Source organism: Fringilla coelebs, assembly GCF_963513975.1.
Source record: "Fringilla coelebs genome assembly, chromosome: 3".
In the NCBI taxonomy this organism is placed as follows: domain Eukaryota; kingdom Metazoa; phylum Chordata; class Aves; order Passeriformes; family Fringillidae; genus Fringilla; species Fringilla coelebs.
In genome coordinates, this window is record NC_140030.1 from 1,698,682 (window position 1) to 1,769,360 (window position 70,679).

The window sequence follows — 70,679 nt, forward strand, 5'->3', positions numbered from 1 at the left end:
GTCCCCGGGGCAGCAGGGAGGTGACTCTTCCTGGGAAGGGATTGTGGGAATCCTGATCCAAACCCTGAGGTCTGGGATGGGCTGGGATCATCCCATGGATGTGGGGCTGTCCCAGAGAGGGGTTACCCTTCCTGGGATGAGGGGTGGGATTTTGGGAATCCTGATCCCAAATGTGCTGGAGGAGGATCCAAACCCTGAGGTCTGGGATGGGCCGGGATCATCCCGTGGGTGTGGGGCTGTCCCCGGGGCAGCAGGGAGGTGACTCTTCCTGGGAAGGGATTGTGGGAATCCTGATCCAAACCCTGAGGTCTGGGATGGGCTGGGATCATCCTGTGGATGTGGATCCCAGGGACAGCAGGGACGGGACTCTTCCCGGGATGAGGGGTGGGATTCTGGGAATCCTGATCCCAAATCTGCTGGAGGAGGAGGATCCAAACCCTGCGGTCTGGGATGGGCTGGGATCACCCCATGGATATGGGGCTGTCCCAGAGAGGGGTGACCCTTCCCTGAATGAGGGGTGGGATTTTGGGAATCCTGATCCCAAATCTGCTGGAGGAGGATCCAAACCCTGGGGTCTGGGATGGGCTGGGATCATCCCGTGGATCTGGGGCTGTCCCAGAGAGAGGGGTGACCCTTCCTGGGATGAGGGGTGGGATTTTGGGAATCCTGATCCCGAGGTGGGTGGGGGCATGTCCAAACCCTGGGGTCTGGGATGGGCTGGGATTGTCCCGTGGATGTGGGGCTGTCCCAGGGACACGTCACCTTTCCCTGGATGAGGGATGGGATTCCGGGAATCCTGATCCCAAATCTGCTGGAGGAGGATCCAAACCCTGAGGTCTGGGATGGTGTCAGGATCATCCCGTGGGTGTGGGGCTGTCCCCGGGGCAGCAGGGAGGTGACTCTTCCTGGGATGGGATTGTGGGAATCCTGATCCCAAATGTGCTGGGGGAGGATCCAAACCCTGAGGTCTGGGATCATTCCGTGCATGTGGGGCTGTCCCAGAGAGAGGTGACCCTTCCCGGGATGGGGGTGGGATTTTGGGAATCCTGATCCCAAATCTGCTGGAGGAGGATCCAAACCTTGGGGTCTGGGATGGGCTGGGATCGTCCTGTGGATGTGGGGCTGTCCTAGAGACAGGTGACCCTTCTTGGGATGAGGGGTGGGATTCTGGGAATCTTGATCCAAATCAGCTGGAGGAGGAGGATCCAAACCCAGAAGTTTGGGATGGGCTGGGATCACCCCATGGGTTTAGGGCTGTCCCAGAGAGAGGTGACCCTTCCCTGGATTAGGGGTGGGATTTTGGGAATCCTGATCCCAAATCTGCTGGGGGAGGATCCAAACCCCCACTCCAAGGTCTGGGATGGTGTCAGGATCATCCCATGGGTGTGGGTCTGTCCCTTCCCTGGATGAGGGGTGGGATTCTGGGAATCCTGATCCCAAATCAGCTGGAGGAGGATCCAAACCCCCACACCGAGGTCTGGGATGGTGTCAGGATCATCCCGTGGGTGTGGGGCTGCCCCCGGGGCAGCAGGGAGGGGACTGTTCTTGGGATGGGATTTTGGGAATCCTGATCCCAAATCTGCTGGAGGAGGATCCAAACCCTGGGGTCTGGGATGGGCTGGGATCATCCCGTGGGTTTGGGGCTGTCCCCAGGGCAGCAGGGAGGTGACTCTTCCTGGGACGGGATTGTGGGATTCTGGGAATCCGGATCCAAACCCTGAGGTCTGGGATGGCACCGGGATCATCCCGTGGGTGTGGGGCTGTCCTAGAGACAGGTGACCCTTCCTGGGATGAGGGGTGGGATTCTGGGAATCCTGATCCCAAATCAGCTGGAGGAGGATCCAAACCCTGAGGTCTGGGATGGGCTGGGATCACCCCATGGATGTGGGGCTGTCCCAGGGACACGTCACCCTTCCCTGGATGAGGGATGGGATTCCGGGAATCCTGATCCCAAATCAGCTGGAGGAGGATCCAAACCCTGAGGTCTGGGATGGGCCGGGATCATCCCGTGGGTGTGGGGCTGTCCCCGGGGCAGCAGGGAGGTGACTCTTCCTGGGACGGGATTGTGGGAATCCTGATCCAAACCCTGAGGTCTGGGATGGCACTGGGATCATCCTGTGGATGTGGATCCCAGGGACAGCAGGGAGGGCACTCTTCCCGGGATGAGGGGTGGGATTCTGGGAATCCTGATCCCAAATCTGCTGCAGGAGGATCCAAACCCCAAAGTTTGGGATGGCACTGGGATCACCCCATGGATGTAGGGCTGTCCCAGAGAGAGGTGACCCTTCCTGGGATAAGGGGTGGGATTTTGGGAATCCTGATCCCAAATCTGCTGGAGGAGGATCCAAACCCCCACTCTGAGGTCAAGGATGGTGTCAGGATCATCCCGTGGATGTGGGGCTGTCCCAAAGAGGGGTGACCCTTCCCGGGATGAGGGGTGGGATTCTGGGAATCTTGATCCAAATCAGCTGAAGGAGGAGGATCCAAACCCTGATGAGGTCTGGGATGGTGTCAGGATCATCCCGTGGATGTGGGGCTGTCCCAGGGACACGTCACCCTTCCCTGGATGAGGGGAGGGATTTTGGGAATCCTGATCCCAAATGTGCTGGGGGAGGATCCAAACCCTGCGGTCTGGGATGGGCTGGGATCATCCCGTGGATGTGGGGCTGTCCCAGAGAGAGGTGACCCTTCCCGGGATGAGGGGTGGGATTTTGGGAATCCTGATCCCAAATCTGCTGGGGGAGGATCCAAACCCTGAGGTCTGGGATGGGCCGGGATCATCCCGTGCGTGTGGGGCTGTCCCAGAGAGAGGTGACCCTTCCCGGGATGGGGGTGGGATTTTGGGAATCCTGATCCCAAATCTGCTGGAGGAGGAGGATCCAAACCCCGAGTCTGGGCTGGGCCGGGATCACCCCACGGATGCGGATGATCCCAGGGACAGAGGGCGCTGCCCCCCGGGATGGGCGCTGGGATTTTGGGATTTGGGAATGTCCCGACTCCCCCCGCTGCCACTCCTGCCCCCCCCAGCACGGAGCCAGCGGCGCTTCCCGACCCCCCTGGGTGGAATTCCCGGTTTTCCTGGGACCGGAGCATTCCCAGGATGGAATTCCTGGTTTTCCCTGGACTGGAGCATTTCCATTCCCACTGCGGAATTCCCGGTTTTCCCTGGGATCATTCCCATTCCCAGCGTGGAATTCCCGGTTTTCCCGGGAGCAGCATTCCCATTCCCACTGTGGAATTCCTGGTTTTCCCTGGGATCATTCCCATTCCCGGTGTGGAATTCCCGGTTTTCCCGGGCGCATTCCTATTCCCAATGTGGAATTCCCGGTTTTTCCCGGGAGCATCGTTCCCATTCCCAGTGCGGAATTCCCGGTTTTCCCTGGGATCATTCCCATTCCCAGTGCAGAATTCCCGGTTTTCCCTGGGATCATTCCCATTCCCAGTGCGGAATTCCCGGTTTTCCCGGGAGCAGCACTTGCATTCCCGGTGCGGAATTCCTGATTTTCCCTGGAGCATTCCCATTCCTAGTGCAGAATTACCGGTTTTCCCGGTTTTCCCAGGAGCAGCATTCCCATTCCCGGTGTGGAATTCCCGGTTTTCCCGGTATTCCCGGGGGCAGCATTCCCATTCCCGATTTTCCCAGGATCAGCATTCCCATTCCCGGTGCGGAATTCCCGGTTTTCCCGGGCGCATTCCCATTCCCAGTGCGGAATTCCCGGTTTTCCCGGGTGCATTCCCATTCCCGGTGCGGAATTCCCGGTTTTCCCGGGACCATTCCCATTCCCAGTGCGGAATTCCCGGTTTTCCCGGGAGCAGCATTCCCATTCCCGGTGTAGAATTCCCGGTTTTCCCAGTTTTCCTGGGAGCAGCGTTCCCATTCCCGGTTTTCCCAGTTTTCCTGGGAGCAGCATTCCCATTCCCGGTTTTCCCGGGAGCAGCACTCCCATTCCCGGTGCGGAATTCCCGGTTTTCCCGGGGGCAGCATTCCCATTCCCGGTTTTCCCGGTATTCCCGGGGGCAGCATTCCCATTCCCGGTTTTCCCAGGATCAGCATTCCCATTCCCGGTGCAGAATTCCCAGTTTTCCCGGGAGCAGCATTCCCATTCCCAGTGCGGAATTCCCGATTTTCCCAGGATCATTCCCATTCCCGGTGCGGAATTCCCGGTTTTCCCGGGAGCAGCATTCCCATTCCCGGTTTTCTCGGGATCATTCCCATTCCCGGTTTTCCCGGTTTTCCTGGGAGCAGCATTCCCGGTTTTCCCGGTTTTCCCGGGAGCAGCATTCCCATTCCCGGTTTTCCCGGTATTCCCGGGGGCAGCATTCCCATTCCCGGTGCGGAATTCCCGGTTTTCCCGGGAGCAGCATTCCCATTCCCGGTGCAGAATTCCCGGTTTTCCCGGTTTTCCCGGTATTCCCGGGGGCAGCATTCCCATTCCCGGTTTTCCTGGGATCATTCCCAGTTTTCCCGGTTTTCCCGGGCACATTCCCATCCCCGCATCCCCTCTCTCGTTCCAGGCGTTCCGGGGCTCCCGGGCCCGCGCGGCCCCGACGGTGACGCCGGCCCCGGGGGCGCGCCGGGAGCTGCGGGCCCCAAAGGCGACCTCGGGGATTTGGGATCGCCGGGAGCACCGGGAGCGCCGGGAGCGCCGGGAGCGGCACCGGGACCGCCCGGGGAGCGGGGCCCGCCCGGAGCCCGCGGCTTTCCCGGCCCCAAGGGCGCCAAGGGCGGGCTGGGAGCGCCGGGAGCCCGCGGGGCGCCGGGGCCGCCGGGCCGGAGCGGAGCCGCGGGGGCACCGGGAGCACCGGGAGCGGCGGGACCGCCCGGAGCCCGCGGGGAGCCCGGAGCCGCCGGCAGCGAGGGGACGGCGGGGACAGCGGGAGAGCCCGGAGAGAGGGGGACACCGGGGACACCGGGAGCGCCCGGACCGCCCGGGGCACCGGGACCACCGGGACCGCCGGGACCGCCGGGACCCTGACGGGGACAGGGGACAGCGGGGACACCGGGAGCGCCGGGACCGCCCGGGGCACCGGGACCACCGGGACCGCCGGGACCGCCGGGACCCTGACGGGGACAGGGGACAGCGGGGACACCGGGACCGCCCGGACCTCCCGGGGCACCGGGACCACCGGGACCGCCGGGACCCTAACCGGGACAGGGGACAGCGGGGACACCGGGAGTGCCCGGACCGCCCGGACCACCGGGAGCCTGACAGGGACAGCGGGGACACCGGGGACACCGGGAGCCTGACAGGGACAGGGGACAGCGTGGACAGCGGGAGAGCCCGGCGAGAGGGGGACACCGGGGACACCGGGAGCGCCCGGACCGCCCGGGGCACCGGGACCCCCGGGAGAGCCCGGGGCACCGGGATCCTGACAGGGACAGGGACAGCGGGGACACCGGGAGCGCCCGGACCGCCCGGACCGCCGGGACCGCCCGGGGCACCGGGAGCCTGACGGGGACAGGGATGGGGGATAGGGGACACCGGGAGTGCCCGGACCTCCCGGACCACCGGGAGCCTGACAGGGACAGGGGACAGCGGGGACAGGGGACAGCGGAACCCTGACAGGGACAGGGATGGCGGATAGGGGACACCGGGACTGCCCGGACCACCGGGACCCTGACAGGGACAGGGGACAGCCGGGACAGGGGACACCGGGGACACCGGGAGCGCCCGGACCGCCGGGACCGCCCGGACCGCCCGGGGCACCGGGACCCTGACAGGGACAGGGGGACAGGGAGGACACTGGGACCGCCGGGACCACCGGGAGCCTGACAGGGACAGGGGACAGCCGGGGACACCGGGACCCTGACAGGGACAGCGGGGACACTGGGGACGGCGGGACCGCCCGGGCCCCCGGGACCCTGACAGGGACAGGGATGGGGGACAGCGGGGACACCGGGACTGCTCGGGACACCGGGACCCTGACAGGGACAGCGGGGACACCGGGAGCGCCCGAGGCACCGGGACAGTGGCAGGGGACAGGGACAGTGGCAGGGGAGAGGGGGACAGCAGTGCCACCCCCGGGACAGACACAGCGACACAAGGACACAGCGACAGGTGACAGGGACAGCCACACGGACAGGGGGACAGCAGTGCCACCGCCGGGACGGGGACAGCGACACGGACGGGGGACAGCAGGGCCACCTCTAGGGCAGGGACAGCGACACGGGGATCGGGGACACGGACGGCGACAAGGGGACAGCAGTGCCACCCCCGGGACACGGACACACGGACACACGGACACGGGCAGGTGTCACACAGGGTGACGGGGCAGCGACAGCGGGACAAGGACAGGGGGACGGCGGTGCCACCCCTGGCACGGGGCCAGGGCCCCCGGTGCCACCCCCGGTGTCCCCGCGGTGTCCACACGGTGTCCACACGGTGTCCCCGGCGGTCCCGCCCCCGGGAATCCCTTGGGAATTTTTTGGGAATTTTTTGGGAATCTGGGGGGTCCCGGCTGGGCCCGGGGGTGTCCCCGCGGTGTCCCCGCGCTGTCCCCGCGGTGTCGCGGCTCAATAAAGGTCCCCGCGCCTCCTGAACCGGGAATTGCGGGAATTCCGGGAATTGCGGGAGAGCCCGGCGGGAACCGGGAACGCGGCGAGCCCCGGTCCCAAATCCCGGCTTTGGGGGATCCCAAATCCCAAATTTAGGGGTTCCCCTCTGCTTTCCCTCATCCTGGTTCCGGATCCCAAATCCCGGCTTTGGGGGATCCCTAATCCCGGCTTTGGGGGATCCCAAATCCCAAATTTAGGGGTTCCCGTTCTTTCCCTCATCCTGGATCTGGATCCCTAATCCCGGCTTTGGGAGGATCGCCAGTCCTGGCTTTAGGGGATCCCTAATCCCGGCTTTAGGGGATCCCTAATCCCGGCTTTAGGGGATCCCTAATCCCGGCTTTGGGGGGTCCCTAATCCCGGCTTTGGGGGGTCCCTAATCCCGGCTTTGGGGGATCCCAAATCCCGGCTTTAGGGGATCCCTAACCCCGGCTTTAGAGGGGTCCCTATTCCCGGATTTAGGGGATCCCAAATTTAGGGGTTCCCGTTCTTCGTTCCCTCATCCTGGATCCAGATCCCAAATCCTGGATTTAGGGGGATCCCTAATCCCGGCTTTAGGGGGATTCCAAATTCCGGCTCTGTGTCCCCACTCCACTTCCCTCATCTGAGATCCCTAATCCCGGTTTTAGGGGATCTCATCCCCAAATTTCGGGGTTCCCTTCTCCTTTCCCTCATTCTGGATCCAGATCCCAAATCCCGGTTTTAGAGGATGCCCCAGTCCCAGTTTTAGGGGATCCCTAATCCCGGTTTTAGGGGACCCCAAATCCCGGTTTTGGGGGATCCCAAATCCTGGCTTTAGGAGGATCCCTAGTCCCAGCTTTAGAGGATCCCTAATCCCGGTTTTAGGGGGATCCCAAATCCCGGCTTTAGGGGGACACCAAATCCCGGTTTTAGGCGGATCCCTAATCCCGGCTTTAGGGGATCCCTAATCCCGGCTATAGGGGATCCCTAATCCCGGCTTTGGGGGATCCCTAATCCCGGCTTTAGGGGATCCCTAATCCCGGCTTTAGGGGATCCCTAATCCCGGCTTTAGGGGGATCCCTAGTCCTGGCTTTGGGGGATCCCAAATCCCGGATTTAGGGGAACCCTAATCCCGTCTTTAGGGGGATCCCTAATCCCGGATTTGGGGGATCCCTAGTCCTGGCTTTGGGGGATCCCTAGTCCCGGCTTTAGGGGACCCCTAATCCCAGTTTTAGGGGGTCCCTAATCCCAAATTTAGGGGTTCCCGTTCTTTCTCTCATCCTGGATCCGAATCCAAATCCCGGTTTTAGAGGATTCCCCAGTCCCAGTTTTAGGGGATCCCAAATCCCGGTTTTAGGGGGTCCCAAGTCCCGGCTTTAGGGGGTCCCAAATCCCAAATTTAGAGGTTCCCCTTCTGCTTTCCCTCATCCTGGATCCGGACCTTAAATCCCGGTTTTAGGGGGTCCCTAATCCCGGCTTTGGGGGATCCCTAATCCCGGCTTTGGGGGGCCCCAAATACCGGATTTAGGGGGTCCCTAGTCCCGGCTTTGGGGGGATCCCTAATCCCGCCTTTGGGGGTCCCTAGTCCCGGCTTTAGGGGGTCCCTAATCCCGGTTTTAGGGGGATCCCAAATCCCGGTTTTAGGCGGTCCCAAATCCTGGCTTTAGGGGATCCCAAATCCCGGTTTTGGGGGATCCCTAATCCCGTCTTTAGGGGGACCCAAATCCCAAATTTAGGGGTTCCCTTCTCCTTTCCCTCATCCTGGATCTGGATCCCAAATCCCAGTTTAGAGGATCCCCAGTCCCGGTTTTAGGGGGATCCCAAATTCCGGTTTTAGGGGATCCCAAATCCCGGTTTTAGGGGATCCCTAATCCCAGCTTTAGGGGGATCCCAAACCCCGATTTTAGGAGGATCCCAAATCCCGGTTTTAGGGGATCTCTAATCCCGGTTTTAGGGGATCCCAAATTCCGGGCCCGGCCACTGGGAAAACAGCAGAGGGGAATTTGGGATTTTGGGGAATTTGGGATTCTGGGGGGAATTTGGGATTTTTGGGGCGATTTGGGATTTTTTAGGGGGGAATTTGGGATTTTTTAGGGGGGAATTTGGGATTTTTTAGGGGGGAATTTGGGATTTTGGGGGCAATTTGGGATTTTTGGGGAAAATTTGGGATTTTTGGGAATCTCTGGGGGGAGATTCCGGGCAGGGAATTTATTGGGAATTTGGGGGGGGTCGGGAGAATTTTGGAATTTCATCAATTCTTGGGATTTTGGGGAATTTTGGGGGGAGGAGTTTCGGGAATTTTGGGAGGGAATTTGGGGTTTTTTTGGGGGGAATTTGGGGGGGGCGAAATTCGGGGGGATTTTTGTGAATTCGGGGAGGGATTTGGGGGGGGAATTTTGGGGTTTTCCAGGCGATTTGAGGAGGATTTGGGGATTTGGGGGAGGATTTGGGGGGGATTTGGGGGAGAGGATTTTGGGGGAATTTTGGGGAATCTGGGGGGATTTTGGGGAAATTTTGGGGGAGGATTTTGGGAATTTGGGGGGAGGATTTTGGGGAATTTGAGGGGAGGATTTGGGGGGATTTTTGGGAATTTGAGGGGAGGATTTTGGGGGGATTTTGGGGAATTTTGAGGAGGATTTTGGGGGGATTTTGGGGATTTGGGGGGAGGATTTTTTGGGAAATTTGGGGTGATTTTTTGGGAATTGAGGGGAGAATTTTGGGGGGATTTTTTGGAATTTTGGAGAGGATTTTGGGGGGATTTTGGGAATTTTGGGGGAGGACTTTGAGCGGAGGATTTTGGGGAAATTTTGGGAATTTGGGGGAGGATTTTGGGGGGATTTTGGGAATTCTGGGGGAGGATTTTGGGGAATTTTGAGGAAATTTTGGGAATTTGGAGGAGGATTTTGGGGGGAAATTTTGGGAATTTGGGGGGAGAATTTTGGGGGGAATTTGGGAGGAGGATTTGGGGGAATTTTGGGGGAGGATTTTGGGGGATTTTTTGGGAATTTTGGGTAGGATTTTGGGAATTTTGGGAACTGAGGGGAGGATTTGGGGGGATTTTTGGGAATTTGAGGGGAGGATTTTGGGGAAATTTTGGGGAGGATTTTGGGAGGATTTTTGGGGAATTTTGGGGGAGGATTTTGGGAGGATTTTTTGGGAATTTGGGAGGAGGATTTTGGGGAATCTGGGGGGAGGATTTTGGGGGATTTGGGGAATTTTGGGGGAGGATTTTGGGGGGATTTTTTGGGGAATTTGGGGAGGATTTTGGGGAATTGAGGGGAGGATTTTGGGGGGATTTTTTGGGGAATTTTGGGGGGATTTTGGGGAATTTGGGGGAGGATTTTGGGGGGATTTTTTGGGAATTTGGGGAGGATTTGGGGGGGATTTTTTTGGAATTTTGGGGTGATTTTTTGGGAATTTGGGGGAGGATTTTGGGAATTTTGGGGGGATTTTTGGGAATTTGGGAGGAGGATTTTGGGGATTTTTTGGGAATTGAGGGGAGGATTTTGGGAATTTTGGGGGAGGATTTTGGGGGGATTTTGGGGAGTTTTTGGGAACTTTGGGGGGATTTTTTGGGAATCTGGGGGAGGATTTTAGGAATTTTGGGGGAGGATTTGGGGGAAACTGGGGGGAGGATTTTGGGGGGATTTTTTGGGAATTGAGGGGAGGATTTGGGGGGGATTTGGGGGGGATTTTTTTGGGAATTTGAGGGGAGGATTTTGGGGAGTTTTGGGGGAATTTGGGGAGGATTTTGGGGGGATTTTGGGGGGAGGATTTTGGGGGGAGTTTTGGGAATTTGAGGGGAGGATTTTGGGGATTTTTTGGGAATTTTGGGAGAGGATTTTTGGGAATTTTGGGGGGGGGCTGAGCTCTGGAGAAGTGCCGGGATCATCCTAACGGGATTTGTAGGGAATTTGGGGAGGATTTGGGGGTTTTGGGGGGCTGAGCCCTGGGAAGGGTTGGGATTATCCCGATGAGATTTTGGGGGAATTTGGGGGAATTTGGGGAGAATTTTTGGAAATTTGGGGGGGCTGAGCCCCTGGGAAGGGTTGGGATCATCCTGACGGGATTTGGGGGAATCTGGGGGGAATCTGGGGAGATTTTTGGGAATTTGGGATGGGCTGAGCTCTGGGGAAGGGTTGGGATCCTCCCGATGGGATTTGGGGGGAATTGGGAGGGAATGTGGGGGGGCTGAGCCCTGGGAAGGGTTGGGATCATCCCAATGGAATTTTGGGGGAATTTGGGGAGGATTTGAGGAATTTGGGGAGAATTTGGGGAGGATTTGAGGAATTTGGGGAGGGTTTGGGGGAAATTTGGGGAGGATTTGGGGGAATTTGGGGAGGATTTTTGAGAATTTGGGGGGTCTGAGCCCCAGGAAGGTTTGGGATCCTCCCGATGGGATTTGGGGGAAGATTTGGGGGAAAATTTTGTGGAATTTTTGGGGTCTGAACCCCAGGATATGCTGAGAACATCCCGAGGGATTTGGGGCAATTTTGGGATGATTTTGGGGAATTCCCTCTTCTTCCTGCCTTTTCCCTCTCTTTTTCCCATTTTTTCCCATTTTTTTCCCCATTTTCCCCCAATTTTTCCCAATTTTCCCCCACTTTACCCAGCTCATCCCAGATTTTTCCATTTTTTCCCTGTTATTTCCCAGTTTTCCTCAATTTTTCCCATTTTTTTCCCCAGTATTCCCCATTCCCCCACCTTTCCCACATTTTTCTCCAGTTTTTCATTTTCCCTGCTTTTTTCCCATTTTTTCCCCCCCTTCCCCCCATTTTTCATGGTTTTCCCACTTTTCCACTGTTTTTTTTCCAGTTTTTCCCGGTCTTTTGCCCAGTTTTCCTCAGTTTTTCCCAGTTTCCCCCATTTTCCATGCTTTTCCCTGTTTTTCCCAAGTTTTTCCTGGTTTTTTTTTCACTTTTCCCCAGTTTTTCCAGGTTTTTTTTCCCAGTTTGTTTTCCTCAGTTTTTCCCTTTTTTTTTCCCACTATTCCCCCATTTTTCCCAGCTTTTCCAGGTTTTTCTCCACTTTCCCTGTTTTCCCCACTTTTTCCTGGTTTTTTTTTCCCAGTTCCCCCCATTTTTCATGGTTTTTCCCATTTTTTTCCTATTTTTTCCCACTTTTTCAATTTTCCCAGTTTCCCCCCATTTTCCCCAGTTTTTCCCGGTTTTTTTCCCATTTTTCCTCATTTTTTCCCAGTTCCCCCAGTTCCCATTTTTCATGGTTTTCCCTGTTTTTCCGGTTTTTTTCCACTTTTCCCCAGTTTTTCCAGGTTTTTTTTCCCAGTTTGTTTTCCTCAGTTTTTCCCAATTTTTTTCCCACTATTTCCCCATTTTCCCACCTTTTCCAGCTTTTTCTCCTGTTTCCTTGTTTTCCCCACTTTTTCCTGGTTTTTTTTCCCCAGTTCCCCCCATTTTTCATGGTTTTCCCTGTTTTTCCCCAGGGTTTTTTCCACTTTCTCAGTTTTTCCCAGTTTTCCCCCATTTTACCCAGTTTTTCCAGTCTTTTTCCCAGTTCCCCCCAGTTCTTTTCCCACTATTTTCCAGGTTTTTTTCCCAGCTTTTCCTCCAGTTTTCCTGTTTTTCCCACTTTTTCCTGTTTTTTTTCCCAGTTCCCCCCATTTTTCATGCTTTTCCTTGTTTTTCCCTGTTTTTTTCCACTTTTCCAGTTTTTCCCAGATTTGCCCCAATTTTTCCCATTTTGTTTCCCAGTTTTCCTCAGTTTTTCCCAGTTTCCCCCATTTTTCATGGCTTTCCCTGGTTTTCCCAGGTTTTTCCTGGTTTTTTCCATTTTTTCCCAGTTTTCCCCAGGTTTTTTTCCCAGTTTGTTTTCCTCGCTTTTCCCCAGTTTTTTTCCCACTATTCCCCAATTTTTCCCAGCTTTTCCAGCTTTTTCTCCACTTTCCCTGTTTTTCCCACTTTTTCCTGTTTTTTTTTCCCAGTTCCCCCCATTTTTCATGGTTTTCCCTGTTTTTTCCAGGTTTTTCCTGTTTTTTTTCCATTTCTTCCCAGTTTTCCCACTTTTTTTCCTGGTTTTTTTATCCCAGTTTGTTTTCCTCAGTTTTTCCCATTTTTTCCCACTATTTCCCCATTTTTTCCAGCTTTTCCTCCACTTTCCCTGTTTTCCCCACCTTTTCCTGTTTTTTTTTCCCAGTTTCTCCCATTTTTCCTGTTTTTTTCCCAGTTTCTCTCCATTTTTCCAGTTTTTTCCCCATTTTCTCCCCATTTTTCCAGATTTTTCTCAGTTTCTCCCCATTTTTCCAGCTTTTTTCCCATTTTCTCCCCATTTTTCCTGGGTTTTTTTTCCCATTTTCTCCCATTTTTCCATATTTTTCCCAGTTTCTCCCATTTTTTCCTGGTTTTTCCCACTTTCTCCCATTTTTCCAGGTTTTTCCCCAGTTTCTCCCCATTTTTCCAGATTTTTCCCATTTTTCCAGATTTTTCCAGGTTTTCCCCAGTTTCTCCCATTTTTCCAGCTTTTTCCCAGTTTCTCCCCATTTTCCAGGTTTTTTTTCCCAGTTTCTCCCCATTTTTCCAGCTTTTCCCCAGTTTCTCCCATTTTTCCAACTTTTTTCCCATTTTTCCCCCATTTTCCAGGTTTTTCCCAGTTCCTCCCCATTTTCCCAGTTTTTTTCCCAGTTTCTCCCCATTTTTCCAGCTTTTTCCCCAATTTCTCCCATTTTCCAGGTTTTCCCCAATTTCTCCCATTTTTCCAGGTTTTTTCCCAGTTTCTCCCATTTTTCCAGGTTTTTTCCCAGTTTCTCCCATTTTTCCAGGTTTTTTTTCCCAGTTTCTCCCCATTTTTCCAGCTTTTCCCCAGTTTCTCCCATTTTTCCAACTTTTTTCCCAAGTTTCTCCCATTTTTCCAGCTTTTCCCCAGTTTCTCCCATTTTTCCAGATTTTTCCCAGTTCCTCCCATTTTTCCAGGTTTTTCCCAGTTTCTCCTATTTTTTTCCCAGTTTCTTCCATTTTTCCAGTTTTTTCCCAAGTTTCTCCCATTTTTCCAGGTTTCCCCAATTTCTCCCATTTTTCATGGTTTTTCCCATTTTCTCCCATTTTTCCAGGTTTTCCCCAGTTTCTCCCATTTTTCCAGATTTTTCCCAGTTTCTCCCATTTCCCCCCCATTTTTCCCCCTCAGCTTTTCCAGTTTTTTTTTCCCGGATTTTTTTTCCAGGTTTTTTTTTCCCGGATTTTTTTTCCAGGTTTTTTTTCCCGGATTTTTTTTTCCCGGATGAAGAATTCCAGAGGCTTTGTTGGTTCCGACATTCCCGGGAATTCCCTCCTTCCCTCCCTCCCCAGAGTCCGGGAGCGGCGGGATCCGAGGTCGCTTTCCAGGGAATTCCGGAAAATTCCTCACATGAAATCGTCCGAGTCGTTCCCGTCCTGCCGGGAGAGCGGGAATGGCGTGGGAATAACGCGGGAATGACGGGGAAAAATCTGGGAATGATCTGGGAATGATGGGAATGATCTGGGAATGATCTGGGAATGATCTGGGAATGCTGGGAATGAGCTGGGAATGATCTGGGAATGATCTGGGAATGAGCTGGGAATGCTGGGAATGATCTGGGAATGATCTGGGAATGCTGGGAATGATCTGGGAATGATGGGGGAATGCTGGGAATGATGGGGGAATAATGCTGGGAATGATGGGAATGGAGGGAATTCTGGGAATGGTGGGGGAATGATGGGAATGGTGGGAATGGTGGGAATTGGGGAATTGGGAATGGTGGAAATGTGGGAATGTGGGAATGGTGGGAGTGCTGGGAATGCTGGGAATGCTGGGAATGTGGGAATGGTGGGAATGGGGGAGTTGGGAAGCTGGGAGTGCTCGGAATGACGTGGGAATGATGCGGGAATAATGGGGGAATAATCTGGGAATGATGGGGGAATTCTTGGAATAATGGGGGAATGGTGGGAATAATGGGAATGCTGGGAATGTGGGAATGCAGAGAATTGTGGGAATGCTGGGAATACTGGGAGTGCTGGGAATGAGGAAATGGTGGGAAGGGTGGGAATGCTGGGAATGATGGGAATTGAGGAATGTGGGAATGGTGGGAATTGGGGAATTGGGAATGATGGGAATAATGGGGGAATGATCTGGGAATGATCTGGGAATGATCTGGGAATGATCTGGGAATGCTGGGGGAATGATGGGAATGGTCTGGGAATGATCTGGGAATGATCTGGGAATGGTGGGGGAATGCTGGGAATGATTTGGGAATGATCTGGGAATGATGGGAATGATCTGGGAATGGTCTGGGAATGATCTGGGAATGATCTGGGAATGATCTGGGAATGATCTGGAATGATCTGGGAATGATCTGGGAATGATGGGAATGATGTGGGAATGATGTGAGAATGATGGGGGAATGATCTGGAAATGATCTGGGAATGATTTGGGAATGATCTGGGAATGATTTGGGAATGATCTGGGAATGATCTGGGAATGATCTGGGAATGGTGGGGGAATGATCTGGGAATGGTCTGGGAATGCTGGAAATGATCTGGGAATGATGTGGGAATGATCTGGGAATGGTGGGAATAAAGAGGGAATGATCTGGGAATGGCGTGGGAATGCTGGGGGAATTCTGGGAATAATGGGGGAATGGTGGGAATGGTGGGAATGGGGAATGTGGGAATGGAGAGAATTGTGGGAATGCTGGGAATACTGGGAGTGCTGGGAATGAGGAAATGGTGGGAAGGGTGGGAATGCTGGGAATGACGGGAATTGAGGAATGTGGGAATGGTGGGAATTGGGGAATTGGGAATGATGGGAATAATGGGGGAATGATCTGGGAATGATCTGGGAATGATCTGGGAATGGTGCAGGAATGATCTGGGAATAATGGGAATAATGGGGGAATGATCTGGGAATGATGTGGGAATGATCTGGGAATGATGTGGGAATGATCTGGGAATGATCTGGGAATGATGTGGGAATAATTGGGAATGATCTGGGAATGATCTGGGAATGATGTGGGAATGCTGGGAATGATGGGGGAATAATGCTGGGAATGCTGGGAATGATGGGAATGGTGGGAATGGAGGGAATTCTGGGAATGGGGGAATGTGGGAATGTGGGAATTTAGGAATGGGAACTGGGAACGGGAATGCTGGGAATGGGGGGAATTCTGGGAATGCTGGGAATGCTGGGAATGTGGGAATGGTGGGAATGGGGGAATGGTGGGAGTGCTGGGAATGCTGGGAATGCTGGGAATGTGAGAATGGTGGGAATGGGGGAGTTGGGAAGCTGGGAGTGCTCGGAATGACGTGGGAATGATGCGGGAATAATGGGGGAATAATCTGGGAATGATGGGGGAATTCTGGGAATAATGGCGGAATGGTGGGAATAATGGGAATGCTGGGAATGTGGGAATGCAGAGAATTGTGGGAATGCTGGGAATAATGTGGGAATGCTGGGAATACTGAGAGTGCTGGGAATGAGGAAATGGTGGGAAGGGTGGGAATGCTGGGAATGGTGGGAATTGGGGAATGTGGGAATGGTGGGAATAATGGGGGAATGATCTGGGAATGATCTGGGAATGATGGGGGAATAATGCTGGGAATGCTGGGAATGATCTGGGAATGATCTGGGAATAATGGGGGAAGGGCAGGAATGTGGGAGTTGGGAATGCTGGGAAGAATGCTGAGAATTCTGGGAATGTTGGGAATGGAGGAATGGAGCGAATTGTGGGAATGCTGGGAATGGTGGGAATTCTGGGAATGGTGGGAATGGGAACAGGGGATGGGAAACTGGGAATGGTGGGAATGTGGGAATTGGGGAATGTGGGAATGGTGGGAATGTAGGAATTGGGAATGTGGGAATGCTGGGAATAATGGGGGAATGGCGGGAATGTGGGAGTTGGGAATGCTGGGAATTCTGGGAATGGTGGGAATGGAGGAATGGAGGGAATTGTGGGAATGCTGGGAATAGTGGGAATTCTGGGAATGCTGGGAATGGGAACAGGGAATGGGAAACTGGGAATGCTGGGAATGGGGGAATGGGGGAACATGGGAATGTGGGAATTTAGGAATGGGAACTGGGAACGGGAATGCTGGGAATGGGGGGAATTCTGGGAATGCTGGGAGTGCTGGGAATGTGGGAATGGTGGGAATGTTGGGAATGCTGGGAATGTGAGAATGGTGGGAATGGGGGAGTTGGGAAGCTGGGAGTGCTCGGAATGACGTGGGAATGATGCGGGAATAATGGGGGAATAATCTGGGAATGATGGGGGAATTCTGGGAATAACGGGGGAATGGTGGGAATAATGGGAATGCTGGGAATTGGGGAATGTGGGAATGGTGGGAATGTGGGAATTGGGAATGTGGGAATGGTGGGAATGATGGGGGAATGATGGAGGAATGATGTGGGAATAATCTGGGAATAATGGGGGAATGGCAGGAATGTGGGAGTTGGGAATGCTGGGAATTCTGGGAATGGTGGGAATGGGGGAATGGAGGGAATTGTGGGAATGCTGGGAATGCTGGGAATGGGAACAGGGAATGGGAAACTGGGAATGCTGGGAATGGTGGGAATGGGGGAACATGGGAATGTGGGAATTTAGGAATGGGAACTGGGAACGGGAATGCTGGGAATGGGGGGAATTCTGGGAATACTGGGAATGGTGGGAATGGTGGGAATGTTGGGAATGCTGGGAATAATGTGGGAATGGTGGGAATGCTGGGAGTGCTGGGAATGGGGGGAATTCTGGGAATGCCAGGAGTGCTGGGAATGGTGGGAATAATGTGGGAATTTAGGAATGGGAACAAGGAATTGGGGAATTTGGGAATGTGGGAATGGGAAACTGGGAATGGGGGAATTTGGGAATGTGGAATGCGGGAATGCTGGGAATGGGAGAATTTAGGAATGGGAAACTGGGAATTGGGAATGGGGGAACTGGGAATGGGAAACTGGGAGCGTGGGATGGGGGAATGTGGGAATGTCGGAATGTGGGAATTGGGGAATGATGGGAATTGGGAATTGGGAATGGTGGGAATGTGGCAATGTGGGAATGCTGGGAATGTGGGAGTTGGGAATGCTGGGAATGGGGGAATGGGGATATTTAGGAATGGGAACTGGGATTTGGGAATGGTGGGAATTGGGAATTTGGGAATAGGGAATGTGGGAATTGGGAATGGTGGGAATGCTGGAAATGTGGGAATAGGGAATGTGGGAATGTGGGAATTGGGAATGTGGGAATGTGGGAATGGTGGGAATGGTGGGAATGGGGGAATTGGGAATGTGGAAATGCTGGGAATGTGGGAATGTGGGAATGTGGGAATTGGGAATGTGGGAATTTGGGAATGTGGGAATGTGGGAATGTGGGAATGTGGGAATTGGGAATGGTGGGAATGTGGGAGTTGGGAAATGGGGATATTTAGGAATGGGAACTGGGAATAGGGAATGTGGGAATTGGGAATGTGGGAATGTGGGAATAGGGAATTTGGGAATGTCGGAATTCAGGAATGTGGGAATTGGGAATTTGGGAATAGGGAATGTTGGAAATGTGGGAATGGTGGGAATGTGGGATTTGGGAATGGTGGGAATGTGGGAATGGTGGGATGTTGCTCCGGGAATCCCGCACTGCCCCACCTGGTTGGAGCTCATGTTCTCGGCCTTCATCAGGGACGAGTAGCTCCTGCCGGGAGAATTCCCAGGATCAGCCCGGAATTCCGCGGGAATTCCCGCCGGAAACCCCCGGGGGTGAGCCCGGCCCGCCCCAGAATTCCCGAGAGATTCGTTTCCCCTCCGGAATTCCGCCCCCGCTCCATCGCCCCGCAATTCCTTCCTTTTCCCAGAGGTTTTTCCTTCTCCGGGATATCCCGGAGAATTCCTGGAATTCCTGGATTTGGGATCCCAATCCCGCCTTTCCCAGCTTGGATCCCAGGAAATTCCCGGATTTCCTTCGATCCCAGATTCCGTGGAGCTCAGGGAAGCTCCCAAGGGAATCCCGGGAATCCCAAATCCCTTGGGGAATTCCAGGGGTGGTTCCAGAGGGAATTCCAGAGGGAACTGAGGCAATTCCAGAGGGAATTCCAGAGGGAAGCAGGGCAATTCCAGAGGGAATTCCAAAGGGAATTCCAGAGGGAACTGAAGCAATTCCAGAGGGAATTCCAGAGGGAACTGAGGCAATTCCAGAGGGAATTCCAGAGGGAACTGAGGCAATTCCAGAGGGAATTCCAGAGGGAACTGAGGCAATTCCAAAGGGAATTCCAGAGAGAATTCCAGAGGGAACTGAGGCAATTCCAAAGGGAATTCCAGAGAGAATTCCAGAGGGAACTGAGGCAATTCCAGAGAGAATTCCAGAGAGAATTCCAGAGGGAACTGAGGCAATTCCAGAGGGAATTCCAGAGGGAACTGAAGCAATTCCAGAGGGAATTCCAGAGGGAACTGAGGCAATTCCAGAGGGAATTGGGGAAATTCCAAATGGAATCCCAGGGGCGATTCTGGAGCCATTCCAGAGGGAATTCCAAAAGCAACCTGGAGAGAATTCCAGAGGGAATTCCAGAGGGAATTCCCGCATTCCCAATCCCCCCTCCCTGACCGGAGCCGGGATTCTCCTTGGAAAAGCCCTGGGAGTTCCCGTCCCACCATTCCCAACAAACATTCCCGGAATTCTCACCCAACATTCCTGACAGACACTCCTGGCCCTGCCCCTCAACATTCCCAACAAATATTCCGGGAATTCCTGCCAAACGCTCCCAGATTCCCACCAAACATCCTCGATGCTGTCACCAGACATTCCCAGCAAACATTCCCAACATTCCCAGCAGACATTCCCGGCATTCCCAGCAGACATTCCCACCAAGCATTCCAAACGCTGCCGCCAAACATCCCTGGAATTCCCAACATTCCCAGAAATCTCTCCAAACATTCCCAGCAAACGTTCCCATCCAACCAGTCCTGGCATTCCCAGCAAAAGTTCTCAGAATTCCCAGTAAACATTCCCGGCATTCCCAACAACCATTCCCACCAAACATTCCCAACATTCCCACCAAACATTCCCAACAATCATTCCCAACATTCCCACCAAACATTCCCAACAATCATTCCCAACATTCCCACCAAACACTCCCGGAATTCCTGGCATTCCCGGATCCCCACCTGAGCTCCTCCATCTCCCGTTTCCTGCGGAGCTCCTCCCGCTGCTCCCGGCGCTGCTCCTGCAGCTCCGCCCAGTGCTGCATTCCCACCAGACATTCCCAACATTCCCACCAACCATTCCCACCAGACATTCCCAACAATCATTCCCGGCACACTCAGCATTCCCAACATTCCCACCAATCAATCATTCCCGGAATTCCCGGCATTCCTGGATCCCCACCTGAGCTCCTCCATCTCCCGTTTCCTGCGGAGCTCCTCCCTCTGCTCCCAGCGCTGCTCCTGGAGCAGCCCTTGCTCCTCGCGGCATTCCCAACATTCCCACCCATCATTCCCAACATTCCCGCCAAACATTCCTGGCATTCCCAACATTCCCACCAATCAATCATTCCCGGCACACTCAGCATTCCCAACATTCCCACCAAACACTCCTGGAATTCCCGGCATTCCCGGATCCCCACCTGAGCTCCTCCATCTCCCGTTTCCTGCGGAGCTCCTCCCTCTGCTCCCGGCGCTGCTCCTGCAGCTCCGCCCAGCGCTGCATTCCCACCAAACATTCCCAACATTCCCAACAACCATTCCCACCAGACATTCCCAACAATCATTCCTGGCACACTCAGCATTCCCAACATTCCCATCCAAACACTCCTGGAATTCCCGGATTCCCAGAATTCCCACCTGAGCTCCTCCATCTCCCTCTTCCCGCGGAGCTCCTCCTGCTGCTCCCGGCGCTGCTCCTGGAGCAGCCCTCGCTCCTCGCGGCATTCCCGACATTCCCACCAAGCATTCCCAGCATTCCCACCATTCCCACCAATCAATCATTCCCGGCACACTCAGCATTTCCAATATTCCCAGCAATCAATCATTCCCGGAATTCCCGGCATTCCCGGATCCCCACCTGAGCTCCTCCATCTCCCGTTTCCTGCGGAGCTCCTCACGCCGCTCCCGGCGCTGCTCCTGCAGCTCCGCCCGGCGCTGCATTCCCACCAAACATTCCCAACATTCCCAACAACCATTCCCACCAGACATTCCCAACAATCATTCCCAACATTCATTCCCACCAAACACTCCTGGCATTCCTGGCATTCCTGGATCCCCACCTGAGCTCCTCCATCTCCCGTTTCCTGCGGAGCTCCTCGCTCTGCTCCCGGCGCTGCTCCTGCAGCTCCACCCAGTGCTGCATTCCCACCAGACATTCCCAACATTCCCAACAACCATTCCCACCAGACATTCCCAACATTCCCAACAACCATTCCCACCAGACATTCCCAACATTCCCACCAATCATTCCCAACATTCCCACCAAACACTCCCGGCATTCCCAATCATTCCCGGCATTCCCACCTGAGCTCCTCCATCTCCCGTTTCCCGTGGAGCTCCTCGCGCTGCTCCCACCGCAGCTCCTGGAGCAGCCCCCGCTCCTCGCAGCATTCCCAACAATCATTCCCAATCAATCATTCCCGGCATTCCCACCAATCAATCATTCCCAGCACACTCAGCATTCCCAACATTCCCACCAAACACTCCTGGAATTCCCGGCACTCCTGGCATTCCCACCTGAGCTCCTCCATCTCCTTTTCCCGCGGAGCTCCTCCTGCTACTCCCGGCGCTGCTCCTGCAGCTCCGCCCGGTGCAGCATTCCCACCAAACATTCCCAACATTCCCACCAGACATTCCCAACATTCCCACCAAACATTCCCAACATTCCCACCAATCATTCCTGGAATTCCCGGCACTCCCAGCATTCCCGGCACTCCTCCATCTCCCGTTTCCCGTGGAGCTCCTCGCTCTGCTCCCGGTGCTGTTCCTGGAGCAGCCCTCGCTCCTCACGGCATTCCCAACTATCATTCCCAATCAATCATTCCCGGCATTCCCACCAATCAATCATTCCCAGCACACTCAGCATTCCCAACATTCCCACCAATCAATCATTCCCGGAATTCCCACCAGCCATTCCTGGCATTCCCGGCATTCCCACCTGAGCTCCTCCATCTCCCGTTTCCTGCGGAGCTCCTCCCTCTGCTCCCAGCGCTGCTCCTGGAGCAGCCCTCGCTCCTCACAGCATTCCCAACACTCCCACCCATCATTCCCAACATTCTCACCAGCCATTCCCAACATTCCCACCAGCCATTCCCAATCATTCCCGGATCCCCACCTGAGCTCCTCCATCTCCCGTTTCCCGCGGAGCTCCTCCCGCTGCTCCCGGCGCTGCTCCTGCAGCTCCGCCCGGCGCTGCATTCCCACCAGACATTCCCAACATTCCCACCAACCATTCCCACCAGACATTCCCAACAATCATTCCCAGCACACTCAGCATTCCCAACATTCCCACCAATCAATCATTCCCGGAATTCCCGGCATTCCCGCATTCCCACCTGAGCTCCTCCATCTCCCGTTTCCTGCGGAGCTCCTCCCTCTGCTCTCGTTGCTGCTCCTGGAGCAGCCCTTGCTCCTCGCGGCATTCCCAACATTCCCACCCATCATTCCCAACATTCCCGCCAAACATTCCTGGCATTCCCAACATTCCCACCAATCAATCATTCCCGGCACACTCAGCATTCCCAACATTCCCACCAAACACTCCTGGAATTCCCGGCATTCCCGGCATTCCCACCTGAGCTCCTCCATCTCCCGTTTCCTGCGGAGCTCCTCCCGCTGCTCCCGGCGCTGCTCCTGCAGCTCCGCCCGGTGCAGCATTCCCACCAAACATTCCCAACATTCCCACCAGACATTCCCAACATTCCCACCAAACATTCCCAACATTCCCACCAATCATTCCTGGAATTCCCGGCACTCCCAGCATTCCCGGCACTCCTCCATCTCCCGTTTCCCGTGGAGCTCCTCGCTCTGCTCCCGGTGCTGCTCCTGGAGCAGCCCTCGCTCCTCGCAGCATTCCCAACAATCATTCCCAATCAATCATTCCCGGCATTCCCACCAATCAATCATTCCCAGCACACTCAGCATTCCCAACATTCCCACCAATCAATCATTCCCGGAATTCCCACCAGCCATTCCCGGCATTCCCGGATCCCCACCTGAGCTCCTCCATCTCCCGTTTCCTGTGGAGCTCCTCCCTCTGCTCCCAGCGCTGCTCCTGGAGCAGCCCTCGCTCCTCGCAGCATTCCCAACACTCCCACCCATCATTCCCAACATTCTCACCAGCCATTCCCAACATTCCCACCAGCCATTCCCAATCATTCCCGGATCCCCACCTGAGCTCCTCCATCTCCCGTTTCCTGTGGAGCTCCTCCCTCTGCTCCCAGCGCTGCTCCTGGAGCAGCCCTCGCTCCTCGCAGCATTCCCAACACTCCCACCCATCATTCCCAACATTCACACCAGCCATTCCCAACATTCCCAACAATCATTCCCAACATTCACACCAGCCATTCCTGGCACTCCCAGCATTCCCGGATCCCCACCTGAGCTCCTCCATCTCCCGTTTCCTGCGGAGCTCCTCCCGCTGCTCCCGGCGCTGCTCCTGCAGCTCCGCCCGGCGCCGCCCCCGCTCCTCCCGGTCCCGGCATTCCCGCTCGGCCGCCAGGTCCGGGAAGCGCTCCACGCGCGTGCGCTCCAGCCGCCGCAGCTGCTCCGCCGCCCGCCGCTCCACCGTCACCGAGCGCACCTGGGGCCACACCGGGGCTTAGGCCGGGCTTAGACCGGGGTTAAACCGGGGATTAAATAGGGGTTAGACCGGGATTGAACTGGGATTGAACCGGGATTGAACCGGGATTAATGGGAGTGCACTGCTCCACCGCTCCACCGTCACCGAGCGCACCTGGGGCCACACCAGGGGTTCGGCCGGGCTTAGACCGGGGTTAGACTGGGTTTAGGCCGGGATTGAACTGGGATTAAGCTGGGATTGAACTGAGATTAATGAGAGTGCGCTGCTCCGCCGCCCGCCGCTCCACCGTCACCGAGCGCACCTGGGGCCGGGTTAGACCAGGCTTAAACCGGGGTTAAACCAGGGATTAGAATGGGGTTAGACTGGGGTTAAACCGGGATTGAACCGGGATTGAACTGGGATTGAACTGGGGTTAATGGGAGTGCACTGCTCCACCGCCCGCCGCTCCGAGCGCACCTGGGACCAGGTTAGGCCGGGCTTAAACCAGGGATTAGACTGGGGTTAAACTGGGATTGAACTGGGGTTGAAATGGGATTGAACTGGGGTTAACGGGACTGCGCTGCTCCGCCGCCCGCCGCTCCACCGTCACCGTGCGCACCTGGGACCGAACTGGGGATTAGGCCGGGCTTAAACCAGGGATTAGACTGGGGTTAAACCGGGGTTAAACCGGGGATTAGACTGGGGTTAGACCGGGATTGAACTGGGATTGAACTGGGATTGAACCGGGGGTTAACGGGAGCGCGCTGCTCTGCCACACGCCGCTCCACCGTCACCGAGCGCACCTGGGACCGAACCAGGGATTAGGCCAGGCTTAAAGTGAGGATTAAACTGGTTTTAAACTGGGGATTAGACTGGGGTTAAACTGGGATTGAACTGGGATTGAATCAGGGTTGAACTGGGATTGAAATGGGATTAAACCGGGGTTAACGGGAGTGCACTGCTCCACCGCTCCACCGTCACCGAGTGCACCTGGGACCACACCGGGGCTTAGGCCGGGCTTAAACCAGGGATTAGACTGGGGTTAAACCGGGATTGAACCGGGATTGAACTGGGATTGAACTGGGGTTAACGGGAGTGCGCTGCTCCGCTGCTCCACCGTCACCGAGCGCACCTGGGACCGGGTTAGATGGATTCCCATTGTTCCCATTCCCACATTCCCAGATCCATTCCCAGATTCATTCCCATTCCCACCACTCACGTCCTTGCTGCAGTGGAAGCCAATCTGCTCCCGTTCCCAAATTCCCAGATTTATTCCCAGATTTATTCCTGGATTTCTCCCCTCACTCACGTCCTTGCTGCGGTGGAAGCCGATCCCATCCCAATACCAAATTCCCAAATTCCCAGATTCATTCCCAAATTCCCAGTTTTCCCATCCCTGACTCACGTCCTTGCTGCGGTGGAAGCCGATCCCATCCCATTCCCAATCCCACATTCCCAGATTTATTCCCAAATTCCCGGATTTCTCCCCCCACTCACGTCCTTGCTGCGGTGGAAGCCGATCCCATCCCATCCCAATCCCAAATTCCCAAATTCCCAGGTTTATTCCCAAATTCCCTGACTCACGTCCTTGCTGCGGTGGAAGCCGATCTGATCCCATTCCCAAATTCCCAATCCCAAATTCCCAAATTCCCAGATTTATTCCCAGTTTTCCCATCCCTGACTCACGTCCTTGCTGCGGTGGAAGCCGATCTGATCCCATTCCCAAATTCCCATTCCCAAATTCCCAAATTCCCAGATTTATTCCCAGTTTTCCCTGACTCACGTCCTTGCTGCGGTGGAAGCCGATCCCATCCCAATCCCAAATTCCCAAATTCCCAGATTTATTCCCACCCCTCACTCACGTCCTTGCTGCGGTGGAAGCCGATCTGCCCCACGTCCATGTCGGGCGTTTTGCGCAGGTTGCTCCAGGGCGTGTAAACCACGGTGACAGAGCTCAGCTTGCAGCCTGAAAACGGGGTGAAAACACCAAAAAACAGGAAAAAATGGGAAAAAAATGATAAAATGGGGTCAAGCACGGTGACAGAGCTCAGCTTGCAGCCTGAAAACGGGGAGAAAACACCAAAAAACGGGCAAAAACTGAAAAAATGGGAATAATGGGGTAAAGCACGGTCAGTGAGCTCAGCTTGCAGCCTAAAAATGGGGTGAAAACGGGGAAAAATGGGAAAAAATGGGAAAACTGGGAATAATGGGGTAAAGCACGGTCACTGAGCTGAACTTGCAACCTGGAAACGGGGTGAAAGCGGGGAAAAACGGGAAAAAATGGGAATAATGGGGTAAAGCACGGTGACCGAGCTCAGCTTGCAGCCTGGAAACGGGGAGAAAACACCAAAAAACGGGAAAAAATGGGAAAAATGGGAATAATGGGTTAAAGCACGGTGACTGAGCTGAGCTTGCAGCCTAAAAATGGGGAAAAAACACCAAAAAACGGGAAAAAATGGGAATAATGGGAAAAATGGGGTAAACCACGGTCACCGAGCTCAGCTTGCAGCCTGGAAATGGGGCAAAAATGGGCAAAAATGGGAAAAAACTGAAAAAATGGGGTAAACCACGGTGACAGAGCTCAGCTTGCAGCCTGGAAACGGGGGGAAAACTCCGAAAAATGGGAAAAAATGGGAAAAATGGGGTAAAGCACGGTGACCGAGCTCAGCTTGCAGCCTGAAAACGGGGCAAAAATGGGCAAAAATGGGAAAAAACTGAAAAAATGGGAATGATGGGGTAAAGCACGGTGACTGAGCTCAGCTTGCAGCCTGGAAATGGGGAAAAAACGGGGAAAAATGGGAAAAAATGGGAAAAAACTGATCAAATGGGGTAAAGCAGGGTCACTGAGCTCAGCTTGCAACCTGGAAACGGGGAGAAAACACCAAAAAATGGGCAAAAACGGGAAAAAACTGATAAAATGGGGTAAAGCACGGTCACTGAGCTGAGCCTGCAGCCTGGAAACGGGGTGAAAACAGGGAAAAATGGGAAAAAATGGTAAAAAACTGATAAAATGGGGTAAAGCACGGTGACCGAGCTCAGCTTGCAGCCTAAAAATGGGGTGAAAATGGGCAAAAACGGGAAAAAAGGGAATAATGGGGTAAAGCAGGGTGACTGAGCTCAGCTTGCAGCCTGAAAATGGGGAAAAAATGGGAAAAAACGGGAAAAAACGGGAAAAATGGGAATAATGGGAAAAATGGGGTAAACCACGGTGACCGAGCTCAGCTTACAGCCTAAAAATGGGGTGAAAATGGGCAAAAATGGGAAAAATGGGAATAATGGGGTAAACCACGGTGACCGAGCTCAGCTTGCAGCCTAAAAATGGGGTGGAAACACCAAAAAACGGGAAAAACGGGAAAAAACTGATCAAATGGGGTAAAGCACGGTCACTGAGCTGAGCTTGCAGCCTAAAAATGGGGCAAAAACAGGGAAAAAAATGGAAAAAAAAAGGGAAAAATCTGGAAAAACGGAGTAAAATGGGCAAAAATGGGCAAAACCGGGAGAAATTCCCGAGATTTTCCAGGATTTCGGGGCAGATCCCGACCCTTTCCCAGGGTTTTTCCCAGGATTTCTTGGGCTTTTTCTGGGATTTCCCTTTTTTATCTCGACTTTCCCAGAATATCCCAGCTTTTTTTTTTTCCCCTCAAGATTTCCCATTTTTTCCAAGATTTCCCAAAGATTTCCCATTTTTTGTCCAGAATTTCCCTTTTTTTTTCCCTGTGAATTTCCAGAATTTCCAGGTTTTTTCCCCAGAATTTCTTGGTTTAGTTTTACCCCAGGCTTTCCCAGAATTTCACAGTTTCCCCCCAAGATTTCCTGTTTGTTTTTTTTTCCTGGCATTTTCCCAAATTTCTCAGGTTTTTTTCTGAGATTTCCCAGAATTTTCCAGGTTCTTTCTCCCAAAAATTCTCCATTTTTTTCCCCCTGAATTTCTCAGATTTTTCTTGCATTTCCCAGGAAATTTCCCATTCATTCCCCAAGTTTCCCAAGTTTTTCCCAGGATTTCCAATTTTTTTCCCACAATTTTCCATTTTCCCCCTCAGAATTTCTGGATTTTCCCTGGAATTTCCTGAGCATTTCCCAGGGGGTTTTTTTTTGCTGATTTCCCAACTTTTCCCCCCAGAATTCCCCATTTTTGGTTGAATTTTCCTGGGAATTTCTCTGTTTTTCCCAGAATTTCCCATTTTCCCCAAAATTTCCCATTTTTTCCCCTTTTTTCCCCAGAATTTCCCCTTTTTTCCCCAGAATTTCCCATTTTTTTTTCCCTGGGATTTCCCTGAATTTCCTGGAGTTTTTTTCCCCCAGAATTTTCCAGGTTTTTTCCCCACAATTCTTCATTTTTTGGGTCTTTTTTTTGCTGATTTCCCAACTTTCCCCCCCCAGAATTCCCCATTTTTGGGAGAATTTCCTGGGAATTTCTCGGTTTTTCCCAGAATTTCCCCTTTTTTCCCCCAGAATTTCCCAAATTTTTTTTTTCCTGGGATTTCCCTGAATTTCCTGGAGTTTTTTCCCCACAATTCTTCATTTTTTGGTTTTTTTTTTTGCTGATTTCCCGACTTTTCCCCCCAGAATTCCCCATTTTTGGGGGAATTTCCTGGGAATTTCTCTGTTATTCCCAGAATTTCCCATTTTCCCCCAAAATTTCCCATTTTTTCCCCATTTTCCCCCAGAATTTCCCAATTTTTTTTCCTGGGATTTCCCTGAATTTCCTGGAGTTTTTTCCCCACAATTCTTCATTTTTTGGGGTTTTTTTTTGCTGATTTCCCAACTTTTCCCCCCAGAATTCCCCATTTTTGGTGGAATTTCCTGGGAATTTCTCTGTTTTTCCCAGAATTTCCCTTTTTTTCCCCAAAATTTCCCATTTTTTCCCCAGAATTTCCCATTTTTTTCCCCAGAGTTTCCCAGAATTTCCCCTTTTTTCCCCCAGAATTTCCCAAAGTTTTTTTTTCCTGGGATTTCCCTGAATTTCCTGGAGTTTTTTTCCCCCAGAATTTTCCAGGTTTTTTCCCCACAATTCTTCATTTTTTGGGTTTTTTTTTGCTGATTTCCCAACTTTTCCCCCCAGAATTCCCCATTTTTGGGTGGATTTTCCTGGGGATTTCTCAGTTTTTCCCAAAATTTCCCCTTTTTCCCATTTTTTCCCCTTTTTCCCATTTTTCCCCCATTTTCCCAGCCCTTTTTGGTACCTTGGATGCTGTTGGCCTTCACCAGGTGGGCGCAGTCGCTCAGCACCTCCTTGGGGATGTCGTCCATGGTCTGGCCCTGCAGGGAATTCCCAAAAATTCCCACCTCATCCCCCTTCTACAGCCCCATTTCCCCCAGGTTTCCCAGGAATATCCTGATTTTTCCAGGTTTTCCTGAGGAATATCCCACTTTTCCCAAGGAATATTCCACTTTTCCCAAGTTTTCCCCCAATTTTCCTGATGTTTTCCCAAGGAATATCCCAATTTTTCCAAGGTTTTCCAGGGATATCCCAATTTTCCCAAGGAATATCCCGATTTTCTCAAGGTTTTCCCCAATTTTCCCGAGGTTTTCCCCAGGAATATCCCGATTTTCCCAAGGTTTCTCCCAATTTTCCCAAGATTTCCCAGGGATATCCCAATTTCCCCAAGGTTTTCCCAGATTTTTCCCAAGATTTTTCCCAGATTTTTCCCAGGATTTTCCCCAATATTTCTCCCAATTTTTTCCAGGATTTTTCCCAGATTTTTCCCATGGTTTTCCTGGATTTCCCCCAATTTTTCCCAGGATTTTCCCCAGATTTTTCCCAAGATTTTCCCCAATTTTCCCCAAGGTTTTCCCGGCTTTTTCCCGAGCTTTTCCGGCTGTTTTTCCTGGGATTTTCCTCAATTTTTTCCCAAGGTTTTCCTGGATTTTCCCCATGATTTTCCCCACGATTTTTCCCAATTTTTCCCAGATTTTTCCCAGGACTTTCCCCAATTTTTCCTCAAGGTTTTCCCCAATTTTTCCCAGGATTTTTCCCCAATTTTTCCAAAGATTTTCCCCAATTTTTCCCCAAGATTTTCCCCAATTTTTCCCAGGATTTTTCCCAAAGTTTTCCCAAGTTTTTCCCAGGATTTTCTTCAATTTTTCCCAGGATTTTTCTCCAATTTTTCCCAAGATTTTTCCTGGATTTTCCCCAGGATTTTTCCCAATTTTTCCCAGGATTTCCCTGAATTTCCCCCAAGGTTTTCCCAGATTTTTCCCAATTTTCCCCTGATTTTTCCCAGGACTTTCCTCAATTTTCCCCATTTTTTTCCTGGATTTTCCCCAAGGTTTTCCCCAATTTTTCCCAAGGTTTTCCTGGATTTTTCCCAGGATTTTTCTCCAATTTTTCCCAAGATTTTCCCCAGGATTTTTCCCAATTTTTCCCAGATTTTTCCCAGGATTTTCCTGAATTTTCCTGAAGGTTTTCCCAGATTTTTCCCAAGGTTTTCCTAGGACTTTCCCCAATTTTCCCCAATTTTTTCCCGGATTTCTCCCAAGGTTTTCCCGGATTTTTCCCAATTTCCCCCTGATTTTTCCCAGGACTTTCCCCAAGGTTTTCCCGGATTTTTCCCGGATTTTTCCCGAATTTTTCCCGGATTTTTCCCAGGATTACCTGGTGCAGCCGCAGGTAGACGTGGGCTGAGGAGAGTTTGTCCACGTGGAACCTGTGGGAGGGCGGGAATGGACCTGGAAATCCCGGGAATCCTGGGAATTCCAGCCCGGGAATTCCGGGAATTCCAGCCCAGGGCCAGCCTGGGAATCCCGGGAATCCCAGCCCAGGAATTCTGGGAATTCTTAGCTGGGCCCAGCCTGGGAATTCTGAGCCGGGAATTTTGGGAATTCTGACCTGGAGCCAACCTGGGAATTGTGGGAATTCTGGGAATGTGGAGCTGGGAATTCCAGGGAAAAATGGGATCCAGAAGGGATCAGGGGAGCAAATGGGATCAGGGAATCCAATGGGATCCAGGGGAATCCAACGGGATCCAGGGAGAAATGGGAATCGAACGGGATCCAGGGAATTCCAGTGGGATCCAGGGAATCCAATGGGATCCATGGGAATCCAATGGGATCCAGGGAATTCCAGTGGGATCCAGGGGGAAATGGGATCTGGGAAACAAATGGGATCCAAATGGGATCCAGGGGAATAAAGGGGATGTAGGAAAAATGGGATCCAGGGAAATCCAGTGGGATCCAAATGGGATCCAGGGAAAAGTGGGATCCAAATGGGATCAGGGATCCAAATGGGACCCATGGGAACCCAATGGGATCCAAAGGGGATCCAGGGGAAGAAACAGGATCCAAATGGGATCCAGGGGAAAATGGGATCCAAATGGGATCCAAAGGGGATCCAGGGAAAAGTGGGATCCAAATGGGATCAGGGAAATAAACGGGATCCAGGGAAATCCAGTGGGATCCAAATGGGATCCAGGGAAAAATGGGATCCAAACGGGATCAGGGATCCAAACGGGATCCAGGGAAATCCAGTGGGATCCAAAGGGGATCCAGGGGGATCTAAAGGGGATCCAGGGGGAATCTGGGGGAATCCAAAGGGGATCCAGGGGAATCCAAAGGGATACAGGGAATCCAATGGGATCCAGGGGGAAATGGGAATCCAATGGGATCCAGGGAATACCCAGTGGGATCCAGGGGGAAATGGGATCTGGGGAAGAAAAGGGATCCAAACGGGATCCAGGAAAACAAATGGGATCCAAATGGGATCAGGGGAAAATGGGATCAAGGGGAAATCCAGTGGGATCCAAACGGGATCCAGGGGAATCCAATGGGATCCAAATGGGATCAGGGAAATCCAGTGGGATCAGGGGGAAATGGGATCCAGGGGAATCCAGTGGGATCCAAACAGGATCCAAAGGGGATCCAGGGAACAAACGGGATCCAGGGATTCCAATGGGATCCAGATGGGATCAGGGGAGCAAACGGGATCCAGGGGAATCCAACGGGATCCGGGGGAAATGGGATCCAAGGGGACAAAGGGGATCCAGGGGAATCCAGTGGGATCCAAACAGGATCTGGGGGAACAAAAGGGATCCAGGGGAAAATGGGATCCAGGGAACAAAGGGGATCCAAACGGGATCCAGGGGAATAAACAGGACGGGGGGAATCTGGGATCCAGAGGGAAATGGGATCCGAATGGGATCAGAGGGACAAACGGGATCCAGGGGAATCCAGTGGGATTAGGGGAAGAAACAGGATCCAGGGAATAAAGAGGATCCAGGGAAAAATGGGATTCAGACATGATCAGGGCTCCAGGGAGAAATGGGATCCATGGGAACCATTGGGATCCATGGGGAAAATGGGATCCAGAGGAACAAACGGGATCAAGGGGAATCCAATGGGATCCAGAGGGAACAAATGGGATCCAAATGGGATCAGGTAAACAAATGGGATCCAGGGAAAAATGGGATCCAAACGGGATCCAGGGGAATCCAACGGGATCCAAACAGGATCAGAGGGACAAATGGATTCAATGGAAAATGGGATTCAAATGGGATCCAGGGGGAAACGGGATCCATGGGGAAAATGGGATCCAAATGGGAAAAATGGGATCCAGGGGGAAAATGGGATCCAGGGGGAAAATGGGATCCAGGGGGAAAATGGGATCCATGGGAAAAATGGGATCCAGGGGGAAAATGGGATCCAGGGGGAAAATGGGATCCAGGGGGAAAATGGGATCCAGGGGGAAAATGGGATCCAGGGGGAAAATGGGATCCAGAGGAACAAACGGGATCCAAACGGGATCAGAGGAACAAACAGGATCCAGGGGAATCCAATGGGATCAAGGGAAAAATCGGATCCAAAGGGGATCCAGGGGGATCTGAGGGGATCCAGGGGGATCCAAAGGGGATCCAGGGGGATCCGAGGGGATCCAGGGGGATCCAGGGGGATCCAAAGGGGATCCAGGGGGATCCGAGGGGATCCAGAGGGGATCCAGGGAAAAATGGGATCCAGGGGAATCCAAAGGGGATCCAGGGGGATCCAAAGGGGATCCAGAGGAGACCCAAAGGGGATCCAGGGGGATCCAGGGGGGATCCCTGCTCCCAGCCCTCCCGGCTCCCCGTTCCCGGTGCCGTTCCGGGCTCCCGGCGCTCACCAGACGTCCTCGGGCCACCCGTACTTGATCAGGTCCTCGTCTGCGGGACGGGAACGGGATTGGGATCGGGATCGGGATCAGCCCCAGATCCGGCATCTGTCCCCAATCCCGGGAATCCAGCCCCAAATCCTGCCCCAATCCCGGGATTCCTGCCCCAAATCCAGCCCCAAATCCTGCCCCAAATCCCGGGATTCCAGCCCCAAATCCTGCCCCAAATCCTGCCCCAATCCCAGGATTCCAGCCCCAAATCCTGCCCCAATCCCAGGATTCCAGCCCCAATCCCAGGATTCCAGCCCCAAATCCTGCCCCAATCCCAGGATTCCAGCCCCAAATCCTGCCCCAATCCCAGGATTCCAGCCCCAAATCCTGCCCCAAAGCCCTGAATGCCCGCCCCAAATCCTACCCCAAATCCTGCCCCAATCCTGGGATTCCAGCCCCAAATCCTGCCCTGAGTCCCGGGATTCCAGCCCCAATTCCTGCCCTAGAGCCCTGAACTCCCATCCCAAATCCTGCCCCAAATCCAGCCCCAAATCCCCGAATGCCCATCCCAAATCCTGCCCCAAATCCAGTCCTAAATCCAGCCCTAAATCCTGCCCCAAATCCCAGGACTCCAGCCCCAAATCCAACCCCAAATCCAGCCCCAAATCCTGCCCCAAATCCCAGGACTCCAGCCCCAAATCCAGCCCCAAATCCAGCCCCAAATCCTGCCCCAAATCCAGCCCTGAACTCCCATCCCAAATCCTGCCCTAAATCCAGCCCCAAATCCTGCCCTAAAGCCCTCAATGCCCGCCCCAAATCCTGCCCCAAATCCAGCCCCAAATCCAGCCCTGAACTCCCATCCCAAATCCAGCCCCAGAGCCCTGAATGCCCATCCCAAATCCTGCCCCAAATCCAGTCCTAAATCCTGCCCTAAAGCCCTCAATGCCCATCCCAAATCCTGCCCCAAAGCCCTCAATGCCCGCCCCAAATCCTGGGCATCCAGTCCCAAATCCTGCCCCAAATCCCGGGATTCCAGCCCCAAATCCTGCCCCAGAGCCCTGAACGCCCACCCCAAATCCTGCCCCAAATCCAGTCCTAAATCCAGCCCCAAATCCTGCCCAGAGCCCTGAATGCCCATCCCAAATCCAGCCCCAAATCCTGGGATTCCAGCCCCAAATCCTGCCCCAAATCCTGGGATTCCAGCCCCAAATCCTGCCCCAAATCCTGCCCTGATTCCTGCCCCAAATCCTGCCCCAAATCCCAGGATTCCAGCCCCAAATCCTGCCCCAAATCCTGCCCTGATTCCTGCCCCAAATCCAGCCCCAAATCCCAGGATTCCAGCCCCAAATCCCAGGATTCCAGCCCCATATCCTGCCCCAAATCCTGCCCCAATCCCAGGATTCCTGCCCCAAATCCAGACCCAAATCCAGCCCCGAATCCCAGGACTCCAGCCTCAAATCCTGCCCCCAATCCCGGGATTCCAGCCCCAAACCCTGCCCCAAATCCCAGGATTCCAGCCCCAAACCCTGCCCCAAATCCCAGGATTCCCACCCCAAATCCAACCCCAAATCCCAGATTCCAGCCCAAATCCTGCTCCAAACCCCCGGATTCCCACCCCAAATCCCACAATTCCCGCCCCAAATTCCACCCCAAATCCTGGAATTCCTGCCCCAATCCCAGGATTCCCATGCCAAATCCAGGAATTCCCACCCAAAATCCCAGATTCACGCCCCAAATCCCAGAATTCCCATCCCAAATCCAGCAATAAAATCCCAGAATTCCTGCCCCAAATCCTGGGATTCTGACCCCAAATCCCAGGATTCCCAACCCCCCCAAAAATCCCCGAAATTCTCAAAATGATCCCTCAAATTCCCAAAATAATTCCTGGAATTCCCCCCCCAAAAAATCCTGAAATTCCAAAAAAAAACCCCACCCCCAAATTATTCCCAAAACAATTCCCAAAATAAATCCCCCAAATTCTCACAAAAATCTCCAAAAGTCCCCAAATTTCACCCAAAAATTAAAAAAAAAAAAAAAAATCCTCAAATTCCAAAAATTCCCTAAATAATTCCCAAACTTCCCAAAGAATTCCCAAAATTCCCAGAATTCCCGGAGAATTCCCGGCACTCACTCTCGTACTTGTCCTTGCCCATGTAGATGGTGTAGACGGCGGCAGCGGCTGCGAAAACACGGAATGGATCCATGGGAAATGGGAATGGATCCATGGAAAACCAGGAAAACCCGGGATGGATCCATGGAAAATGGGAATGGATCCATGGAAAGCAGGGAAAACCCGGGATGGATCCATGGAAAATGGGAATGGATCCATGGAAAACCAGGAAAACCCGGGATGGATCCATGGAAAATGGGAATGGATCCATGAAAAACAGGGAAACCCGGAATGGATCCATGGAAATGGGGAATGGGTCCATGAAAAATGGGGAAAACCTGGAACGGATCCTTGAAAAATGGGGAATGGATCCATGGAAAGCAGGGAAAACCCGGAATGGATCCATGGAAAATGGGAATGGATCCATGGAAAACCAGGAAAACCCGGGATGGATCCATGGAAATGGAGAATGGATCCATGGAAAATGGGAATGGATCCATGGAAAGCGAGGAAAACGTGGAATGGATCCATGGAAACCCGGAAAAACCCAGAATGGATCCATGGAAACCCGGAAAAACCCGGAATGGATCCATGGAAAATGGGAATGGATCCAAGGAAACCCAGAAAAACCCGGGATGGATCCATGGAAAACAGGAATGGATCCAAGGAAACCCAGAAAAACCCGGAATGGATCCATGGAAAATGGGAATGGATCCATGAAAAACAGGGAGAACCCAGAATGGATCCATGGAAAATGGGAATGGATCCAAGGAAACCCGGGAAAACCCGGAATGGATCCATGGGAAACCAGGAATGGATCCATGGAAAACGGGAATGGATCCATCCAAGGAAAACCCAGAAAAACCTGGAACGGATCCATGGAAAATGGGAATGGATCCAAGGAAACTGGGGAAAACCTGGGAATGGATTAATGGAAATGGGGAATGGATCCCAGGAAACCCAGAAAAACCCAGAATGGATCCATGGAAAATGGGGAATGGATCCATGGAAACCTAGAAAAACATGGAATGGATCCATGGAAATGGGGAATGGATCCAAGAAATACAGGGAAAACCCAGAATGGATCCAGGGAAAATGGAAATGGATCCATGGAAAGCGGGGAAAATCCAGGAATGGATTAATGGAAACGGGGAATGGATCCAAGGAAAACCAGAAAAACCCGGAACGGATCCATGGAAAATGGGAATGTATCCAAGAAAAATGGGGAAAACCCAGGAATGGATCCATGGAAATGGGGATGGATCCAAGGAAACCCAGAAAATCCCAGAATGGATCCATGGAAAATAGGGAATGGATCCATGAAAAATGGGGAAAACCCGGAACGGATCCATGGAAAATGGGAACGGATCCATGGAAAACCCGGGAATGGATCTATGGGAAACCCGGGAATGGATCCATGGAAAACTGGGAATGGATCCATGGAAAACTGGGAATGGATCTATGGGAAACCCGGGAATGAATCCATGGAAAATGTGGGAAAAATCCAGAGTGGCTCCATGGAAAACCAGGAATGGATCCATGGAAACCCGGGAATGGATCCATGGAAAACCCGGGAATGGATCCACGGAAAACCCGGGAATGGATCCACGGAAAACCTGGAAAAAGCTCAGGAATGGATCCACGGAAACATGGGAATGGATCCATGAAAAACCCCACGGAAAACCAGGAATGGATCAATGGGAAACCCCAAATGGATCCATGGAAAACCTGGGAATGGATCCATGGAAAACCAGGAAAAAAACCCCAGGGAATGGATATATAAAAATGCAGGAATGGATCCATGGAAAACTGGGAATGAATCTATGGGAAACCCAGGAATGAATCCATGGAAAATCTGGGAAAAATCCAGAGTGGATCCATGGAAAACCAGGAATGGATCCATGGAAACCCGGGAATGGATCCATGGAAAATCTGGGAAAAATCCAGAATGGATCCATGGAAAACTGGGAATGGATCCATGGGAAATCCAGGAATGGATCCATGGAAAACCTGGAAAAAGCTCAGGAATGGATCCATGGAAACATGGGAATGGATCCATGAAAAACCAGGAATGGATCAATGGGAAACCCCAAATGGATCCATGGAAAACCTGGGAAAAACCCGGGAATGGATCCATGGAAAACCAGGAATGGATCCATGTGAAACCGGGAAAAAAACAGGGAATGGATATATGGAAACGCAGGAATGGATCCATGGAAAACTCGGGAATGGATCCTTGGGAAACCGGGGAATGGAGCCATGGAAAACGCGGGAAAAAACCCGGGAATGGATCCATGGAAAAACTGGGAAAAAGCCGGGACTGGATCCATGGGAAACCCCGATGGAAAACCAGGAATGGATCCATGAGAAACCCCCATGGAAAACCTGGAATGGATCCATGGGAAAGCGGAATGGATCCCTGGGAAAAACCCCAAAATCCCAGAAATTCCTGGGAATTCTCTCATGGAAAACCCAGGAAAAGTCTGCCCCGGAAGTTCGGCCCCAAATTGGGAATTCCAGGAGCATTCCCGGGTTTTGTGGAGCCATTCCCGGTTTTTGCCGGGAATTCCCGGCGGGAACATTCCCGGGATTTGGTTTTCCCGCGGGAATTCCGGAGCTCGCGGGAAAAATCCCGAAGGGAAAACCTCGGGAAAAGGAGAAACCCCGGGAACTGCGGAGATTCCAGAGGGGATGCGGGAAAAGGGCGGGAATTTGGGAGAAGGGCGGGAATTGCAGCGGGAATTGGCGGGAAAAGGGGATTTGGGCGGGAATTCCCCGAGAATTCCCGGGAATTCCCCGGCTCACCGTTGGAGGTGAAGTAGAACACCATGGCGGCGGCGGGCGGGCGCGGCGCTGATCCCGCTGCTCCCGGCGCTCCCGGTTATCCCGGGTTTAGCCCGTTTTTCCCGCTTTATCCCGTTTTCCTTCCCGGTTTTTCCCGGGCCCGTCCGGGGGCGCCGCCGCCTCCTCCTCAGGGAAGGCCCGGCCGGCAAGGGGCCCTGCGTGATGACGTCAGGGCTGCGTGCGGAGAACGCGCATGCGCAGATCCACTTCTGAGCCTTGGGTAAAGAGAGCTGCGCGTGTGCGGGCGGCCATGACACTGTACGGAAACATCACTGCGCATGCGCAGAGCGGGCACGACGCCGTATGGAAACCGGAATTGCGCATGCGCAGAGCGGCCATGATACTGTACGGAAAACAGCGTTGCGTACGTGAGGGTGGCCATGATATTGTACGGAAAATGAAACTGCGCATGCCCAGATCAACGGCGAGCGAGCCCGGCAGAGCGCTGCGCATGCGCAGTGCCGTGAGGGGAATATCTTCTGTTTTTTCCTTTTCCTTCCTTTTTTTTCTCGCCTTGTTTTTTTCCTTTTTTCCTTCACTGCCTCCCCTTTTCCTCTTTCCTTTTCCATTTTCCCTTCCCTTTTTTTCCCATTTTCCCTTCCCTTTTTTCCCATTTCCCCTTTTTCTTTTCCCTTCCCTTCCCTTCCTTTTTCCTTTCATTTTCCCCCCTGCCTTTTTCCCTCTTCCCCATTTTTTTCCTCTTTTTATCCCCGAAACTGGGGGGATTTAACAATCAGAACCCAGGCCAGGGATCCATCACCAACAGGGAACCAAACCCTCCCAGCTGGGCCATTTCAGAGCAATAAAGGAGAATCTATTTGGGTTTTTGGTGGATAAAATATGAAAGATCCACTCAGGAGCCGCCTTTTCTCCTTTTTCCCGTTGTTATTCCCTTTTCCCTGGCTGGCCATCGGGGCTTGCAGCACCCTGGGGCAGTGGAAGGGATCCACGCCCAGCTCCCCGGTGCCCTAATTAACACAAGAATCCTTAATTAGCGCCTCGTTACCCGCCCATTAACTCCCAACCCCTCCGCATTCCTTCCCTTCCCCCAGAATCTCCCGCGCCGGGGACGCGCCGAGGCGAGACTACAACTCCCATCAGCCCCCGCGCGCCGCAGAGCCCGGAAGCGCCGCTCTTTTCTCGCACGGCACGCTGGGAGTTGTAGTCTGCCGGCGGGCCCGCGATGCGAGGCGCGTTCTCTGATTGGCTGCAAAGCAGCGGGGGCGGGCTCAACCCGGAGCCGCGCGCTGTTCAACCAATGGCGAGGGAGCGGAGCCGATTGACGCGGGGCTCAGCCAATGGGAGCGCAGGGCGGGCGGTTCGAAGGCGCGAGGCTGAAGGCGGGAAGCAGCCATGGCGGAGGCGGCGCTGAGGTGAGGAAGCGGCTCCGAGGGGGCTCTGAGGGGGCTGTGAGGAGGCTCTGAGGGAGATCTGATGGGGCTCTGAGGGGGCTCTGAGGGAGATCCGATGGGGCTCTGAGGGGACTCTGAGGGAACTCTGAGGGAACTCCGAGAGGGCTGTGCGCAAACTGAGGAGGAGGCTTTGAGGGCGCTCTGAGGGAGCTCCGAGGAGCTCTGATGGGGGCTTTGAGGAGGATCAGAGGGGCTCCGATGGAGCTGTGAGCGGCTCTGAGGGGAGGTGAATGGGCTCCAAGGAGCTCTGAGAGAGCTCCGAGGGGGATTTGTGGGAACTCCGAGGTGTTCTGAGGGGATCTGAGAGGGTTCTAAGGGGCTCCGAGGGACTCTGAGGGAGCTCCGAGAGGGCTTTGCGGGAGCTCCGAGGGCGCTCTCAGGGAGCTCCGCGGGGCTCTGATGGAGCTCTGAGCTCTGAGGAGCTCTGATGGGGCTCTGAGGAGGATCAGAGAGAGCTCCGAGGGGCTCTGATGGAGCTCTGAGCTTTGAGGGGGCTCTGCTGGAGCTGTGAGCGGCTCTGAGGGAGCTCTGAGGGGATGTGAGTGGGCTCCAAGGGGCTCTGAGAGAGCTCCGAGGGGGATTTGCGGGAGATCTGAGAGAGCTCCGGGCGGTCTCTGAGGGAGCTCCGAGAGGGATTTGCGGGAACTCTGAGGGGATCTGAGGGAGCTCCAAGGGACTCTGAGGGAGCTCCAAGGGACTGTCAGGGAGCTCCGAGAGGGCATTGCAGGAACTCTGAGGGGATCTGAGAAGGTTCTAAGGGGCTCCGAGGGACTCTGAGGGAGCTCCGAGAGGGCTTTGCAGGAGCTCCGAGGGCGCTCTCAGGGAGCTCCGAGGGGCTCTGATGGAGCTCTGAGCTCCGAGGAGCTCTGACGGGGGCTCTGAGGAGGATCCGAGGGAGCTCCGAGGGGCTCTGATGGGGCTCTGAGGAGGATCAGAGAGAGCTCCGAGGGGCTGTGATGGAGCTCTGAGCTCCGAGGAGCTCTGACGGGGGCTCTGAGGAGAATCAGAGAGAGCTCCGCGGGGCTCTGATGGAGCTCTGAGCTTTGAGGGGGCTCTCAGGGAGCTCCTCGGAGCTCTGACGGGGGCTCTGAGGAGGATCAGAGGAAGCTCCGAGGGGCTCTGATGGAGCTCTGAGCTTTGAGGGGGCTCTGCTGGAGCTCTGAGGAGGATCCGAGGAAGCTCAGAGGGGCTCTGATGGAGCTCTGAGCTCTGATGGGGCTCTGAGGAGGATCAGAGAGAGCTCCGAGGGCGCTCTCAGGAAGCTCCGCGGGGCTCTGATGGAGCTCTGAGCTCCTCGGAGCTCTGACGGGGGCTTTGAGGAGGATCCGAGGGAGCTCCGCGGGGCTCTGACGGAGCTCTGAGCTTTGAGGGGGCTCTGACGGAGCTGTTGTTTTGCGGGGACGAACCAAACTCCGCCCCTTTGTGTCGGACGCTGTAAAGCCGCTGTGTTTATTACAGCCCTGGACGCAAACGGAGATAATTCTCCCTAACAGACCTGCGAACCTCTGGGAATTCCAGATCCTTTTTTATCCCTCTCTCTCTCAAAAACATTTGCATGCAATTTCACAATAGATTCATGCGTGTTCATGTTTAGTTTGCCGCCAGCTCTCCTTTATCAGAAGGAATTCCCAGGCCAGGTTCTGCCGTTTCTCCGCCTCCCCCCCTTATCTCGGTCCTTCACCGGAGCCGTTTCTCTGAGCCTCGGCCCTTTGCGATAACAGCAAAGGGTTAAACGGCGGCGATGTTTGCAAACTGCGGGCGGAGCTCCGAGGTGTTCAGAGCTCCGAGGTGTTCAGAGCTCCGAGGTGTTCGTTTCACCGAAATGCAAACGGGTCTCTACCCCGGAAAATTCCTGCTCTGTCTCACTGTGGGGGAGCTCTGAGGAGCTCTGGGAGGACTCTGAGGGGTTTTGGGGGAGCTCTGAGGGGGCTCTGAGGGGTTTTGGGGGGGCTCTGGGGGAACTCTGAGGGCTTTTGGGGGAGCTCTGGAGACTGTGAGGGAGCTGGGGGGGCTCTGAGGGAGCTCTGGGGGGCTCTGAGGGGTTTTTGAGGGGCTCTGAGAGGCTGTGAGGGAGCTGTGAGGAGCTCTGAGGGGGCTCTGAGGGGTTTTGGGGGGCTCTGAGGGGCCTGTGAGGGGTTTTGGGGGAGTTCTGAGAGGCTGAGAGGGAGCTCTGAGGAGCTCTGAGGGAGCTCTGAGAGGTTTTTGGGGGGCTCTGAGAGGCTGTGAGGGAGCTCTGAGGGGCTCTGGGGGAGCTCTGGAGGCTGTGAGGGAGCTGGGGAGGCTCTGGGGGGCCTCTGAGGGGCTCTGAAGGAGCTCTGGGGGAGCTCTGAGTGGTTTTTGGGGGGCTCTGAGAGACTGTGAGGGAGCTGTGAGGAGCTCTGAGGGGCTGTGGAGGAGCTCGGGAGGCTCTGGGGGAGCACTCGGGCTCTGAGGGAGCTCTGAGGGGTTTTTTGGGGGCTCTGAGAGGCTGTGAGGGAGCTCTAGGGGAGCTCTGAGGGGCTTTGGGGGAGCTCTGGAGACTGTGAGGGAGCTGGGGGGGCTCTTAGGGGCTGTGAGGGAGCTCTGAGGGGGCTCTGAGGGGTTTTGGGGGAGTTCTGAGAGGCTGAGAGGGAGCTCTGAGGAGCTCTGGGGGAGCTCTGAGGGGCTCTGAGGGAGCTGTGGAGGAGCTCCGAGGGGGCTGTGAGGGAGCTGTGCAGGAGCTCTGAGGGGCTCTGGGGAGCTTGGAGAGGCTCTGGGGGAGCTCTGAGGGGTTTTTGGGGGCTCTGAGAGGCTGTGAGGGAACTCTGGAGGGCTGTGAGGGAGCTCTGGGGGCTTTGAGGGGCTGTGAGGGAGCTCTGAGGGGCTCTGGGGACATCAGAGGGGCTTTGGGGGAGCTCGGGAGGCTGTGAGGGAGCTCTGGGGAGCTCTGAGAGGCTGTGAGGGAGCTCTGAGGGGTTTTTGGGGGCTCCGAGAGGCTGTGAGGGAGCTCTGAGGGGCTTTGGGAGAGCTCTGAGGGAGCACTCAGGAGCCTCTAATGGAGATCTACGGGAGCTCCGAGTGCTCTCTGAGGGAGCTCCGAGGAAGCTCTGAGAGAGCTCCGAGGCGGCTTTGCGGGAACTCCGAGGGGTTCTGAGGGAGCTCTGGGGTGATCCAAGGGGGCTCTGAGGAGGATCTGAGGGGCTCAGAGAGAGCTCCAAGGGAGCTCTGTGTGGCTCCGAGGGGATCTGAGGGAACTCTGAGGAGGATCAGAGGGACTCCAAGGGGCTCTGAGGAGAATCAGAGGGGGCTCCCAGTGGGCTCTGAGGGAGCTCTGAGAGGGCTTTGGGAACGGAGGAGGCTCTGAGGGGGCTCTGAGGAGGATCCGAGGGGTCTGAGGGAGCTCCAAGGGGCTCTGAGGGAGCTCTGAGATGGCTTTGTGGGAACTGAGGGGGCTCTGAGGAGGATCAGAGGGGTTCTGAGCAAGCTCCAAGGGGCTCTGAGGGGGCTCTGAGGTCTCCAGGCCAGCATTTGGGGCTCTGAGGAGCTTTGAGGGAGCTCAGTGGGGCTCTGAGAGGGCTCCGGGCTGGGACTTGGAGCTCTGAGGGGGCTCTGGTGGAGCTCCGAGAGGGCACTGGTGGAGCTCCGAGGGGGCTCTGGTGGAGCTCCGAAGGGGCTTTCAGGGGCTCCAAGAGGGCTCCTGGCTGGGGTTTGGGGCTCTGAGGGGAACTGGAACCCCCAGCTGGGGATTTGGGGTTTTTGGGGTTTCGTTTTTTTTTGGATTTGGGGTTTTTGGGATTTTGGTTTTGGGATTTTTAGGATTTGGTGTTTTTTGGGGGGGGGGTTGGAATTTGGAATTTGGGATTTAGAGCATTTGGGATTTTGGGAATTTGGGATCCCCTGGAATTCCCTCCCAAGCCCTGACCTCCCTCCTGGATTTGCAGCAGCTCCGGAACGCCCCGGAAACGGAGCCGGGAGCTCGACAGGTGAGACCCCAAAAATCCCAAAAATCCCAAAAACCCCAAAACCCCCTGGAATCCGCCCCGGCTCTGCCATTCCAGGCCCATCCCCTCCTTCCCTCTCCCTCATTCCCGTTTTTTTTTCCAGCTCCTGCTCGGAATTCCGGACCCCTCTGCGCAAACGGCCCCGAGCTGCTCCGGGATCTGCATCCCCCCCTTCCCAAAATTCCCCAAATCCCCGGAATTCTCCCGGCCCCGAGCAGCAAAACCGGGAGAAACCGGCGCCGTCCCGGAGGCTGCGGCTCCCGGCAGGAAATCCGGGAATTCCGGCGGGAAATTTGGGAATTCCAGCAGGAAATTCGGGAATTCCAGCGGGAAATTTGGGAATTCCAGCAGGAAATTTGGGAATTCCCAGGAATTCCCAGGTTTCCGTGGGAGCCTTCTATGGGCAGAGGAGTTACCTGGATCCCCTGGAGAGGAAACGGCTGCGGGAGCTGCTGGGGGAGGGGAACATTCCAGAAAATTCCGGGAATTCTGGAGCTGGGAATTCGGGATCTGGAAGATTTACCGGAAAACCCAGCAGGAAATCCGGGAATTCCGCTGGAAAATCCGGGAATTCCAAGAAAAACGGCGGCAGCTCCAAAGGCCGAGGGAAAAGCAGCTGGAATTCCGGGATTGGGAATTCCCAAAAATCCAAACCGGGCGGGAATTCCCAGATTTCCGAGGTTGAAAATTCCCAGATTTCTGATGTTGGGCGTTCCCAAGACTCCAAGTTTGGGAATTCTGGGATTGGGAATTCCCAGATTTCCGAGAGCAGCCTGAATTCCCGGATTTCCGAGGCCGGGAATTTTGGGAATTCCGGGAATAATTCCGGGAATTCCGGGCGGCTCCGGGTGCTCCTGGCGGGGGTTCGGCCGCGCCTGCGCCTCCCCCTGGGCTGCTCCTTCTTCCTGAGCGGGAACAAATCCCGGAAAAAAGCTGGAAAATCCCAACCCGGCCCCGGGGAGCCGCCCCAGGCGCCACGGAAGATTCCGGAAGCGGCGGAAAAATCCCGGGAAGGGAAGGAAAATCGGGAATGCTGCGAGGAGGGGAAGGACGGGAAGGAGAGGCACGGCCACCAGGTGAGGCCGGAATTCCGGGAATTCTGGGGGTTCTGGAAAGTTCTGGGGGAGTTTGGGAATTTTGGGGATTTCTGGGAATTTCCTTGGGAATTTCTGGAAATTTCTTTGGGAATTTCAGGGAATTTCTTTGGGATTTCAAAGGATTTTCTGGGAATTTCCTTGGAATGTTTGAGGGATTTCTGAGAATTTCCTTGGGAATTTCTGGATATTTCCTTGGGATTTTCTGTGACTTTTTTGGAATTTCCTTGGAATGTTTGAGGGATTTCTGGGAATTTCCTTGAAAATTTCCTGGGAATTTCCTTGGGAATTTCTGGAAATTTCTTTGGGATTTTCTGGGAATTTTGGGGGGAATTTCCTTGGAATGTTCAAGGGATTTCTGGGAATTTTCTGGGAACTTCCTTGTGAATTTCTGGGAATTTCCTTGGGAATTTCTGGGATTTTTTTGGGAATTTCCTTGGAATGTTTGAAGGATTTCTGGGAATTTCCTTGGGAATTTCCTTGGGATTTTCTGGGAATTTTCTTGTGAATTTCTGGAAATTTCCTTGGGATTTTCTGGGATTTTTTGGGAATTTCCTTGGAATGTTTGAGGGATTTCTGGGAATTTCAGGGGATTTTCTGGGAATTTCCTTGGAATTTTCTGGGATTGTTTTGGGAATTTCCTTGGAATGTTCGAGGGATTTCTGGGAATCTCAGGAAATTTTCTGGGAATTTTCAGGGATTTTTTGAGAATTTTCTTGTGAATTTCTCTGGGAATTTCTGGGAATTTCCTTGGGATTTTCTGGGGAATTTCCTTGGGAATTTCTGGGAATTTCTTTGGGATTTCAAAGGATTTCTGGAAATTTCCTTGGAATTTTTTGTGATATTTTTTTGGAATTTCCTTGGGATTTTCTGGGGTTGTTTGGGGAATTTCCTTGGAATGTTTGAGGGATTTTTGGGAATTTCCTTGGGAATTTCTGGGAATTTCTTTGGGATTTCAAAGGATTTCTGGGAATTTCCTTGGAATTTCCTTGGGATTTTTTGGGGGGATTTTCTGGGAATTTCTTTGGGATTTTCTGGGATTTTTTTGGGAATTTCCTTGGAATGTTTGAGGGATTTCTGGGAATTTCCTTGCGATTTTTTTGGGGGGATTTTCTGCAAATTTCAGGGGATTTCTTTGGGATTTTCTGGGAATTTTGGGGGGAATTTCCTTGGAATGTTCAAGGGATTTCTGGGAATTTTCTGGGAATTTTCTGGGAACTTCCTTGTGAATTTCTGGGAATTTCCTTGGGATTTTTTGGGAATTTCCTTGGAATTTCCTTGGAATTTCCTTGGGAATTTTTGGGAATTTCCTTGGGATTTTCTGGGATTTTTTTTGGAATTTCCTTGGAATGTTTGAGGGATTTCTGGGAATTTCCTTTGGATTTTCTGGGAATTTCTTAAAAAATTTCCTTGTGAATTTCTGGAATTTTCCTTGGGATTCTTTGGGAATTTCCTTGGAATGTTCGAGGGATTTCTGGGAATTTCAGGGCATTTTCTGGGAATTTTCTGGGATTTTCTGAGAATTTTCTTGTGAATTTCTCTGGGAATTTCCTTGGGATTTTCTGGGGAATTTCCTTGGGAATTTCTGGGAATTTCTTTAGGATTTCAAAGGATTTCTGGGAATTTCCTTGGGATTTTTTGGGGGATTTTCTGGGAATTTCTTTGGGGTTTTCTGGGACTTTTTTGGGAATTTCCTTGGAATGTTTGAGGGATTTCTGGGAATTTCAGCAAATTTTCTGGAAATTTCCTTGGGAATTTCCTTGGGATTTTCTGGGATTTTTTGGGGGAATTTCCTTGGAATGTTCGAGGGATTTCTGGGAATTTTCTTGTTAATTTCTGAAAATTTCCTTGGGATTTTCTGGAACTTTATTGGGAATTTCCTTGAAATGTTTGAGGAATTTCTGGGAATTTCCTTGGGATTTCCTTGGGATGTTTTGGGGATTTTCTGGGAATTTCTTTGGGATTTCAAAGAATTTCTGGGAATTTCCTTGGGATTTTCTGGGAATTTTTTTGGAATTTTCTTAGAATATTAAAGGGATTTCTGGGAATTTCAGGGCATTTTCTGGGAATTTCCTTGGGAATTTTCTTGGGATTTTCTGGGGTTGTTTTAGGAATTTCCTTGGGAATTTCTGGGAATTTCTTTGGGATTTTTTGGGGAATTTCCTTGGAATGTTTGAGGGGTTTCTGCAGAAATTTCACTGGAATTTCTGGGAATTTGGAGGAATTCCCTTGGGATTCCAGGGGATTTTTGGGAATTCTTGGGAATCTTATCCATGCCCAGATTCCATCAAATCCCTTGGGTGGCTCCGTGCATTTCCCCCATCCCAGAATTCCCAGAATTCCTGGAATTCCCGGAATTCCCGTTATTCCCCTGCCATTCCCTCTTTTCCCAGGGATCCCCCGGCTCTCCCCGGCGTTCCCAGGATCCCCCCCCGGCCCGGGGGGACTCGGGTGAGTGGGGAAACCTCGGGAATTCCGGGAATTCCGCCCTGGATCCCTGACCTCCCATTCCCGGATTTTCCCGGGATTTTCTGGAATTTTCTGGAATTTTCCCGGATTTCCCCGTTCCTTTCCAGGCTCTCCGTGCCCGCCCGGGCTCTTCCCCATTTTCCTGCCCAGCAAGAGGAGGTGAGATCCCCATTCCCACTTTTCCCAGATTTTTCCCAGCTTTTCCCAATTTTCCCCAATTTTTTCCCAATTTTTCTCCTGTTTTCTCCCAATTTTTTCCCAGCTTTTCCCTTTTTTTTCCCACTTTTTTCCCAATTTTTCCCACTTTTTTCCCTGTTTTTTCCCAATTTTCCCCAATTTTTTCCCCATTTTTCCCCATTTTTTCCCAATTTTTCCCATTTTTTTCCCTGTTTTATCCCTGTTTATTCCCAATTTTTCCCAATTTTTTCCCAGCTTTTCCCAATTTTTTCCCCATTTTTTCCCTGTTTTTTCCCAACTTTTCCCAATTTTTTCCCTGTTTTTTCCCAATTTTTCCCAGATTTTTTTCCCAATTTTTCCCAGCTTTTCCCAATTTTTCCCTTTTTCTTCCCCTTTTTCCCCCTTTCCTTCTTTTCCCATTTTTCTCTTTTCCCCATTCCCATTTCCCATTTTCCCCATTTCTTCCCATCCTTTTCCCATTTTTCCCATTTTTTTCCCATTTTTTTCTATTTTTTTTATTTTTTATATTTTTCCCCCTTATTTTCCACATTTTTTTATTTCTTTTTCCATTTCTTTTCCCATTTTCCATTTTTCCCCATTCCTTTTTCTCTCTTTTTCCCATTTTTCCCATTTTCCCCATTTCTTTTCCCATTTTTCCCATCCCTTTTCCCTCTTTTTCCCATTTTTTCCCGGTTTTTTCCCTTTTTCCCATTCCTTTTTCCCATTTTCCCATTTCTTTTCCCATTTTCTTCCATTCCTTTTTCCCTCTTTTTCTCATTTTTCCCTTTTTCCCTTTTATTCCCCATCCCTTTCCCCATTTTTCCTCATTTTTCCCATTTTGTCCCATTCCCTTTCCCCATTTTTCATTTCTTTTTCCCATTTTTTCTCATTTCTTTTCCCATTTCTTTTTCCCATTCCTTTTCCCTCTTTTTCCCATTTTTTCCATTTTTCCCATTCCTTTTTCCCATTTTCTCATTTCTTTTCCCATTTTTTCAATTTTTTCCCATTTCCCTCTTTTTTTCATTTTTCCTTTTTTTTTCCATTTTTCTCATTTCTTTTCCCCATCCCTTTTCCCATTTTCCCATTTATTTTTCCCATTTTTTCCATTCCTTTTTCCCAGTTTCCCCATTCCTTTTCCCATTTATTTTTCCCATTTTTCCCATTCCTTTTCCCAGTTTCCCATCCCTTTTCCCATTTTTCCTAATTTTTCCCATTTTTTCCCATTTTCCCCATTTTTCTCATTTATTTTTCCCATTTCTTTTCCCATTTTTCCCATTCCTTTTCCCTCTTTTTCCCCATTTATTTTTCCCATTTTTCCCATTTATTTTTCCCAATCCTTTTCCCAGTTTCCCATTTTTCCCATTCCTTTTCCCTCTTTTTCTCATTTTTCCCGTTTTTTTCCCATTTTTTCCCATTTATTTTTCCCATTTTTCCCATTCCTTTTTCCCATTTATTTTCCCATTTTTCCCATTTTTTCCCCCATTTTTCCCATTCCTTTTTCCCATTTCTCCCCCTTTTTTTTTCCCATTTTTTTCCCTCTTTTTCCCATTTTTCCCGTTTTTTCCCATTTATTTTTCCCAGTTTCCCATTCCTTTTCCCATTTTCCCATTCCTTTTCCCTCTTTTTCTCATTTTCCCCGTTTTTTTCCCATTTTCCCCATCCCTTTTTCCCATTTTTCCCATTTCTTTCCCCATTTATTTTTCCCATTTTTTTCCCATTTTTCCCATTTATTTTCCCCATCCCTTTTCCCATTTTTCCCATTTTTCCCATCCCTTTTCCCATTTATTTTTCCCATTTTTCCCGTTTCTTTTCCCATTTTTTTCCTAATTTTTTCCATTTTTCCCATCCCTTTCCCCATTTATTTTTCCCTTTTTCCCCATTTTTCCCATTTTTCCCATTTTTCCCATTTCTATTCCCATTTTCCCATCCCTTTCCCCATTTTTTATTCCCATTTTTCCCATTTCTTTTCCCATTTTTTTCCCATTTTTCCCATTTATTTTCCCCATCCCTTTTCCCATTTTTCCAATTTTTCCCATTTATTTTTCCCATTTATTTTTCCCTTTTTCCCATTTATTTTTCCCATTATTTTTCCCATTTTTCCCATTATTTTTCCCATTTATTTTTCCCATTATTTTTCCCATTTCTTTCCCCATTTATTTTTCCCATTTATTTTTCCCATTTATTTTTCCCATTATTTTTCCCAATTTTCCCATTATTTTTCCCCCTCTCTTTCCCAGGCCCCTGGAGCAGCTCCCGCCTCCCTTCGGCCCCTCTGGAAAAGCTCCCAGGAAATCCCGGGAATCCTCGTGGGATCAGCTGATCATTGTGAGGGCACCTGGGGATTCCGGAACCTTCCATGGGCTGGGAACCCCCTGGGAATTCCAGAACCTTCCATGGGCTAGGAACCCCCTGGGCTGGGAATTCCAGAACCTTCCATGGGCTAGGAACCCCCTGGGCTGGGAATTCCAGAACCTTCCGTGGGCTGGGAACCCCCTGGGCTGGGAATTCCAGAACCTTCCACGGGCTGGGAACCCCCTGGGCTGGGAACGCCCTGGGCTGGGAATTCCGGAACCTTCCATGGGCTGGGAATTCCTTGGGAATTCTGGAATTTGGGGATGTTCACTGGGCTGGGAACCCTGGGAATTCTGGAACCTTCCCTGGGCTGGGAATTCCGGAATTCCAGGGTTCTGGAACCTTCCATGGGCTGGGAATCCCCTGGGCTGGAAATTCCGGAACCTTCCATGGGCTGGGAATTCCCTGGGCTGGGAATTTCGGAACCTTCCGCAGGCTGGGAAACCCCCTGGGAATCCCCTGGGCTGGGAATTCCAGAACCTTCCGCGGGCTGGGAATGTTCCCTGGGATGGGAATTTGGGAATTCCAGAGTTTGGGAATGCTCCCTGGGCTGGGAACCCTGGGAATTCCAGAACCTTCCATGGGCCGGGAATTCCAGAACCTTCCATGGGAGTGGGAAACCTGGGAATTCCGGAACCTTCCATGGGCTGGGAATCTTCCCTGGGCTGGGAATTCCGGAACCTTCCGTGGGAGTGGGGAAACCTGGGAATTTGGGATTGGGCCCTGGGAGGGGAAACCTGGGAATTCCGGAACCTTCCATGGGCTGGGAATGCCCTGGGAATGTTCCCTGGGATGGGAATTTGGGAATTCCAGAACCTTCCATGGGCTGGGAATTCTGGAATTCCAGGGTTCTGGAACCTTCCCTGGGCTGGAAATCCCCTGGGCTGGGAATTCCAGAACCTTCCATGGGCTGGGAATCCCCTGGGATTGTTCCCTGGGACGGGAATTTGGGAATTCCAGAGTTTGGGAATGTTCCCTGGGCTGGGAATTCCAGAACCTTCCATGGGAGGAGAATTCGGGAATTCCAGAGCTTTTCCCTGGGCTGGGGTGAAATTCGGGAATTCCAGGATTCCGGAACCTTCCCTGGGATGGGAATTCCAGAATTCCAGGATTCCGGAACTTTCCCCGGGGTCGGGAGATCCGGGATCTGGGAATGCGAAATCTGGGAATTCCAGAACCTTCTCCCATGCCCAGAATTCCGGGAATTCTCGTTCCCAGGACGCGGGGCAGGGGCAAAACTCCCATTCCTGGAATTCCCTGTGCTCCTTCCCTGTTATCCCAACATTCCCAGAATTCCCGGAATTCCCGTTATTCCCGGTTTTCAGGGTGCAGGGCAGTGTCTCCTGCGGGACGCTCTTCCCCTCTCTTCTTCCCAACATTCCCTGGGCTCGTTCCTGGTTATCCCAGGATTCTCCCCCATTCCCAGAATTCCTGGCATTCATTCCTGGAATTCCCCCATTCCCAGAATTCCCATTTTTTCTCCATCAGGATGTGGGGCAGCGGGGGCAGTGTGGATCCTGTGGGATGCTCTTCCCAAAACTCCCATTCCCCATTCCCGGTTATCCCAGGATTCCCCCATTCCTGGAATTCCCTGGGTTAATTCCTGCTCATCCCAGGATTCCCCCATCCCCAGCATTCCCGTTATTCCCATTTTTCCCGGTTTTTCAGGATGCGGGGCAGCGGGGGCTGGGTCCCCGGCAGTGCGGGTCCTGCGGGATGATCTCCCATTCCCGGCATTCCCATTCCGCATTCCTGGTTATCCCAGCACTCCCCAGCATTCCCAGAATTCCCAGAATTCCCATTTTTCCCACCAGGATGCGGGGCAGCGCGGTCTGGGTCCCTGGCAGTGCGGATCCTGCGGGATGCTCTCCCAGCATTCCCAGAATTCCCGTTATTCCCGGTTTCCAGGACGCGGGGCAGCGCGGTCTGGGTCCCTGGCAGTGCGGATCCTGCGGGATGCTCTCCCAGAATTCCCGTTATTCCCGTTATTCCCGGTTTTCAGGATGCAGGGCAGCGGGGGCTGGGTCCCCGGCAGTGCGGATCCTGCGGGATGCTCTCCCATTCCCCATTCCCAGCATTCCCATTCCTCATTCCTGGTTTTCCCAGCATTCCCAGAATTCCCAGAATTCCCATATTTTTCCCACCAGGACGCAGGGCAGCGGGGTCTGGGTCCCCGGCAGTGCGGATCCTGCGGGATGCTCTCCCATTCCCAGAATTCCCAGAATTCCCGTTATTCCCATCAGGATGCAGGGCAGCGCGGTCTGGGTCCCCGGCAGTGCGGATCCTGCGGGATGCTCTTCGCTCCCGGCGTTCCCGAGGATCGGCTCCAGCACCTGCGGCACCACCGGAGACTGCGGCAGGCGCTGAGACACCCGGTGGGAATTCCAGCTGGGAATTCCATGGGAATGTGGGGATGGGAACAATGGGATAAATGGGGATGGGGATGGGGGATGGGAATGGGAATGGGAACAGGGAATGGGGATGGGAATGGGAATGGGAATGGGGGTGGGAATGGGGGATGGGAATGGGGGATGGGGATGGGGGATGGGGATGGGAAAGGGAATGGGGGTGGGAATGGGGATGGGGAATGGGATAAATGGGAATGGGGAATGGAGGATGGGGATGGGAATGGGAATGGGGAATGGGAATGGAGAAAGGGGATGGGGATGGGAATGGGGGATGGGGATGGGAATGGGAATGGGAATGGGAATGGGAATGGGGGATGGGAATGGGGAATGGGAATGGGGATGGGGAATGGGAATGGGAATGGGGAATGGGAATGGGGAATGGGGAATGGGGAATGGGGATGGGAATGGGGGATGGGAATGGGGAATGGGGGATGGGGAATGGGGATGGAGAATGGGAATGGGGGATGGGAATGGGGAATGGGGGATGGGAATGGGAATGGGGAATGGGCAATGGGAATGGGGAGTGGGAATGGGGAATGGGAATGGGAATGGGAATGGGGGATGGGGATGGGGATGGGGATGGGGGATGGGAATGGGGAATGGGGAATGGGGGATGGGGAATGGGGGATGGGGATGGGGATGGGGAATGGGAATGGGAATGGGGGATGGGGAATGGGGATGGGAATGGGAATGGGGATGGGAATGGGGGATGGGAATGGGAATGGGGAATGGGGATGGGAATGGGAATTGGGATAAATGGGTATGGGAATGGGGAATGGGGAATGGGAATGGGGATGGGATTAGGATTGGGATTAGGATGGGGATGGGGATTGGGGAATGGGAATGGGGAATGTGGGGATGGGAACAGGAGTGGGGAATGGGGGAATTCCAGGAATTCTGGAAATGAGGGAATAGGGGGTGTGGGAATTGTGGGAATGGCAGGAATACTGGGAATGGGGAAATAGGGGAATGATGGGAAGAGGGGGAATGGGAAAAGGAATGGGAATGGGGAAATGGGGATGTGGGAATGGGGATGGGAAACGGAGGAATTGGGAATGGGGGAATTGGAATGGGGATGGGGAAATGGGGATGGGGGATGTGGGAATGATGGGAATTTGGGAATGGCAGGAAATGTGGGAATGGGATTGCCATGATGGGAATGTGGGAATGAGGGACAGGAGGAATGGGGGAATGCTGGGAATGGGAAATACTGGGAATGAGGGAATGCTGGGAATGAGGGAATGCTGGGATTGGGGCATGGGGGAATGCTGGGAATGTGGGAATGCTGGGAACAGGGGAAATGGGGAACGTTGGGAATGGCAGGATAAATTCCTGCCCAGGATTCCTTGGGATTCCCTCCTGGAATTCCCTCCTGGAATTCCCACTTGGGCAGTCCATCCCCCAGCCCTGGGATCCCGGGATTGCCCCCTCCTGACGGGATTCCCGGGATTCTGCGGCAGGGCTGGAAGCAGGAGCGCGTGGTGGCGGAATTCTGGGACGGGAAAATCCTCCTGATCCTCCCCGAGGATCCCAAATACGCCCTCAGGAAGGTACCGGAACATCCCGGCATTCCTGCGGGAATGGCAGCTGGGATCCCGAATCCCAGAGGGGCCTGAGCCCCAAATCCCAAATCCCAGAGGGGCCTGAGCCCCAAATCCCAATGGGATCTGATCCTGGAATCCCAAAATCCCAGCGGGGCCTGAGCCCCAAATCCCAATGGGATCTGACCCTGGATCCCAAATCCCAATGGGATCTGATCCTGGAATCCCAAATCCCAATGGAATCTGATCCTGAAATCCCAGCGGGGCCTGATCCCAAAATCCCAAATCCCAGCGGGGCCTGATCCCAAAATCCCAAATCCCAGCGGGGCCTGATCCCAAAATCCCAAATCCCAGTGGGGTCTGATCCCGAAATCCCAATGAGAGCTGTTCCCTAAATCCCAATGGGATCTGATCCCTAAATTCCAGCAGGATCTGATCCCAAATCCCAATGGGATCTGATCCTGAAATCCCAAAATCCCAGTGGGGTCTGATCCTGAAATCCCAAAGGGATCTGATCCTGGAATCCCAAAATCCCAGTGGGTCTGATCCTGAAATCCCAATGAGAGCTGATCCCAAATCCCAACGGGATCTGATCCTGAAACCCCAAATCCCAATGGGATCTGATCCTGGAATCCCAAAATCCCAGTGGGATCTGATCCCGAAATCCCAAAATCCCAACGGGATCTGATCCTGAAATCCCAAATCCCAGTGGGATCTGATCCTGAAATCCCAAAATCCCAGTGGGGTCTGATCCCAAAATCCCAATGAGAGCTGATCCCTAAATCCCAACGGGATCTGATTCTCAAATTCCAGCAGGATCTGATCCCAAAATCCCAAATCCCAGCAGGGTCTGATCCCCAAATCCCAAAATCCCAGTGTGGTCTGATCCCTGAATTCCAGTGGGATCTGATCCTGAAATCCCAAAATCCCAGTGGAGTCTAATCCTGAAATCCCAAATCCCAATGGGATCTGATCCTGATATCCCAAAATCCCAGTGGGGTCTGATCCTGAAATCCCAATGAGAGCTGATCCCAAAATCCCAGTGGGATCTGATCCCTAAATCCTAGTGGGATCTGATCCTGAAATCCCAATGGGATCTGATCCTGAAATCCCAAAATCCCAGTGGGGTCTGATCCCTGAATTCCAGTGGGATCTGATCCTGAAACCCCAAATCCCAATGGGATCTGATCCTGAAATCCCAAATCCCAACGGGATCTGATCCTGAAATCCCAAAATCCCAGTGGGGTCTGATCCCCAAATCCCAACGGGATCTGATCCCTAAATTCCAGTGGGATCTGATCCCAAAATCCCAAATCCCAGCGGGAGCCAATCCCTAAATCCCAAATCCCAACGGGATCTGATCCCGAAATCCCAAAATCCCAATGGGATCTGATCCTGAAATCCCAGCAGGACCTGATCCCCAAATCCCACCCCAATCCCTGGATCCCAAATCCCAGCAGGATCCGATCCCTGACTCCCCCCCAATCCCTGAATCCCAATTCCCCGTGCAAACCCAGCCTTTCTTGGGAACAAATCCTGTTTTCCTGGGAATTCCCATCCCATTTTCTCAGGAATTCCCATCCCATTTCCCCAGGAATTCCCACCCTGTTTTCCCAGAATTCCAACCTCGTTTCTCCCAGAATTCCCACCCCGTTTCTCCCGGAATTCCCGCCCGGTGTTCCCAGAATTGCCACCCCATTTCCCCAGGAATTCCCACCCCATTTCAATTCCCACCCCATTTCCCTGGGCATTCCCACCCCGTATTCCCGGCATTCCCTCCCGGTGTCCCCGCAGGCCGAGGAGGTTCTGTCGGTGGTGGATTCCGAGCTGGGATTCCCGGAGCAGCATTCCCGGATCCTCCCGGCGCATTCCCGGCTGTACCTGTTCGTCAGCCCCGGGCAGTGCGTGCTGGGCGCCCTGCTGGCACAGCCCCTCCGACAGGTGGGCACGGCGTTCCCAACGGCATTCCCAACGGCATTCCCAACGGCATTCCCAACGGCATTCCCAACGGCATTCCCAACGGGATTCAGCTGCTCCCTGCCCCATTCCCTGCTCCCATTCCCTGCTCCCATTCCCCATTCCCAGTTCCCGTACCCAATCCCAGACCCCATTCCCAGCCCCGTTCCCAGCCCCCATTCCCTGCTCCCATTCCCGCTCACATTCCCTGTTCCCATTCACAATCCCAGCCCCCATTCCCTGTTCCCCATTCCCCATTCCCATTCCCCATTCCCATTCCTATCCCCATTCCCATCCCCATTCCCCATCCCCATTTCCATCCCCATTCCCCATTCCCCATTCCCAGCCCCCATTCCCAGTTCCCATTCCCTGCTCCCATCCCCATTCCCCATTCCCCATTCCTCATTCCCCATTCCCATCCCCATCCCCATCCCCATTCCCATTCCCCATTCCCCATCCCCATTCCCCATTCCCCATTCCCCATTCCCCATTCCCATTCCCCATTCCCCATCCCCATTCCCATTCCCCATTCCCCATTCCCATTCCCCATCCCCATTCCCCATTCCCACTCCCATTCCCCATCCCCAATTCCCATTTCCCATCCCCCATTCCCATTCCCCATTCCCATCCCCATTCCCATTCCCCATTCCCATTCCCTGTCCCATTCCCCATTCCCCATCCCCATTCCCATCCCCATCCCCATCCCCATCCCCATTCCCCATCCCCATTCCCATTCCCCATCCCCATTCCCATCCCCATCCCCATCCCCATTCCCATTCCCCATTCCTGTTCCCATTCCCATTCCCCATTCCCCATTCCCCATTCCCTGTTCCCTTTCCCAGCCCCCATTCCCAGCCCCCATTCCCTATTCCCAGTTCCCAGTCCCCATTCCCAGTCCCCATTCCCAGCCCCCATTCCCTATTCCCAGTTCCCAGTCCCCATTCCCAGCCCCCATTCCCAGCCCCCATTCCCTATTCCCAGTTCCCAGTCCCCATTCCCAGTCCCTGTTCCCATTTCCCATTCCTGTTCCCCATTTCCAGTTCCTGATTCCCATTCTCCGTTCCCATTTCCTATTCCCAGTTCCCATCCCAATTCCTGTTCCCCATTCCCACTTTCCCATTCCCACTTTTCCATTCCCATTCCCAGTCCCCATCCCCAGTTCCCAGTTTCCCATTTCCCATTCCCTTCCCCATTCCCTGTTCCCAGTTCTCATTCTCAGTTTCCCATTCCCCAATTCCTGTTTCTCATTCCCACATTCCCATTCCCATCCTCATCCCCATTCCCCATTCCCATTCCCACATTCCCATCCCCATTCCCCATCCCCATTCCCAGTTCCCATTCCCAGCCCCATTCCCATTTCTCATTCCCAGCCCCATCCCCATTCCCAATTCCCAGTTTCCCATTCCCACATTCCCATCCCCATTCCCACAGGCATTCCGGGTGGTGCCGGACCCGGGCTTGGCGCCGTTCCCTGACTCCCAGGACCCCCCAGACCCCCAGCATTCCTGGGACCCCCAGCATCCCCCGGACCCCCAGCATCCCCAGGACCCCCAGCATTCCCAGGATCCCTGGGATCCCCAGCATCCCCAGGATCTCCAGGGTCCCCAGCATTCCCGGGATCCCCAGGACCCGCAGCATCCCCGTGACCCGCAGCACTCCCGGGATCCCCAGCATTCCCAGCACCCCCAGGATCCCCGGGATTCCCGGCATTCCCGGCATTCCCGGGATCCGTGTGATCCGTGGGCGCGGGCGTGGCGCTGCTCGGAGCGGGCGGAGCCGGCGGCCTGCGGGATCAGCCGGCTGTGGGTGCTGGGGGCGCGGCGGCGGCGCGGCATCGCCCGCAGGATGATGGACTGCCTCAGGTGGGGACGGGAATGGGGACGGGAAAACAACGGGAATGGGATTGGGGATGGGGAATGGGGAGTGGGAATGGGGATGGGGAATGGGGATTGGGGGTGGGGAATTGGGAATGGGGAATTGGGGATGGGGATTGGGGATTGGAGATTGGGGATGGAGAATTGGGAATGGGGATGGGGATTGGGGATAGGAATGGGGATGGGGAGTGGGAATGGGGATGGGGAATGGGGATGGGGATTGGGGATGGGAATGGGGATGGGGATGGGAATGGGAATGGGGATGGGGATGGGAATGGGGATGGGGAGATGGGAACGGGGAATTGGGAACGGGGAATTGGGAATGGGAGCGGGAAATGGGAATGGGGAGATGGGAATGGGGAATGGGGAGATGGGAATGGGGAATTGGGAATGGGAACGGGGAGCAGGAAATGGGAATGGGGAGATGGGAATGGGGAAATGGGGATTGGGGATGGGGAGTGGGAATTGGGGTGCGGGAGATGGGAATGGGGAGGGGAGATGGGAATGGGGGAAATGGGGATGGGGAATAAGAATTGGGGATGGGGAGATGGGAATGGGAATGGGGGAATGGGAATGGGGATTGGGGAGGTGGGAATGGGGATTGGGGATGGGGAATGGGGAAATGGGAACGGGGAATTGGGAATGGGAATGGGGAGCGGGAAATGGGAATGGGGAGATGGGGAAATGGGGATTGGGGATGGGGAGCGGGAATTGGGGATGGGGAAATGGGAATGGGGAGATGGGAAATGGGAATGGGGGAATGGGAATGGGGATTGGGGAGATGGGAATGGGGATTGGGGAGGTGGGAATGGGGAGATGGGAATGGGGATGGGGAAATGGGAACGGGGAAATGGGAATGGGGGAATGGGAATGGGGATTGGGGAGATGGGAATGGGGAGGTGGGAATGGGGATCGGGGATGGGGAATTGGGAAATGGGAACGGGGAATTGGGAATGGGAATGGGGAGCGGGAGATGGGAATGGGGAGATGGGAATGGGGAATGGGGAGATGGGAATGGGGATGGGGAGATGGGGAAATGGGAATGGGGATTGGGGAGGTGGGAATGGGGATGGGGAGATGGGAACGGGGAGGTGGGGAGATGGGAATTGGGAGATGGGAATGGGGATTGGGGAGATGGGAATTGGGGAATTCGGGATGGGAATGGGGAGCAGGAAATGGGAATGGGGAGATGGGAATGGGGAATGGGGAGATGAAAATGGGGAGGTGAGAGAGATGGGAATGGGGAGGTCGGAATGGGGAAAGGGGAAATGGGGAAATGGGAATGGGGATGGGGAGTGGAAATTGGGGATGGGGAAATGAGAATTGGGGTGCGGGAGATGGGAATTGGGGATGGGGAAATGGGGAGGGGGAGATGGGAATGGGGAGGGGGAGATGGGAATGGGGAAATGGGAATGGGGAATGGGAGATGGGAATGGGGGTGGGGAATTGGAATTGTGGAGGGGGAGATGGGATTGGGGGAGGGGAGATGGGAATGGGGGAAATGGGGATGGGGAGTGGGAATGGGGAAATGGGGATTGGGGAGGGGGAGATGGGAATGGGGAAATGGGAATTGGGGTGGGGAGATGGGAATGGGGAAATGGGGATTGGGGAGGGGGAGATGGGAATGGGGAAATGGGAATGAGGATGGGGATGGGGAAATGGGAATGGGAATGGGGAGATAGGGAAATGGGAATTGGGGTGGAGAAATGGGAATGGGGGAGCGGGAGATGGGAATGGGGGAACAGGAATTGGGAATGGGGAGTGGGAGTTGTTGTTTTTCCCGCTGTTTTCCCCGCTGTTCTTTTCCCTGGTGTTTTCCCCGGTGTTGTTTTTCCCGCTCTTTTTCCCACTCTTTTTCCCGCTGTTCTTTTCCCCAGGGTTGTTTTTCCTGGTGTTTTCCCATTGTTTTTTTTACCACTGTTCTTTCCCCAGTGTTGTTTTCATTCCCTGATGTGAGGTTGATTTTTCCTGTTCTTTTCCCGCTGTTGTTTTCATTCCCGGTGTGTGTTTGATTTCCATTCCCGGTGTGTGTTTGATTTTTCCCACTGTTCTTTTCCCCCGCTGTTGTTTTCATTCCCGGTGTGTGTTTGATTTTCCCAGTGTTGTTTTTCCTGTTGTTGTTTCCATTTCCGGTGTGAGGTTGATTTTTCCCATTGTTTCTCCCGCTGTTGTTTTCATTCCCGGTGTGTGTTGGATTTTTATTCCCCAGTGTGAGGAATTTTTCCCGTTCTTTTCCTGGTGTTGTTTTCATTCCCCAATGTGAGGTTGATTCTCATTCCCTGGTGTGATGTTGATTTTTCCCATTATTTTCCCTGCTGTTGTTTCCATTCCCGGTGTGTGTTGGATTTTTCCCACTGTTCTTTCCCCCCTGTTGTTTCCATTCCCGGTGTGTGTTTGATTTTCCCCGCTGTTCTTTCCCCGTTGTTGTTTCCATCCCCGGTGTGTGTTGGATTTTTCCCGTTGTTTCCCCATTGTTTTCATCCCTGGTGTCTGTTTGATTTTCCCAGTGTTGTCTTTCCCCTGCTGTTGTTTCCATTCCCGGTGTGGGGTTGATTTTTCCCGTTGTTTCCCCGCTGTTGTTTTCATTCCTGGTGTGAGGTTGATTTTCATTCCCCGGTGTGTGTTTGATTTTTCCCGTTATTTTTCCCTGGTGTTGTTTCCATTCCCGCTGTTGTTTCCATTCCTGGTGTGTGTTTGATTTTCCCGTTATTTTCCCCCATTGTTATTTCCATCCCTGGTGTGTGTTGGATTTTTCCCATTCTTTTCCCTGCTGTTGTTTCCATTCCTGGTGTGTGTTGGATTTTCCCAGTGTTCTTTTCCCTCCTGTTGTTTTCATTCCCCGGTGTGAGGTTGATTTTCATCCCCAGTGTGAGGTTGATTTTCATCCCCAGTGTGTGGTTGATTTCCATTCCCGGTGTGTGTTGGATTTTCCCAGTGTTCTTTTCCCTCCTGTTGTTTTCATTCCCCAGTGTGAGGTTGATTTTCATTCCCAGTGTGTGTTTGATTTTCCCAGTGTTGTTTCCATTCCCGGTGTGTGTTGGATTTTCCCATTGTTGTTTTTCCCCCGCTGTTGTTTCCATCCCCAGTGTGTGTTGGATTTTCCCACTGTTTTTTCCCCCCTGTTGTTCCCATTCCCGGTGTGTGTTTGATTTTCCCAGTGTTCTTTTCCCCTGTTGTTGTTCCCATCCCTGGTGTGTGTTTGATTTTCCTGTTGTTCTTTCCCCGCTGTTGTTTTCATTCCCCAGTGTGAGGTTGATTTTTATTCCCAGGTGTGAGGTTGATTTTTCCCACTGTTCTTTTCCCCCGCTGTTGTTTTCATTCCCAGTGTGTGTTTGATTTTCCCAGTGTTGTTTTTCCTGTTGTTGTTTCCATTTCCGGTGTGAGGTTGATTTTTCCCATTGTTTCTCCCGCTGTTGTTTTCATTCCCGGTGTGTGTTGGATTTTTATTCCCCAGTGTGAGGAATTTTTCCCGTTCTTTTCCTGGTGTTGTTTTCATTCCCCAATGTGAGGTTGATTCTCATTCCCTGGTGTGATGTTGATTTTTCCCATTATTTTCCCTGCTGTTGTTTCCATTCCCGGTGTGTGTTGGATTTTTCCCACTGTTCTTTCCCCCCTGTTGTTTCCATTCCCGGTGTGTGTTTGATTTTCCCCGCTGTTCTTTCCCCGTTGTTGTTTCCATCCCCGGTGTGTGTTGGATTTTTCCCGTTGTTTCCCCATTGTTTTCATCCCTGGTGTCTGTTTGATTTTCCCAGTGTTGTTTTTCCCCTGCTGTTGTTTCCATTCCCGGTGTGGGGTTGATTTTTCCTGTTCTTTTCCCCGCTGTTGTTTCCATTCCTGGTGTGAGGTTGATTTTCATTCCCCGGTGTGTGTTTGATTTTTCCTGTTATTTTTCCCTGGTGTTGTTTCCATTCCCGCTGTTGTTTCCATTCCTGGTGTGTGTTTGATTTTCCCGTTATTTTCCCCCCTGTTATTTCCATCCCCGGTGTGTGTTGGATTTTTCCCATTCTTTTCCCTGCTGTTGTTTCCATTCCTGGTGTGTGTTGGATTTTCCCAGTGTTCTTTTCCCTCCTGTTGTTTTCATTCCCCGGTGTGAGGTTGATTTTCATCCCCAGTGTGAGGTTGATTTTCATCCCCAGTGTGAGGTTGATTTTCATTCCCAGTGTGTGTTTGATTTTCCCAGTGTTGTTTCCATTCCCGGTGTGTGTTGGATTTTCCCATTGTTGTTTTTCCCCCGCTGTTGTTTCCATCCCCAGTGTGTGTTGGATTTTCCCACTGTTTTTTCCCCCCTGTTGTTCCCATTCCCGGTGTGTGTTTGATTTTCCCATTGTTCTTTTCCCCTGTTGTTGTTCCCATCCCTGGTGTGTGTTTGATTTTCCTGTTGTTCTTTCCCTGCTGTTGTTTTCATTCCCCAGTGTGAGGCTGATTTTTCCCAGTGTTGTTTTTCCCCTGTTGTTTCCATTCCCAGTGTGTGTTTGATTTTCCCAGTGTTCTTTTCCTCGCTGTTGTTTTCATTCCCCGGTGTGAGGTTAATTTTTATTCCCTGGTATGGGGTTGATTTTTCCCATTGTTTTTCCCGTTGTTGTTTCCATCCCCGGTGTGTGTTTGATTTTCCCCCCTGTTGTTTTCCTGTTGTTTTTCCCGCTGTTGTTTTCATTCCTGGTGTGAGGTTGATTTTCATTCCCCGGTGTGTGTTTGATATTCTCCCATTATTTTTCCTGTTGTTATTTCCATCCCCGGTGTGTGTTTGATTTTCCCAGTGTTGTTTTTCCCACTGTTGTTTCCATTCCTGGTGTGTGTTTGATTTTTCCCATTGTTTTTCCCGTTGTTTCCCCGGTGTGTGTTTGATTTTCCCAGTGTTGTTTTTCCCACTGTTGTTTCCATTCCCTGGTGTGTGTTTGATTTTCATTCCCGGTCTGTGTTTGATTTTTCCCGTTATTTTTCCCCCATTGTTGTTTTCATTCCCGGTGTGTGTTTGATTTTCCCAGTGTTGTTTTTCCTGTTATTGTTTTCATTCCCGGTGTGAGGTTGATTTTTCCTGTTCTTTTCCCGTTGTCGTTTTCATTCTCTGGTCTGAGGTTGATTTTTCCCATTGTTCTTTCCCCCTGGTGTTTTCATTCCCCAGTGTGAGGTTGATTTTTCCTGTTCTTTTCCTTTTGTTGTTTCCATGCCTGGCGTGAGGTTGATTTTTCCCAGTGTTGTTTTTCCCCCATTGTTATTTCCATTCCCAGTGTGTGTTTGATTTTTCCCATTCTTTTCCCCGCTGTTGTTTCCATTCCTGGTGTGTGTTGGATTTTCCCAGTGTTCTTTTCCCTCCTGTTGTTTTCATTCCCCGGTGTGAGGTTGATTTTCATTCCCAGTGTGTGTTTGGTTTTCCCAGTGTTGTTTCCATCCCCGGTGTGTCTTTGATTTTCCCGTTGTTCTTTTTCCCGTTGTTGTTTCCATCCCCGGTGTGTGTTTGATTTTCCCGTTATTTTTCCCCTGCTGTTGTTTTCATTCCCGGTGTGTGTTTGATTTTCCCGGTGTTGTTTTTCCCCTGTTGTTGTTTCCATTCCCAGTGTGAGGTTGATTTTCATTCCCCAGTGTGTGTTTGATATTCTGCCATTATTTTTCCTGTTGTTATTTCCATCCCCGGTGTGTGTTTGATTTTCCCAGTGTTGTTTTCCCCATTATTGTTTTCATTCCCTGGTGTGTGTTTGATTTTCATTCCCGGTCTGTGTTTGATTTTTCCCGTTATTTTTCCCCCATTGTTGTTTTCATCCCCGGTGTCTGTTTGATTTTCCCAGTGTTGTTTTTCCCCCGTTGTTGTTTCCATTCCCGGTGTGGGGTTGATTTTTCCTGTTCTTTTCCCCGCTGTTGTTTTCATTCCCAGTGTGAGATTGATTTTCATTCCCCGGTGTGTGTTTGATTTTTCCTGTTATTTTTCCCTGGTGTTGTTTCCATTCCCGGTGTGTGTTGGATTTTTCCCGTTCTTTTTCCCCGTTGTTGTTTCCATTCCCGGTGTGTGTTGGATTTTTCCCGTTGTTTTCCCCCCTGTTGTTTCCATCCCCGGTGTGAGGTTGATTTTCCTGCTGTTGTTTCCATTCCCAGTGTGTGTTGGATTTTTCCCATTGTTGTTCCCATCCCCAGTCTGTGTTTGATTTTCCCCTTGTTTTCCCCGTTGTTGTTTCCATTCCCGGTGTGTGGTTGATTTTTCCCGTTGTTTCCCCACTGTTGTTTCCATTCCTGGTGTGTGTTTGATTTTCCCGGTGTTCTTTCCCCTGTTGTTGTTCCCATCCCCGGTCTGTGTTGGATTTTCCCCGTTGTTCTTTTTCCCGTTGTTGTTTCCATTCCCGGTGTGTGTTTGATTTTCCCAGTGTTGTTTCCATTCCCAGTGTGTGTTGGATTTTTCCCGCTGTTGTTCCCATTCCCGGTGTGTGTTTGATTTTCCCCTTGTTTTCCCGTTGTTGTTTCCATCCCCGGTCTGTGTTTGATTTTTCCCGTTGTTTCCCCATTGTTGTTTTCATCCCCGGTGTCTGTTTGATTTTCCCAGTGTTGTCTTTCCCCCATTGTTGTTTCCATTCCCGGTGTGGGGTTGATTTTTCCTGTTCTTTTCCCCGCTGTTGTTTTCATTCCTGGTGTGAGGTTGATTTTCATTCCCCGGTGTGTGTTTGATTTTTCCTGTTATTTTTCCCTGGTGTTGTTTCCATTCCCGCTGTTGTTTCCATTCCTGGTGTGTGTTTGATTTTCCCGTTATTTTTCCCATTGTTATTTCCATCCCTGGTGTGTGTTGGATTTTTCCCATTCTTTTCCCTGCTGTTGTTTCCATTCCTGGTGTGTGTTGGATTTTCCCAGTGTTCTTTTCCCTCCTGTTGTTTTTATTCCCCAGTGTGAGGTTGATTTTCATTCCCAGTGTGTGTTTGATTTTCCCAGTGTTGTTTCCATTCCCGGTGTGTGTTGGATTTTCCCATTGTTGTTTTTCCCCCGCTGTTGTTTCCATCCCCAGTGTGTGTTGGATTTTCCCACTGTTTTTTCCCCCATTGTTGTTCCCATTCCCGGTGTGTGTTTGATTTTCCCATTGTTCTTTTCCCCTGTTGTTGTTCCCATCCCTGGTGTGTGTTGGATTTTCCTGTTGTTCTTTCCCCGCTGTTGTTTTCATTCCCCAGTGTGAGGTTGATTTTTATTCCCAGGTGTGAGGTTGATTTTTCCCACTGTTCTTTTCCCCCGCTGTTGTTTTCATTCCCGGTGTGAGGTTGATTTTCCCAGTGTTGTTTTTCCTGTTGTTGTTTCCATTTCCGGTGTGAGGTTGATTTTTCCCATTGTTTCTCCCGCTGTTGTTTCCATTCCCAGTGTGTGTTTGATTTTCCCAGTGTTGTTTTTCCGGCTGTTGTTTTCATTCCCCAGTGTGAGGTTGATTTCCATTCCCTGGTGTGAGATTGATTTTTCCCATTGTTTCTCCCGCTGTTGTTTTCATTCCTGGTGTGTGTTGGATTTTCCCAGTGTTGTTTTTCCCCCATTGTTATTTCCATCCCCGGTGTGTGTTTGATTTTTCCCATTGTTTTTCCCATTGTTGTTCCCATTCCCGGTGTGTGTTTGATTTTCCCACTGTTCTTTTCCCCCGCTGTTGTTCCCATCCCCGGTGTGTGTTTGATTTTCCCCTTGTTTTTCCCGTTGTTGTTTCCATTCCCGGTGTGAGGTTGGTTTTCCCACTGTTGTTTTCCCGCTGTTGTTTCCATCCCTGGTGTGTGTTTGATTTTCATTCCCCAGTGTGAGATTGATTTTCCCAGTGTTCTTTTTCCCGTTGTTGTTTCCATCCCCAGTGTGTGTTGGATTTTTCCTGTTATTTTTCCCGCTGTTGTTCCCATTCCCGGTGTGTGTTTGATTTTCCTGTTGTTCTTTCCCCTGTTGTTGTTCCCATCCCCGGTCTGTGTTGGATTTTTCCCGTTGTTCTTTTTCCCGTTGTTGTTTCCATCCCCGGTGTGTGTTGGATTTTTCCTGTTATTTTTCCCGCTGTTGTTCCCATTCCCGGTGTGTGTTTGATTTTCCCAGTGTTGTTTTTCCCGCTGTTGTTTCCATCCCCCGTGTGTGTTTGATCTTTCCTGTTTTTTCCTGGTGTTGTTTCCATTCCTGGTCTGTGTTTTTTCACCCCCCCTCTCAGGCGCACCTTCGTGTTCGGGGCCGTGCTGAGTTCCCGGGATTTGGCCTTTTCCGACCCCACGGCCGACGGCCGAGGCTTCGCCGCGCGCTACTGCGGCCGCCACGACTTCCTGGTCTACAGCCCGCTGCTGCCGGCAACGGCACCGGGAACGGCACCGGGATCGGCACCGGGATCACCGGGAACGGCACCAGGATCAGCACTGGGATCACCAGCACCAGGATCGGAGCCAGGAGCGGCACCGGGATCATCGGGATCACCGGCACCGGGATCGTCGGGATCAGCACCGGGATCGGAGCCAGGAGCGGCCCCGGGATCACCAGCCACACCAGGATCAGCAGCACCGGGATCGACGGCATTGACACCGGGATCAGCGAGATCCGCACTGGGATCCGCACCGGGAACGGCTGCACCGGGATCATCGGCACCAGGATCATCGGCCGCACCAGGATCATCGGCCACACCGGGATCATCGGCCACACCGGGATCGGAGCCAGGAGCGGCACCGGGATCATCCGCACCAGGATCATCCGCACCGGGATCATCGGCCACACCGGGATCATCGGGATCAGCACCGGGATCGGCCACACCAGGATCATCTGCACCGGGATCGGCCATACTGGGATTGGCTGCACCGGGATCATCGGCACCGGGATCTGCCACACCGGGATCTGCCACACCGGGATCTGCCACACCGGGATCATCAGCCGCCCCGGGATCATCCGCACCGGGATCGGCCGCACCGGGATCAGCCACACTGGGATCGTCGGCACCGGGATCAGCACCGGGATTGGCCACACCGGGATCAGCCACACCGGGATCGGTGGCACCGGGATTATTGGCACCAGGATCATCCGCACCGGGATCAGCCACACTGGGAGCAGCGGCACCGGGATCATCGGCACCGGGATCGGCACCGGGATCCACACTGGGATTGGCCACACCAGGATCAGCCGCACCGGGATCGGCACCAGGATCCACACCGGGATCCGCACCGGGATCCTCACCAGGATCACCGGGATTATTGGCACCGGGATCATCGGCACCGGGAGCAGCGGCACCGGGATCTGTACTGGGGTTAGCCACACCAAGATCACCGGGATCAGCACCGGGATCATCAGGATTGGCACTGGGATTGGCACCGGGATCACCGGGACTGGCACCGGAATCAACACCAGGATCACCATCAGGATCAGCACCGGGATCACCAGGACTGGCACCGGGATCAGCGCCGGGATCATCAGGATCTGCAGAGGGATCAGCACCGGGATCCACACCAGGTTCATCAGGATTGGCACTGGGATTGGCACCGGGATCACCGGGATCAACACCGGGATCAGCACCAGGACCAGTGGGATCTGCAGAGGGATCATCACCAGGATCCACACTGGGATCAGCAGGATCACCAGGATCAGCAGCAGGATCGGCACTGGGATCCATGGGATCGGCACCGGGATCATCGGGATTGGCACCTGGATCAACACCGGGACCCTCAGCACCGGGATCCAGACTGGGATCCAAAATACCGGGATCAGCACCCGGATCAGCACTGGGATCCAAAGCACCGGGACCAGCACCGGGATCCACACGGGCATCAGCAGGATTGGGATCCTTGGGATCCTTGGGATTGAAATCCGGATCCTCAGGATTGGGATCGGGATCATTGGGATCGGGAATCCTTCCCTGAATCCCTTCCCTTCCACATCCCTCATTCCCTTGGCAATCCCTCCTTTCCCTTGGGAATGCTGCCTGTCCTGGAATCCTGTCCTGGAATCCTCCCCTGGAATCCTGTCCTGGAATCCTGTTCTGGAATCTTCCCTTCCCTTCCCTTCATTCCCAAATCCCTTGGGAATCTTTCCCTCCCATGGGAATCCTTCATTCCTTCCCTTCCCTCGGGAATCTTTCCCCAAATCCCTTGGGAATCCCTCATTCCCTCAGGGATTCCCTCATTCCCTTGGGAATCCCTCATTCCTTTGGAATCCCTCATTCCCTTGGGAATCCCTCATTCCTTGGGAATCCCTCATTCCTTGGGAATGTTGGAATCCTTCCCTGGATCCCTTCCCAACCTTTCCAAATCCTTCATTCCCTTTGGGATCTTTCCCTTGGGAATTCCTCATTCCCTTCTTTTCTTTGGGAATCTTTCCCTTCCTTCCCTTGGGAATTCCTTCCTTAAATCCCTTTCCCAAATCCATTCCCTCAATCCTTTCCCAATCCTTCCTTCCCTTGGGAATCTTTCCCTTGGGAATTCCTCATTCCCTTCCTTCCCTTGGGAATTCTTCCCTTCCTTGAATCCTTCTGTTCCCTTTCCATGAGAAAATCTTTCCCTTGGGAATCCCTTCCCTAAATCCCCTCTCCAAATCCTTCATTCCCTTTGGGATCCTTCCCTTGGGAATTCCTCATTCCCTTCCTTTTTTTGGGAATCTTTCCCTTGGAAATCCATTCCCTAAATCCCTTCCCAATCCTCCATTCCCTTGGGAATCTTTCCCTTCCCTCCCCTGGGAATTTTTCCCTTCCCTTGGGAATCCTTTCCCCAAATCCCTTCCCCAAATCCCCTCTCCAAATCCTTCATTCCCTTTGGAATCTTTCCCTTGGGAATTCCTCATCCCTTTCCTTTCTTTGGGAATCTTTCCCTTCCCTCCATTCCCAATCCCTGATTCCCTTGGGAATTCTCCCTCCCTCTGGAATTCTCCCTCCCTCTGGAATCCCTGATTTGTTTGGGATCTCTGATTCCCTTTGGGATCCCTGATTCCTTTTGGGAATTTTCCTTTCCCTCTGCAATTCTCCTTTCCCTCTGCAATTCTCCTTTCCCTTGGGAATTCTCCCTCCCTCTGGAATTCTCCTTTCCCTCTGGAATCCCTGATTCTTTTGGGATCCCTGATTCCCTTGGGAATTCTCCTTTCCCTTGGGAATTTCCCTTTCCCTTTGGAATCCCTGATTCCCTCTGGAATTCTCCTTTCCCTCTGGAATCCCTCATTCCTTTTGGGATCCTCGATTCCCTTGGGAATTCTCTTTTCCCTTGGGAATTCTCCCTCCCTCTGGAATTCTCCTTTCCCTCTGGAATCCCTCATTCCTTTTGGGATCCTCGATTCCCTTGGGAATTCTCTTTTCCCTTGGGAATTCTCCCTCCCTCTGGAATTCTCCTTTCCCTCTGGAATCCCTGATTCCCTTGGGATGCCTGATTCCTTTTGGGAATTCCCCTTTCCCTTGGGAATTCTCCTTTCCCTCTGGAATTCCTCCTTCCCTTTGGGATCCCTGATTCCCTTGGGAATTCCTCATTCCCTTCCTTTCCTTGGGAATTTTTCCCTTGGGAATTCTCCCTCCCTCTGGAATCCCCGATACCCTTGGGATCCCTGATTCCCCTGGGAATTCTCCTTTCCCTCTGGAATTTTCCTTTCCCTTGGGAATTCCCCTTTCCCTCTGGAATTTTCCTTTCCCTCTGGAATTCTCCCTTTCCTTTGGGAATTCCCCTTCCCTTGGAATCCCTGATTCCCTCTGGAATTCCCCTTTCCCCTGGGATCCCCCCCCCTCCCTCCCTGCCCGGCTGCTCCAGGATCCCCCAGGAAATCCCGGGATTCTCCCCAGTTCCGCCTTTTCCCGGGGGGATTTTTGGGATTTTTGGGATTTGGGTTCATCGGGGTCGGGGCCTTGTTGAGGGGAATCGGGAATCGGCTCCTCCCATTCCCTGGGAATTCCGGGAATTCTGCCCAGGCAGGGAATTCCAGGGCTCTGTGGGTGGGAGCATCCCGAGGTTTTGGGAGGATATTCCATAAATTCCTGTCAATATCCCAAAGTTTCCTGTCAATATTCCATAAATTCCCGTTGATATCCCGAGGTTTTGGGAAGTTATTCCATAAATTCCTGTCGATATCCCAAGGTTTTACTTTGATATTCCATACATTCCTGTCGATATTCCAAGGTTTCCTGTCGATATTCCATAAATTCCTGGCGATATCCCGAGGTTTCCTGTCAATATTCCATAAATTCCTGTCAATATCCCAAAGTTTTGGGAAGATATTCCATAAATTCCCGTCGATATCCCGAGGTTTTGTGAAGTTATTCCATAAATTCCTGTCAATATTCCAAGCTTTCCTGTCGAAATTCCATAAATTCCTGTTGATATCCTGAGGTTTTCTGAAGTTATTCCATAAATTCCTGTCAATATCCCAAGGTTTCCTGTCGATATTCCATTAATTCCCCCCGATATCCCAAAGTTTTGTGAAGTTATTCCATAAATTCCTGTCGATATCCCAAAGTTTTACTGTGATATTCCATAAATTCCTGTCGATATCCCGAGGTTTTGTGAAGTTATTCCATAAATTCCCATCGATATCCCGAGGTTTTGGGAGTATATTCCATAAATTCCTGTCAATATTCCAAGGTTTCCTGTCGATATTCCATAAATTCCTGCTGATATCCTGAGGTTTTCCAAAGATATTCCATAAATTCCTGTCGATATCCCGAGGTTTTCCTTTAATATTCCATACATTCCTGTCAATATTCCGTAAATTCCCGTTGATATCCGAAAGTTTTGGGAAGTTATTCCATAAATTCCCGCCGGTATCCCGAGGTTTTCTGACGCTGTTCCGAGGTTTCCTGTCGACATTCCATAAATTCCTGAAAATTCCCTGCCGAGTTTTCTGTCCTTTCGGTTTTCCATGGAAGCGTTCCAGGGTTTTCTGGGAATATCCCAGGGGGGTTTGAGACCATTCCAGGGTTTTTTGGGGGGAAATTCCAAGGTTTTATGGGAGAATTCCAAGGTTTTTTGGGAATATTCCATGGTTTTTTGGGGATTTTCCAAGGTTTTTTTGGAAAGATATTCCAAAGTTTTTTGGGAATATTCCAGGATTTTTTGGGGGACATTCCAAGGTTTTATGGGGGAATTCCAGGGTTTTATGGCACTATTCCAGGGGTTTTGGGGGATTTTCCAAGGTTTTTTGGGATATTCCAAGGTTTTCTGGAAACAATCCATGATTTTATGGGGATATTCCAAGGTTTTATGAAAACATTCCAGGGGTTTTGGGGGGACATTCCAAAGTTTTAAGAGGACATTCCAAGGTTTTATGGGAGAATTCCAAGGTTTTATGGGAATATTCCAGGGTTTTGGGGGGATTTTCCAGGGGGTTTGGGGGGATATTCCATGATTTTAGGAGGATATTCCAGGTTTTTTGGGAATATTCCTGTTTATTTGGGAATATTCCAAGGTTTTATGGGAATATTCCATGATTTTATGAGGATATTCCAGGGTTTTATGAGGATATTCCAAGGTTTTATGGGAGAATTCCAGGGTTTTATAGGAATATTCCAGGGGTTTTTTTGGGATATTTTGAGGTTTTATGGGAACATTCCAAGGTTTTTGGGGGGATTTTCCAGGGGTTTTTTTTAATATTCCAAGGTTTTATGAAAACATTCCAGGGGTTTTATGGGAGAATTCCAAGGTTTTTATGGGAATATTCCATGATTTTATGGGGATATTCCAAGATTTTATTGGAATATTCCATTTTTTGGGGGGGAATATTCCAGGTTTTTTGGGGGATTTTCCAAGGTTTTTTGGGAATAATCCAGGGTTTTTTTGGAAGGACATTCCAAACTTTTTTGGGAATATTCCAGGGTTTTGGGGGGGAATTCCAGGGTTTTATGGGGATATTCCAAGATTTTATTGGGAATATTCCATTTTTTGGGGGGGAATATTCCAGGTTTTTTGGGGGATATTTCGAGGTTCTTTGGGAATAATCCACGTTTTTTTTGGAAGGATATTCCAAAGTTTTATGGGAATATTCCAGGTTTATTTGGAATATTCCAGGTTTTTCTGGGAATATTCCAGGGGTTTTGGGGGGATTTTCCAGAGTTTTTTGGGAATATCCTGGGGTGGTTTTTTGGGATTTTCCCCCCTCAGAGCCCCCCGATCCCATCCAGGCTCCGGAAAATCCAAATCCCAAAGAAAATTCCAGCGATTCCAGGGAGAGGAACAAATGCATTTATTGGGAACATTCCAGGGAAAACTCGGGAAATTCCAGCCCCAAAAACTTGGGAAAATCCAGGGAAAAAAACTTGGGAAAACCCAGGGAA

The 70,679-nt window shown here is 52.2% G+C and overlaps 1 protein-coding gene across 1 annotated transcript; it reads right to left on the reverse strand.

The window, feature by feature from the left end:
* Nucleotides 1–13,721: 13,721 nt before the first annotated feature.
* CCDC25 (coiled-coil domain containing 25) lies at nucleotides 13,722–37,402 on the reverse strand. Its single transcript, XM_084203689.1, has 9 exons — nucleotides 37,202–37,402; nucleotides 34,418–34,465; nucleotides 32,308–32,347; nucleotides 29,812–29,863; nucleotides 28,400–28,475; nucleotides 25,079–25,182; nucleotides 23,035–23,237; nucleotides 18,107–18,152; nucleotides 13,722–13,896 (listed from the first exon to the last, which is right to left on the reverse strand). Exons 1-9 carry the CDS (start codon nucleotides 37,224–37,226, stop codon nucleotides 13,867–13,869), a joined length of 624 nt encoding a protein of 207 aa, XP_084059815.1. The 5' UTR covers nucleotides 37,227–37,402; the 3' UTR covers nucleotides 13,722–13,866.
* Nucleotides 37,403–70,679: the final 33,277 nt, after the last annotated feature.

What these genes read in the sequence shown, in the direction of transcription:
- CCDC25 (XM_084203689.1), bottom strand. Translation starts at nt 37,226, where the DNA reads ATGGTGTTCTACTTCACCTCCAACG. An exon ending in GGGCAAGGACAAGTACGAGA is followed by an intron (nt 32,348 to 34,417) that starts GTGAGTGCCGGG and finishes CCCGTCCCGCAG; the next exon opens with ACGAGGACCTGATCAAGTAC. An exon ending in AGAACATGAGCTCCAACCAG is followed by an intron (nt 13,897 to 18,106) that starts GTGGGGCAGTGC and finishes CTCTCCCGGCAG; the next exon opens with GACGGGAACGACTCGGACGA.